Source organism: Leptodactylus fuscus, chromosome 5, assembly GCF_031893055.1.
Source record: "Leptodactylus fuscus isolate aLepFus1 chromosome 5, aLepFus1.hap2, whole genome shotgun sequence".
In the NCBI taxonomy this organism is placed as follows: Eukaryota; Metazoa; Chordata; class Amphibia; order Anura; family Leptodactylidae; genus Leptodactylus; species Leptodactylus fuscus.
Window position 1 is genome coordinate 4,398,493 of NC_134269.1, and position 72,089 is coordinate 4,470,581.

General features: G+C 44.6%; 3 protein-coding genes across 3 annotated transcripts; all 3 read left to right on the forward strand.

The window, feature by feature from the left end:
- Positions 1-17,997: 17,997 nt before the first annotated feature.
- LOC142202282 (olfactory receptor 10A7-like) lies at positions 17,998-30,616 on the forward strand. Its single transcript, XM_075272342.1, has 5 exons — positions 17,998-18,116; positions 18,217-18,355; positions 19,889-19,978; positions 25,463-25,502; positions 29,529-30,616. Exons 1-5 carry the CDS (start codon positions 17,998-18,000, stop codon positions 30,614-30,616), a joined length of 1,476 nt encoding a protein of 491 aa, XP_075128443.1.
- Positions 30,617-49,772: 19,156 nt separating this feature from the next.
- LOC142202283 (olfactory receptor 9G19-like) lies at positions 49,773-50,717 on the forward strand. Its single transcript, XM_075272343.1, has one exon. The coding sequence runs from the start codon at positions 49,773-49,775 to the stop codon at positions 50,715-50,717; it is 945 nt and encodes a 314-aa protein (XP_075128444.1).
- A 17,823-nt stretch (positions 50,718-68,540) lies between these two features.
- On the forward strand, positions 68,541-69,488 carry LOC142204312 (olfactory receptor 10A7-like). The gene has a single exon (XM_075275623.1). It carries the CDS (start codon positions 68,541-68,543, stop codon positions 69,486-69,488), a length of 948 nt encoding a protein of 315 aa, XP_075131724.1.
- Positions 69,489-72,089: the final 2,601 nt, after the last annotated feature.

Sequence of the window (72,089 nt, forward strand, 5' to 3'; positions counted from 1 at the left end):
AATGCAGTAGACGTGGTGTATCTGGACATGGGGAATGCAGTAGACGTAGTGTATCTGTACATGGGTAATGCAGTAGACGTGGTGTATCTGGACATGGGTAATGCGGTGGAGGTGGTGTATCTGGACCTGGGTAATGCAGTAGACGTGGTGTATCTGGACATGGGAAATGCAGTGGACGTGGTTTATCTGGACATGGGTAATGCAGCAGACGTGGTGTATCTGGACATGGGTAATGCAGTGGATGTGGTTTATCTGGACATGGGTAATGCGGTGGAGGTGGTGTATCTGGACATGGGGAATGCAGTAGACGTAGTGTATCTGGACATGGGTAATGCAGTAGAGGTGGTGTATCTGGACATGGGTAATGCAGTAGACGTGGTGTATCTGGACATGGGTGATGCAGTAGACGTGGTGTATCAGGACATGGGTAATGCGGTGGAGATGGTGTATCTGGACATGGGTAATGCAGTGGACGTGGTGTGTCTGGACATGGGTAATGCCATGGAAGTGGTGTATCTGGACATGCGTAATGCAGTGGATGTGGTGTATCTGGACATGGGTAATGCAGTGGAGGTGGTGTATCTGGACATGGGTATTGCAGTAGACGTGGTGTATCTGGACATGGGTAATGCAGTGGACGTGGTGTATCTGGACATGGGGAATGCAGTAGACGTGGTGTATCTGGACATGGGTAATGCAGTAGACGTGTTCTATCTGGACATGGGTAATGCGGTGGAGGTGGTGTATCTGGACCTGGGTAATGCAGTATACGTGGTGTATCTGGACATGGGTAATGCGGTGGAGGTGGTGTATCTGGACATGGGTAATGCAGTGGACGTGGTGTGTCTGGACATGGGTAATGCCATGGAGGTGGTGTATCTGGACATGCGTAATGCAGTGGATGTGGTGTATCTGGACATGGGTAATGCAGTGGACGTGGTGTATCTGGACATGGGTAATGCAGTAGACGTGGTGTATCTGGACATGGGTAATGCAGTGGACGTGGTGTATCTGGACATGGGTGATGCAGTAGACGTGGTGTATCTGGACATGGGTAATGCAGTGGACGTGTTGTATCTGGACATGGGTAATGCAGAGACGTGGTGTATCTGGACATGGGTAATGCGGTGGAGGTGGTGTATCTGGACATGGGTAATGCAGTGGACGTGGTGTATCTGGACATGGGTAATGCAGTGGACGTGGTGTATCTGGACATGTGTGATGCAGTAGACGTGGTGTATCTGGACATGGAGAATGCAGTAGACATGGTGTATCTGGACCTGGGTAATGCAGTAGACGTGGTGTATCTGGACATATGTAATGCGGTGGACGTGGTGTATCTGGACATGGATAATGCAGTGGACGTGGTGTATCTAGACATGGGTAATGCAATGGAGGTGGTGTATCTGGACATGGGTAATGCAGTGGACGTGGTGTATCTGGACATGGGTAATGCAGTAGACGTGGTGTATCTGGACATGGGTAATGCGGTGGAGGTGGTGTATCTGGACATGGGTAATGCAGTAGACGTGGTGTATCTGGACATGGGTAATGCAGTAGATGTGTTGTATCTGGACTTGGGTAATGCAGTAGACGTGGTGTATCTGGACATGGGTAATGCAGTGGGTGTGGTTTATCTGGACATGGGTAATGCAGCGGACGTGGTGTATCTGGACATGGGTAATGCGGTGGAGGTGGTGTATCTGGACATGGGTAATGCAGTGGACGTGGTGTATCTGGACATGGGTAATGCAGTGGAGGTGGTGTATCTGGACATGGGTGATGAAGTAGACGTGGTGTATCTGGACATGGGTAATGCAGTGGACGTGGTGTATCTGGACATGGGTAATGCAATGGACGTGGTGTATCTGGACATGGGTAATGCAGTAGACGTGGTGTATCTGGACATGGGTAATGCAGTGGATGTGGTTTATCTGGACATGGGTAATGCAGCGGATGTGGTGTATCTGGACATGGGTAATGCGGTGGAGGTGGTGTATCTGGACATGGGGAATGCAGTAGACGTGGTGTATCTGGACATGGGTAATGCAGTAGACGTGGTCTATCTGGACATGGGTAATGCGGTGGAGGTGGTGTATCTGGACATGGGGAATGCAGTAGACGTGGTGTATCTGGACATGGGTAATGCAGTAGACGTGGTGTATCTGGACATGGGTAATGCAGTGGATGTGGTTTATCTGGACATGGGTAATGCAGCGGACGTGGTGTATCTGGACATGGGTAATGCGGTGGAGGTGGTGTATCTGGACATGGGGAATGCAGTAGACGTGGTGTATCTGGACATGGGTAATGCAGTAGACGTGGTCTATCTGGACATGGGTAATGCGGTGGAGGTGGTGTATCTGGACCTGGGTAATGCAGTATACGTGGTGTATCTGGACATGGGTAATGCGGTGGAGGTGGTGTATCTGGACATGGGTAATGCAGTGGACGTGGTGTATCTGGACATGGGTAATGCCATGGAGGTGGTGTATCTGGACATGCGTAATGCATTGGATGTGGTGTATCTGGACATGGGTAATGCAGTGGACGTGGTGTATCTGGACATGGGTAATGCAGTAGACGTGGTGTATCTGGACATGGGTAATGCAGTGGACGTGGTGTATCTGGACATGGGTGATGCAGTAGACGTGGTGTATCTGGACATGGGTAATGCAGTGGACTTGGTGTATCTGGACATGGGTAATGCAGAGACGTGGTGTATCTGGACATGGGTAATGCGGTGGAGGTGGTGTATCTGGACATGGGTAATGCAGTGGACGTGGTGTATCTGGACATGGGTGATGCAGTAGACGTGGTGTATCTGGACATGGAGAATGCAGTAGACATGGTGTATCTGGACCTGGGTAATGCAGTAGACGTGGTGTATCTGGACATAGGTAATGCGGTGGAGGTGGTGTATCTGGACATGGATAATGCAGTGGACGTGGTGTATCTAGACATGGGTAATGCATTGGAGGTGGTGTATCTGGACATGGGTAATGCAGTGGACGTGGTGTATCTGGACATGGGTAATGCAGTAGACGTGGTGTATCTGGACATGGGTAATGCGGTGGAGGTGGTGTATCTGGACATGGGTAATGCAGTAGATGTGGTGTATCTGGACATGGGTAATGCAGCGGACGTGGTGTATCTGGACATGGGTAATGTGGTGGAGGTGGTGTATCTGGACATGGGGAATGCAGTAGACATGGTGTATCTGGACATGGGTAATGCGGTGGAGGTGGTGTATCTGGACATGGGTAATGCAGTGGACGTGGTGTATCTGGACATGGGTAATGCAGTGGAAATGGTGTATCTGGACATAGGTGATGCAGTAGACGTGGTGTATCTGGACATGGGTAATGCAGCGGACGTGGTGTATCTGGACATGGGTAATGCAGTGGATGTGGTGTATCTGGACATGGGTAATGCAGCAGACGTGGTGTATCTGGACATGGGTAATGCAGTGGAGGTGGTGTATCTGGACATGGGGAATGCAGTGGATGTGGTGTATCTGGACATGGGTAATGCAGTGGACATGGTGTATCTGGACATGGGTAATGCAGTAGACGTGGTGTATCTGGACATGGGTAATGCAGTAGACGTGGTGTATCTGGACATGGGTAATGCAGTGGACGTGGAGTATCTGGACATGGGTGATGCAGTAGACGTGGTGTATCTGGACATGGGTAATGCAGTGGACGTGGTGTATCTGGACATGGGTAATGCAGCAGACGTGGTGTATCTGGACATGGGTAATGCAGTGGATGTGGTTTATCTGGAAATGGGTAATGCAGTGGACGTGGTGTATCTGGACATGGGTAATGCAGCAGACGTGGTGTATCTGGACATGGGGAATGCAGTGGAGGTGGTGTATCTGGACATGGGTAATGCAGTGGACGGGGTGTATCTGGACATGGGTAATGCAGTAGACGTGGTGTATCTGGACATGGGTAATGCAGTGGAGGTGGTGTATCTGGACATGGGTGATGCAGTAGACGTGGTGTATCTGGACCTGGGTAATGCAGTAGACGTGGTGTATCTGGACATGTGGAATGCAGTAGACATGGTGTATCTGGACATGGGTAATGCAGTGGACGTGGTGTATCTGGACATGGGTAATGCAGCAGACGTGGTGTATCTGGACATGGGTAATGCAGTGGACGGGGTGTATCTGGACATGGGTAATGCAGTAGACGTGGTGTATCTGGACATGGGTAATGCAGTGGACGTGGTGTATCTGGACATGGGTGATGCAGTAGACGTGGTGTATCTGGACATGGGTAATGCAGTAGACATGGTGTATCTGGACATGGGTAATGCAGTGGAGGTGGTGTATCTGGACATGGGTAATGCGGTGGAGGTGGTGTATCTGGACATGGGTAATGCAGTAGACGTGGTGTATCTGGACATGGGTAATGCGGTGGAGGTGGTGTATCTGGACATGGGTAATGCAGTGGAGGTGGTGTATCTGGACCTGGGTAATGCAGTAGACGTGGTGTATCTGGACATGGGTAATGCAGTGGATGTGGTTTATCTGGACATGGGTAATGCGGTGGAGGTGGTGTATCTGGACATGGGTAATGCAGTAGATGTGATGTATCTGGACATGGGTAATGCGGTGGAGGATGTGTATCTGGACATGGGTAATGCAGTGGACGTGGTGTATCTGGACATGGGTAATGCAGTAGACGTGGTGTATATGGACATGGGTAATGCGGTGGAGGTGGTGTATCTGGACCTGGGTAATGCAGTAGACGTGGTGTATCTGGACATGGGTAATGCGGTGGAGGATGTGTATCTGGACATGAGTAATGCAGTGGACGTGGTGTATCTGGACATGGGGAATGCAGTAGACGTGGTGTATCTGGACATGGGTAATGCAGTGGAGGTGGTGTATCTGGACATGGGGAATGCGGTGGAGGTGGTGTATCTGGACATGGGGAATGCAGTAGACATGGTGTATCTGGACCTGGGTAATGCAGTAGACGTGGTGTATCTGGACATGGGTAATGCGGTGGAGGTGGTGTATCTGGACATGGGTAATGCAGTGGACGTGGTGTATCTGGACATGGGTAATGCAGTGGACGTGGTGTATCTGGACATGGGTAATGCAGCAGACGTGGTGTATCTGGACATGGGTAATGCAGTGGACGGGGTGTATCTGGACATGGGTAATGCAGTAGACGTGGTGTATCTGGACATGGGTAATGCAGTGAAGGTGGTGTATCTGGACATGGGTGATGCAGTAGACGTGGTGTATCTGGACCTGGATAATGCAGTAGACGTGGTGTATCTGGACATGTGGAATGCAGTAGACATGGTGTATCTGGACATGGGTAATGCAGTGGACGTGGTGTATCTGGACATGGGTAATGCAGCAGACGTGGTGTATCTGGACATGGGTAATGCAGTGGACGGGGTGTATCTGGACATGGGTAATGCAGTAGACGTGGTGTATCTGGACATGGGTAATGCAGTGGACGGGGTGTATCTGGACATGGGTAATGCAGTAGACGTGGTGTATCTGGACATGGGTAATGCAGTGGAGGTGGTGTATCTGGACATGGGTAATGCAGTGGACGTGGTGTATCTGGACATTGGTAATGCAGTAGACGTGGTGTATATGGACATGGGTAATGCGGTGGAGGTGGTGTATCTGGACCTGGGTAATGCAGTAGACGTGGTGTATCTGGACATGGGTAATGCGGTGGAGGATGTGTATCTGGACATGAGTAATGCAGTGGACGTGGTGTATCTGGACTTGGGGAATGCAGTAGACGTGGTGTATCTGGACATGGGTAATGCAGTAGACGTGGTGTATCTGGACATGGGTAATGCGGTGGAGGTGGTGTATCTGGACCTGGGTAATGCAGTAGACGTGGTGTATCTGGACATGGGTAATGCGGTGGAGGTGGTGTATCTGGACCTGGGTAATGCAGTAGACGTGGTGTATCTGGACATGGATAATGCGGTGGAGGTTGTGTATCTGGACCTGGGTAATGCAGTAGACGTGGTGTATCTGGACATGGGGAATGCAGTAGACGTGGTGTATCTGGACATGGGTAATGCAGTGGACGTGGTGTATCTGAACATGGGTAATGCAGCAGACGTGGTGTATCTGGACATGGGTAATGCAGTGGACGTGGTGTATCTGGACATGGGTAATGCAGCAGACGTGGTGTATCTGGACATGGGTAATGCAGTGGATGTGGTTTATCTGGACATGGGTAATGCAGCGGACGTGGTGTATCTGGACATGGGTAATGCGGTGGAGGTGGTGTATCTGGACCTGGGTAATGCAGTAGACGTGGTGTATCTGGACATGGGTAATGCGGTGGAGGTGGTGTATCTGGAAATGGGTAATGCAGTGGACGTGGTGTATCTGGACATGGGTAATGAAGTGGAGGTGGTGTATCTGGACATGGGTAATGCAGTGGATGTGGTGTATCTGGACATGCATAATGCAGTGGAGGTGGTGTATCTGGACATGGGTAATGCAGTGGATGTGGTGTATCTGGACATGGGTAATGCAGTGGACGTGGTGTATCTGGACATGGGTAATGCAGTGGATGTGGTGTATCTGGACATGGGTAATGCAGTAGACGTGGTGTATCTGGACATGGGTAATGCGGTGGAGGTGGTGTATCTGGACATGGGTAATGCAATGGACGTGGTGTATCTGGACATGGGTAATGCAGTAGACATGGTGTATCTGGGCCTGGGTAATGCAGTAGACGTGGTGTATCTGGACATGGGTAATGCGGTGGAGGTGGTGTATCTAGACATGGGTAATGCAGTGGACGTGGTGTATCTGGACATGGGTAATGCAGTGGAGGTGGTGTATCTGGACATGGGTAATGCAGTGGACTTGGTGTATCTGGACATGGGTAATGCAGTAGACGTGGTGTATCTGGACATGGGTAATGCGGTGGAGGTGGTGTATCTGGACATGGGTAATGCAGTATACGTGGTGTATCTGGACATGGGTAATGCAGTAGACGTGGTCTATCTGGACATGGGTAATGCGGTGGAGGTGGTGTATCTGGACCTGCGTAATGCAGTATACGTGGTGTATCTGGACATGGGTAATGCGGTGGAGGTGGTGTATCTGGACATGGGTAATGCAGTGGACGTGGTGTGTCTGGACATGGGTAATGCCATGGAGGTGGTGTATCTGGACATGCGTAATGCAGTGGATGTGGTGTATCTGGACATGGGTAATGCAGTGGACGTGGTGTATCTGGACATGGGTAATACAGTAGACGTGGTGTATCTGGACATGGGTAATGCAGTGGACGTGGTGTATCTGGACATGGGTGATGCAGTAGACGTGGTGTATCTGGACATGGGTAATGCAGTGGACGTGGTGTATCTGGACATGGGTAATGCAGAGACGTGGTGTATCTGGACATGGGTAATGCGGTGGAGGTGGTGTATCTGGACATGGGTAATGCAGTGGACGTGGTGTATCTGGACATGGGTAATGCAGTAGACGTGGTGTATCTGGACATGGGTAATGCAGTGGACGTGGTGTATCTGGACATGGGTGATGCAGTAGACGTGGTGTATCTGGACATGGGTAATGCAGTGGACGTGGTGTATCTGGACATGGGTAATGCAGAGACGTGGTGTATCTGGACATGGGTAATGCGGTGAAGGTGGTGTATCTGGACATGGGTAATGCAGTGGACGTGGTGTATCTGGACATGGGTAATGCAGTAGACGTGGTGTATCTGGACATGGGTAATGCAGTGGACGTGGTGTATCTGGACATGGGTGATGCAGTAGACGTGGTGTATCTGGACATGGGTAATGCAGTGGACGTGGTGTATCTGGACATGGGTAATGCAGAGACGTGGTGTATCTGGACCTGGGTAATGCAGTATACGTGGTGTATCTGGACATGGGTAATGCGGTGGAGGTGGTGTATCTGGACATGGGTAATGCAGTGGACGTGGTGTATCTGGACATAGGTAATGCAGTGGACGTGGTGTATCTGGACATGGGTGATGCAGTAGACGTGGTGTATCTGGACATGGGTGATGCAGTAGACGTGGTGTATCTGGACATGGGTAATGCAGTGGACGTGGTGTATCTGGACATGGGTAATGCAGCAGACGTGGTGTATCTGGACATGGGTAATGCAGTGGATGTGGTTTATCTGGACATGGGTAATGCAGCGGACGTGGTGTATCTGGACATGGGTAATGCAGTGGACGTGGTGTATCTGGACATGGGTGATGCAGTAGACGTGGTGTATCTGGACATGGGTAATGCAGTGGACGTGGTGTATCTGGACATGGGTAATGCAGAGACGTGGTGTATCTGGACATGGGTAATGCAGAGACGTGGTGTATCTGGACATGGGTAATGCGGTGGAGGTGGTGTATCTGGACATGGGTAATGCAGTGGACGTGGTGTATCTGGACATGGGTAATGCAGTGGACGTGGTGTATCTGGACATGGGTGATGCAGTAGACGTGGTGTATCTGGACATGGAGAATGCAGTAGACATGGTGTATCTGGACCTGGGTAATGCAGTAGACGTGGTGTATCTGGACATATGTAATGCGGTGGACGTGGTGTATCTGGACATGGATAATGCAGTGGACGTGGTGTATCTAGACATGGGTAATGCATTGGAGGTGGTGTATCTGGACATGGGTAATGCAGTGGACGTGGTGTATCTGGACATGGGTAATGCAGTAGACGTGGTGTATCTGGACATGGGTAATGCGGTGGAGGTGGTGTATCTGGACATGGGTAATGCAGTAGACGTGGTGTATCTGGACATGGGTAATGCAGTAGATGTGGTGTATCTGGACTTGGGTAATGCAGTAGACGTGGTGTATCTGGACATGGGTAATGCAGTGGATGTGGTTTATCTGGACATGGGTAATGCAGCGGACGTGGTGTATCTGGACATGGGTAATGCGGTGGAGGTTATGTATCTGGACATGGGTAATGCAGTGGACGTGGTGTATCTGGACATGGGTAATGCAGTGGAGGTGGTGTATCTGGACATGGGTGATGCAGTAGACGTGGTGTATCTGGACATGGGTAATGCAGTGGACGTGGTGTATCTGGACATGGGTAATGCAATGGACGTGGTGTATCTGGACATGGGTAATGCAGCAGACGTGGTGTATCTGGACATGGGTAATGCAGTGGATGTGGTTTATCTGGACATGGGTAATGCAGCGGACGTGGTGTATCTGGACATGGGTAATGCGGTGGAGGTGGTGTATCTGGACATGGGTAATGCAGTAGACGTGGTGTATCTGGACATATGTAATGCAGTAGACGTGGTGTATCTGGACATGGGTAATGCGGTGGAGGTGGTGTATCTGGACCTGGGTAATGCAGTAGACGTGGTGTAAGATAAGATAATCCTTTAATAGTCCCACCTTGTGGAAATTTCAGCGTGTTACAGCAGCATAGTAATACAGATACAGGATAATACAGAGTAATATGTTACAGACGTAGACACAGATAAGCTGAGAAGAGAAGATATACTAGGAGTCCATGGCAGCTAAGGAGAAAACAGAAGAGAAAGAGGAAGACCTCATGGTCATCCTCATAATCATTAGTTCTCTGTGCGGAGAGCTCTTTGTTTGGTCTGATGTAGATTATACAGCCTGGTCGCGGTTGGAAGGAAGGACCTGCGATAGCGCTCCTTCTCACACTTGGGGTGAAGCAGACGGTCGCTTACAGTGCTGCCAAGTCCCATCAGGGTCCCATACATGGGGTGGGATTTGTTCCCCCGCATGGAGGTCACCACAGACAGTATCCTTCTGTCACCCACCACCTGTACTGGGTCCAAGGGGCTCCCCAGGACAGAGCTGGCCCTCCTGATCAGCCTGTCAAGTCTATTTCTGTCCCTGGTTGATATACTGCTTCCCCAGCAGGCCACACCGAAAAAGATGGCTGAGGCAACCACAGAGATGAAGAAGGCCCTAAGAAGTGTCCCCTGGACTCCGAAGGCCCTCAGCCTCCTGAGCAGGTAGAGTCTGCTGTGGCCCTTTCTGTGCAGCGCCTCCAGGTGATCAGCCCAGTCTAGTTTATTATTGAGGAGCACGCCCAGGTACTTATAGGTCCTGACTATCTCAATACATGTTCCTTGGATCTCCACCGGGGTCGGAGCACCTCTCCGTTTACTAAAGTCCACCACCATCTCCTTGGTCTTCCCAGCATTAATCCTGAGCTGGTTCTGCTGGCACCATTCAACAAAATCCCGGTTTAAGTCTCTGTATTCCCTATCATCGCCATCAGTGATAAGGCCGACTATAGCAGAGTCATCGGAGTACTTCTGTAAGTAACAGCTGGATGAGTTGTGCCTGAAGTCAGCAGTCTACAGTGTGAAGAGGAATGGGGCAAGAACTGGACCTTGAGGTGCCCCCGTACTACAGATCACAGTGTCAGACACACAGTCCTGGGCTCTCACATACTGAGGGCGGTTTGTCAGGTAGTCTAGGATCCAGTTGGACAGGTGATGGTCCACACCACCAAGGTTCAGCTTCTCCCTCAGTAGCCCTGGCTGAATGGTGTTGAACGCACTGGAGAAATCAAAGAACATTATTCTCACAGTGTTCCCGGGTTTCTCCAGGTGAGAGAGAGCTCTGTGAAGAAGGTGGATGATGGCATCATCTACCCCAATGCCTGGCCGGTAGACAAACTGGAGGGGGTCCAGAGCGAAGCTCACTAGGGGGCGTAAGTGTGTCAGGACCAGTCTCTCTAGGACCTTCATCAGGTGGGATGTCAGTGCTACAGGTCTGTAGTCATTGTAGTCCATCGGGTTGGGTTTCTTTGGGACTGGTACCACGCAAGATGTTTTCCACAGTTGAGGTACCACCCCCAGCTTCAGGCTCATATTGTACATGTGCGTTATAATACCACACAGCTGGTCACTGCACATTTTAAGAACTCTTGCGCTTATACCATCAGGTCCCCCCGCTTTGTTCGCTCTAATATTCTTCATTTCCTTACACACCTGAGACTCCTGCAGGATCAGATAGTCAGATTGCAGTTGACCGCAGGTCGGTGGGGGTTGGGTCTTGGTGTGTGAGGGGAGGGCGGTTAGCTGACATGCTGGTGGAGGGAGCATTTGCTTGGAGTCGAATCTGTTGAAGAATAGATTAAGCTCGTTAAGCCACTTCCTGTCCCCTACTGTTCGGTGCCTTGTCTTTTCCTTGTGTCCTGAAATTGCCTTAAGGCTGTCCCACACCTCAGAGATTCTATCTGGACATGGGTAATGCAGTAGACGTGGTGTATCTGGACATGGGTAATGCAGTGGACGTGGTGTATCTGGACATGGGTGATGCAGTAGACGTGGTGTATCTGGACATGGGTAATGCAGTGGACGTGGTGTATCTGGACATGGGTGATGCAGTAGACGTGGTGTATCTGGACATGGGTAGTGCAGTGGATGTGGTTTATCTGGACATGGGTAATGCAGCGGACGTGGTGTATCTGGACATGGGTAATGCGGTGGAGGTGGTGTATCTGGACATGGGGAATGCAGTATACGTGGTGTATCTGGACATGGGTAATACAGTGGACGTGGTGTATCTGGACATGGGTAATGCAGCAGACGTGGTGTATCTGGACATGGGTAATGCAGTGGATGTGGTTTATCTGGACATGGGTAATGCAGCGGACGTGGTGTATCTGGACATGGGTAATGCGGTGGAGGTGGTGTATCTGGACATGGGGAATGCAGTAGACATGGTGTATCTGGACCTGGGTAATGCAGTAGACGTGGTGTATCAGGACATGGGTAATGTGGTGGAGGTGGTGTATCTGGACATGGGTAATGCAGTGGACGTGGTGTATCTGGACATGGGTAATGCAGTAGACATGGTGTATCTGGACCTGGGTAATGCAGTAGACGTGGTGTATCTGGACATGGGTAATGCAGTGGAGGTGGTGTATCTGGACATGGGTAATGCAGTGGACGTGGTGTATCTGGACATGGGTAATGCAGTGGAGGTGGTGTATCTGGACATGGGTAATGCAGTGGATGTGGTGTATCTGGACATGGGTAATGCAGTGGACGTGGTGTATCTGGACATGGGTAATGCAGTAGACGTGGTGTATCTGGACATGGGTAATGCAGTGGAGGTGGTGTATCTGGACATGGGTAATGCGGTGGAGGTGGTGTATCTGGACATGGGTAATGCGGTGGAGGTGGTGTATCTGGACATGGGTAATGCAGTGGAGGTGGTGTATCTGGACATGGGTAATGCAGTGGATGTGGTGTATCTGGACATGGGTAATGCAGTGGACGTGGTGTATCTGGACATGGGTAATGCAGTGGATGTGGTTTATCTGGACATGGGTAATGCAGCAGACGTGGAGTATCTGGACATGGGTAATGCAGTGGATGTGGTTTATCTGGACATGGGTAATGCAGCGGACGTGGTGTATCTGGACATGGGTAATGCGGTGGAGGTGGTGTATCTGGACATGGGGAATGCAGTAGACATGGTGTATCTGGACCTGGGTAATGCAGTAGACGTGGTGTATCTGGACATGGGTAATGCGGTGGAGGTGGTGTATCTGGACATGGGTAATGTAGTGGACGTGGTGTATCTGGACATGGGTAATGCAGTGGAGGTGGTGTATCTGGACATGGGTAATGCAGTGGACGTGGTGTATCTGGACATGGGTAATGCAGTAGACGTGGTGTATCTGGACATGGGTAATGCAGTAGACGTGGTTTATCTGGACATGGGTAATGCAGTGGGCGTGGTGTATCTGGACATGGGTGATGCAGTAAACGTAGTGTATCTGGACATGGGTAATGCAGTGGATGTGGTGTATCTGGACATGGGTAATGCAGTGGACGTGGTGTATCTGGACATGGGTAACGCGGTGGAGGTGGTGTATCTGGACATGGGTAATGCAGTGGATGTGGTGTATCTGGACATGGGTAATGCAGTGGACGTGGTGTATCTGGACATGGGTAATGCAGTAGACGTGGTGTATCTGGACATGGGTAATGCAGTAGACGTGGTGTATCTGGACATGGGTAATGCAGTGGGCGTGGTGTATCTGGACATGGGTGATGCAGTAAACGTGGTGTATCTGGACATGGGTAATGCAGTGGACGTGGTGTATCTGGACATGGGTAATACAGCAGACGTGGTGTATCTGGACATGGGTAATGCAGTGGATGTGGTTTATCTGGACATGGGTAATGCAGCGGACGTGGTGTATCTGGACATGGGTAATGCGGTGGAGGTGGTGTATCTGGACATGGGTAATGCAGTGGACGTGGTGTATCTGGACATGGGTAATGCAGTTTAGGTGGTGTATCTGGACATGGGTAATGCAGTGGACGTGATGTATCTGGACATGGGTGATGCAGTAGACGTGGTGTATCTGGACATGGCTAATGCAGTAGATGTGGTGTATCTGGAAATGGGTGATGCAGTAGACATGGTGTATCTGGACATGGGTGATGCAGTAGACGTGGTGTATCTGGACATGGCTAATGCAGTAGATGTGGTGTATCTGGAAATGGGTGATGCAGTAGACATGGTGTATCTGGACATGGGTGATGCAGTAGACGTGGTGTATCTGGACATGGGTAATGCAGTGGACGTGGTGTACCTGGACTTTTCAAAGGCTTTTGATACTGTTCCACATAAACGGTTGGTATGCAAAATGAGAATGTTGGGACTGGGGGAAAACATATGCATTTTGGTTAGCAACTGGCTCACTGATAGGAAACAGAGGGTACTTGTTAATGGTAAATATTCAGACTGGGCCACAGTCACCAGTGGGTGCCGCAGGGGTCAGTATTAGGTCCTCTCTTGTTTAATATCTTTATTAATGACCTGGTAGTTGGTTTACAGAGCAGGGTGTCCATATTTGCAGATGATACTAAACTTTGTAGGGTAATTAATAATGAGGAGGACAGTAGAATATTACAAGGGGATCTAAGGAAACTGGAAGCATGGGCGGAGACTTGGCAAATGAAGTTTAATGTTGACAAATGTAAGGTAATGCACTTTGTTCGACGTAATAAAATGTCTGACTATGGACTTAATAATAAATTACTGGGTAAGACTGCCAATGAAAAAGACTTGGGGATTTTGGTGGACAGCAAGCTTACCTTTAATGACCAGTGTCAGGCAGCTGCTACCAAGGCAAATAAAGTTATGGGATGCATCAAAAGAGGTCTAGATTCTCATGACAAGGACATAGTTATGCCTCTATACAAATCACTGGTACGGCCACACTTAGAATATGGTGCACAATTTTGGGCCCCGATATAGAAGAAAGACATAAGTGAACTTGAAAAAGTGCAAAGACTAGGGGAATGGGTGGAACATTAGGGGAATGGGTGGACTGGAGGACAACGAGAGGTTAACAAACTTGGGGTTATTCAGTTTAGCGAAAAGACGTCTACGGGGAGATCTAATAACAATGTACAAATACATGAAGGGACAATACAAAGAACTTTCTAAGGATATTTTTACTCCTAGGCCAATGACAGTGACAAGAGGACGTCCTCTACACCTAGACCAGTGACAGTGACAAGAGGACACTCTCTACGTCTGGAGGAGAGAAGGTTTCACCAAAACATAGAAGGGGATTCTTCACAGTAAGAACAACGAGGCTCTGGAACTCTCTGCCCCAGGAGTGGTGATGGCGGATTCACTGAACAAGTTCAAAGTGGGCCTGGATGCCTTTCTTGAAGAGAAAAATATGACAGGTTATGGACTCTAGATTTTAAGGACACGTTGATCCAGGGTTTTATACTGACTGCCAGATTTGGAGTCGGGAAGGAATTTTTTCCCCTGAAATGGGGCAATTGGTCGGAGCCTCATGGGGTTTTTTTGCCTTCCCCTGGATCAACACTGTAGGGATTGTAGGGTTATAGGTTGGACTTGTTGGACTAATGTCTTTATCCAACCTCATCTACTATGTATGTAACTATGTATGTATGTTTTCTCTATGTTGAGTTTGTGAAAGCGTGAGGGAAGAAAGGAGGAATGGCTGCTGGACACTCTGGACCTCTGGACAACAGAGAGGTAATCTATCCTGAGCCCCTCCTCCAGATGGTTAGATAGGAGACTAGAGTTAAAGGTATGCCCCTAGAAGACTCTATCTTTCAGTCAACCAGGTTTGACATCCTATTCATTGTCACAAATCCTGTGGAGGCTCTCTCGGCTCTTGTAGACCTTCTTACCTATTATGGTACTCTTTCCTGATACCAAGCCACTTTCACAAAATCGGAAGTGCTCAACGTTACTCTCTCAAAATCCACTGCGTTTTCCCTTAAACGTTCCAATGGACATACTCCTCATTGAAGTATCTGGGCATTCAAATTACCTCAAAGCTAGAGAACCTTTATAAAGACATTGTCATAAAACCTAAACTAGAGCCTATCTTCCAATTCCACACTATCCCCCTCCTAGTTTGGAAGAAAAAATTTGATACAAATTTTATATGGAATGTCTATGCTTCCTATTGGCCCACCAAATTTATTCTTCAAAACCCTTTGCAGTCTGTTCACCAGGTTCATTTGAAGACAAAGAACTTCCAGAATCTCATGGTCACAGTTGACTAAGAAGAGGCCCCAGGGCAGCATAGGGCTACCAGACATGCAAAAACACTACACTGCCATCCAGCTGGCTTGGTGGACCAATTTGATTACCCTTCTTAAATCTTCCTTGCATTGCTACAGAAATCCTTCTCTTCCAAAATTGGTCTTAAAGAAGTCAATGGCATTTTGCCTGATTCTCCTAGGATGTTCATCAAGCTGGACTGACCTTATTACTAAGCTAGCTCCACACCCATCCCCACTACTTCCACTGAACCTGATATCGAATCTTTGGGACATGAGGAATGATGGCTATCACTCTGTTTGAGCTTACTTTCACTTATGAACATTACTACTCCCAATGGTATTCTGCCGCTAGCGGATATGTCTTTCCTGCATAAGTCGCACCTCAAAGCCTATTTGGACCTTCTCCAGCAGAGATTCCCTGTTAAGACTCAATATACGGAATTCAAGAAACTACTTCTTTCTAAAACAGGTATGCTTCGGAAAATCTCTCACTTCCTCCATCATTTTGTAGACTCTGCCTTTTATTATAAACCTGCCTATCTTTCCTCCTGGGAAACTGATCTACAAGTTACCTTCTCTAAACAGGAAGTTGCATCTACTTTAAGGAACTTGCAAGGATTTTCGCCTTGCATAAGACTGCAGGAGAACCACTACAAACTGGTTTCTTGCTGGAACTGGAACCCGGACTGGCTTTTTTGGAAGCAACTTCACAACACAGACAAATGCTGGAGATGCTCATCCATCTCTGGCACCTATCTACATAATTGGTGGAAGTGTCCAATTATTCAACCTTTTTGGGCAGCTGTACAAGATCTCATCAGAACACTGGGTCATCCTAACTTCACCTTTACTCCATCTATGATATTTCTTTCCATGCCATTGGCTAATTACAAACCAGCCAGAGACAAACTCATCACCCATCTACTGTCGGCTGAAAGGGCTATAATCCCGCTCTTCTGGCTCCAAACTGCCCACTCGTCAATTGCCCATTGGACAGAAAAAGTCAATCAGATTGCCAGACTTGAGGAATTTATTAGTTGGGCTCGTCGAACTCATGATCGCTTTGTGAAGAACTGGTCTCCCTGGTTGAATCTCTCTTGCAACTTTTCTCCCAATTTCTGTGTTCTTTTTCTTTCTTCCTTTCCCCTTCCTATTTACTGCTAATTTGTTTTCCTCCTTCTGTACTCTTTCCCTTTCTTTCTTGCCCTTCCCCCCTTCCCACTCCATCTTGGCCAGGTATGAGTTAAGTACCACCTGATGACTGGGCCATAATGGTGTCTCCTGTCCACACATTCCCTTATGGATGACTGACGGCATGGAAGAGGAGAATCAGTTGGTGATGATGATGACAATGACAACCATGTGCTAGGTGTAGATGTGGCCTACATGGAAGATCGCGGGCAGAATAAGTAAACTGGTCTTGCTCACTTTCCCTGCCAAGTCCATTCGCCAAATGAGTAAGTGAGGGCTTGTCATGTTAGTACATACAGATGTTATTCCTACATTTGTTCCTGCATGACTATGGATACATTTCTGCTTTTCTTGCACATTGCCATGGAAATATTGTTTGGCAATGCAGAAAAAAATTCTGGAGATGACCACATGTTGTTGCAGATGCCAACTAGAAATGGGCGAACTAACAAGTACCAAATTGAGATCTGTCTATGGTGAGCTAAAATGGCGGTTGTGTTATACTCTGGGGTCCCTACAGTTAAAGGGGAGTAAAGAAACAGCAGCACTGGAACGACTCAGTTACTTTATTGCAATGGGGACTCACTCTATACACTTATCTATGTCAGCTGGTAGATGTGGGCCTCGGGTGTCAGATCCTCACCAATCTCCAACTACTTATCTGTCCTAAAGACCGGACATTCATTGTTACTCTTGGAGAACCCCTTTAAAGATAAGGCCCCACGTTCAATACAAAAAATGTGTCTTTGCTTCTTTTTGCTACTCAAGGTCTTATCCTAAGATTCCAGGATTGGTAAGGTCTTGTAAGTAATAGAGCTCAGCCGCAGCACTCTGCACACCACCCACTGAACTGCTTGAGCCAACATTTGGGGACTCGCTGTTACTTTTGCCCAGGGCCCCATTTGTCTGACCAGCCCTGGTCACAATCTCCCCCCTCTACGCCTGGTAAAACTACTGCAGACTGATAAATCTCCCTCAATGGTCACCACAATTCTTAACCAAAGTAAAAACTTCACTTTCTACACATCAAGCTCCAAAGTTTCTCAAGTTTGTTATAAAGAAGTAGTTGAAGAAGTTGAACTTATGGAGAAAGTTATGACTTAGAACTTCCAGGCTGAGAATAGACGTCTAATAACTACTCAGGAGACAACATGATAGAAATCTCCCCAGAGCTGGATATGAGGAGTCTTATCAGTCTATGGATATAAATATGGCCAGTGATGGCCAGTGTCAAGTCGCAGTCGTGTCTTGATCAGCAACTCAACGGTTGTAGACTGGTTGACTTGGTCATCCACTTCATCGCAAGTCACATCAGACACCCTCAGCCAAGAGTCGGTGGGTTCGTCAGACACAACCCTTAGTTTTCATGGCCAAAAATCAAGCCCTGTACCCTCTCATGTCCTCATCCTGCCTGTGTTCTTTTATGTTCCATCTGCTAGGGAAATACTCTATGCTGTGGACTCAGATCCACTATACTATGAGAATGAGCTACTACTGAACATTCAGCAGATAGTTTCCAGCCTAGATCTGGAGGAGACATCCACCGCTTCCTCCGGTAGTAGAGATGAGGAGAGTGGTGTGGGAGCTGGTGTTGCGAGCGGTCAGGCTCCTGGTTTAGAGACCGCTGAGGAGGACATCAGTGACCCGCTGAGAGGGAGGACAAATTGTACTACTACAGAGACATGCTATGTAGCAAGTTGGCTGCTGCCTATTTACACCACTATCCATTGCCTCACATGTCTGACCGGGGGAGCCCTGAGCATTCAACTTGTACTGGCATGGCAGCTATGAGAGGGGGTGGCGTGGCAGCAACAGTATGGGCTCCATCAGCAGCAGCCTGAGCCTAGAGTCTCTGATGAGCAGCTTTCTTTACTGACATTGTGAAGAAGCTGCTCATCAGCAGCTAGACACAGAGCAGAACTTGAACCAGGAGGTGGTGGCATACTTAGAGTGTACACTGCCATCCATCATGGCAGATCCGCTGGACTTCTGGGCAGCAAAACTGGATTTGTGGCCTCAACTGGCCAAGTTTTCTCTGGAAATTCTGTTCTGCCCAGCCTGTAGTGTGGCATCAGAGGGGTTTTTTTAGTTCAGAAGCGGCCATAGTTACCCAAGGAGAACTCACATGTCCACCCAAAATTTGAAGAGACTCACATTTGTGAATATGAATCAGGCTTGGATTAGCCAGGATTTCCATGCACCAATGCCTGATGCAGAAGATTAAATGATCCATGCTGCCTCATCACACTCTGTTACTGGTTCACTCTATAGCCTTCTACGGCTGCTGCTACCTCTACATTATATCACCTTGCCACTTTGTGGCCTACTCACACTGCTGCCAACCTCTGTACTCTGCCACCGGGTGACTGTATGGGCTCCTCACATTACTGCAACCTTCCTACTCTGCAACTGGGTCACAATATGGCTTCCTAAGGCTGCTGCCACCTTCACACTCTGCTACTGGTTCACTGTATGGCCTCCTAAGGCTGCTGTAACCTCTACATTATACCACCTTGCCACTTTGTGGCCTCCTCATGCTGCTGCCTCAACACTATTGTGCCATGTCATTATGATGCCCTCTACACTCTGTCAGGGGGAATCTACTTGTATAAGCATTTTTGGTATAGAACATTTTATTTGTGTAATAAGCAGATTAGGGTGTAACAGGAGGCCTCTATCACACTACAGGAGGATCTGGAGCCTCTGCACGGTTGTTCATACCTGGCGCTAACATAGACGTGTAAGGTTGAGTTCACACTTAAGTTATTTCGTCAGTTTTAGCCCTGTAACTGGCCAAATAAGTGAGGTGTGCAGCGGTTCTAAGAGTAAAGCCTGTCATGTGCGTGTCATACCGACTCACTGTATTGTTTCACACCACAAATTAATTTGGGTACAAATAAATCTTTTTTGGAAATCCGGAAAAGCGTCCGAATCAAATTTTTCAAAACTTCACTCATCTCTCATAAAATCCAACTAAGGGAAGGGGCTATAAGCCAATGTTTAGCTGGGCTAAGCCCCACTGCTGCAGCTTCTGGTCTTTCGGTTCCTCTTCGTTGGTACCGATCACTATCTTCATGATATACAACATCCTCCTGTTGTGGACAATCACAGGCCTCAGCCATTAAGACCATGAAGAAGGTGGATAACACTGAGGAATACATTCAGAAGACCATGGTGGTTGCTTCTGTGAGCTTAGGACAGGTGAGTATGGTTTTAATTTTAATTTTTTTTATTTTTCAAACCCCTTCCAGGTCTAGAGAACAGACAACAATGGCTGCCATTCATGTGATCTAATATCAAAATTTCAGATTCAAAGGTATCCAAAAAGTTTGGGAAATTGTATCATATATTTTTTGTTACAAATCAATTCTTTCATCTCTAGTAAAGACAGAAAAAACTTTCAGAGTTCTGAGAACTCTCCGGGGCTCACAACGCTCCGGGGATTACACTTACTAATAGTTAGATGTAAAATTGGACAGACAGACTGAACTTTTTAGAGATTTATCACAATGGCTGGAATTTACTTTTATTTCATTATAAATTGGGGTATAATTTTACTTATTTGGTGCATTTGATACCAGCAGTGCATGAAATCTGGCATTCTATAGAAAAGTAGCCGACAATGTATGAAACAATTCGTCATTTGACACATTGACTCAGTATTCTATACAATGCCAAATGAGAAAGTGACAAAGTATGAAATAGGTGACATCTCCGGTCGCTTCGTTCTGCCAAGGCACTAGCATCTCTGATCATGCTGTGATCATCTCAGATCATTCGTTCCGGAAAGCAAGGCACGCGACTTTGAACCTGCTGCACGCGAGCAATACGACGGTCGCTGCCTCAGCCTTGGAGAAAGACTTTGAACCTGTACGCGAGTCCGGAGGGATCTAAGGGAGAGTCTTGATTCTGATTTCATGACTTTTGGGCTAATGTACTCACATGTGGGCAGAAGATCAATAAAGTCCATTGATGCAAACTGAGATTCTCAATAGATGGATTCTCAGGGCATCAACTAAGTGAAAAGTAGCTCGCAACATTTTACTTTTTTTTTGTTATAGATAGTTGTAGAATTGATCTAATTTTGTAGGGTGTGATCAAGATGGACATTCATCTTTCTTGACCAAACTAAAATGGACACTGCCACACATAGAAGAAAAATGTGTCAGTGAGTCACTGTGGTGTTCAGCCAATAGTCAGTGGTAGTTTACACCTTATAGTGCTGAGGTCATTTACAGTATATAAAGTTCTGGACAACGAGGCATATCAATGATGGATGTGTTATTTATCACCGTAAGATCCAAAACCATTACTCCATTTCCATGGGCAGTACACAGCACTGTCTGCAGCAGAGCTTGTAATACAGCTTGGGAATCATAGGAGTAGGAGAAGTAGAACAAAGTTTAGTCAGATTTAATCAATTACAGGCAGATAGTGATAGAAATCATAGACAGGAGTGAAGGAGAAGATCTGTGCTGTGTGAGCCAAACTGCCAATGTAATACAGACAATCTAAGTCAGTCCTGTTAGACAAACATCTTTTCTTAAGAGTTTTTTTTGGGCAAGAGTTTATTTTTTCATTAAATGTATGCAAACTGCTGATGTAACAGCAAAGTACAGATTCCACCTGCATTCATGTGAAAATATTTCATTTTATGGGTGCATGCACACTACGAGCGCTCCCATTGAAGTGAATGGGAAGTGTTCGGCAGCCCTGCTGTAACGCCGGCGTGTACGGCTCTCATACACGCCCGGCGTTACGTAGTGTGCATGCGCCCTAAAGGGGAATTTTCTGCTCACTCAGTAAAAGTCAGCACCCGCATAACCGAAAGCTGCCAGCAAAGAAGAGCCTGTTGCAGAACCAGCGTTGATTTGCCGAATGCTATACACTGTATAGCATTCGGGGAATCAATGCTGGTTCTGAATCATATCTTTACTGCAAATAGGAGTATTATTCGATCGAGTATGAGTATTTTTAATACCGTAGTATTCGATCGAACACCTACTCGATCAAACACTACTCGCTCATCTCTAGTGTTTATATGTCAGAATGAGCGGCACGTTACTCCATGGGAACGGAGCCTTATAAAGGAAATGCATTGATACAGTCTCAGTAAATATGAAAAATCTATGTTTTTAAAGATACTTATTACAAAGTCTAGTCTAGGAACCACAGTTGAACCACCATAATGACCCTGACCCAGATCTTCTTCCTCTACCCGTTCTTCTTGCTTCAACCCAGAGTAATGACATTAGCTAAGAAGTGACGATCATTCTTCCTTGCACTTCCTTCGTTACATAAGTATAAGGGTTTCCTGTAACATATATAATAAAAGAATGACATCGCTGATGCTGAAGTTATCTCTGTTGACAAATTTGGTGGCCTCTTAAAAGAGCTTGAGAAGCCGGCACACTTCCCTCATGAATCTCTGAATAACAGATCTCAGAATGAGCCTGTGGTCTGCTGCATGCAATAATTGTTCACCGCCTTCTGCTGCTCATGCAAGTGCTCCAGCATGTTAAAGTTGGAGTTCCATCTAGGTGAGGCATCAAAGATAAGGTGGTGCAAAGGAAAACTGTTTTGTCGTTGCAAGTCTAGCAGGCTGTTTTAGTGACATAAGGATGGATGAAATGCACAGACACTTTTCATGCAAAGCCTCCATATTTGTGCCAAACAGGGAAATCAAATCACTTGACCCAATTGCAGTGCAGCAATAATATTTTTGTTATTGTTGTACTTGGTGAGGAGCCATCCAGTGGGAAACTTGTTTCAGGATACAGCAGAGCAACTCCTCCACAGTAGGACTCCTCTGATCATCTCCTTACTTTAGGCCCATGAAACAAGGCAGGAGGAGTGGAAAGAACACCTTGTCCTGGTGAAGATGGGGTCAAGGAACATTCCAGATGCGGGTGGAGTTTGGCTGCATAAGGAGATAGACTACAAGACCTGAGCTCCTGACAAGTAACCAATGTTTCCCAAGAGCTTCTTCACTTGTAAGGGTAAGTTCAGACGTGGTCTTTTGGACCAGAACCTGAAGCGGAGGCCGCTTAAGGTTCCGGTCCAAAAGGTGGGTATCTGCGACTGAATGCCAGTGCACTGCACCGGGATCCAGTCGCGCACTCCGCTCCGGATTAGGCCCAATGAATGAGCCTAGTCCCGAGGAGGGAGTGTCTTCAGGCCGAATCGCAAGGCAAAATGGCCTGAAGAATGACCACCTTGCTTCTTTTTCCAGGAGCCAGAACAAGCCGGCTCCCAGAAAAAAACTCCTGAAATTAATGGGAGCCGTCTTTTTGGTCAGGATTTTGAGGCGAATATGGGGCCATGTGAACTTATCCTTACCCTTCAGAAATGGTTAAAGTCAGTGGTGTAAGTAAAGTCTTGTAGGGCCTGAGGGCCCGATGAAAGCTTTTGTCCGGAGCCCCCTAAGACTTCCCTGCAGTGAATTCTTCATTGTGATGGTTACTGGCGCTGCAGCAATATCTCAGATACTTGAAATGGATATAACTATAGTACCCACAATTGCAGTCATCAAGAATATGGTCAGAATCCGGCATGTAAACAATTCTGGAAACTGTGTGCTGTGGTAAACACTTATCTGCAGTATAAGAGATGTAAGAGATCAGTGGAGGTCCAACACCCGGGGCTCCTGCTGATCATCTGTTTCAAGATACTCCTTAATCTCATTCAGTGAGGCTACCTGCGGCAAAATTCATACTTACCAGAAGTACATATATGATGCATTCACCCTCCTTGAGGACTAAGAAAATTGAAGCCATAGGGAAAATTTATGATTGAAAGACCTACCTGATTCATATGCTTTTGAAACAACTCTACAAATCGCTACAACCACCTTTGCTCACATTATGGGTCCAGACCATCGCTCTCATTCCCCAATTTCCTACCCTTACCACTCCCTTGGACAATCTTTCCCTTCCCACTAATCCCATGTACCTCACTTCACCCCTATGGGACAGTTAGACTGTATACCCGTGTTTGGGAATTTTAGCCCTAAAAAGGGCTTTTGTGAAATTTTGGCAGGTTGAATCTATATACTGGAGGTGTATATACTCTTCCTGCAGTGTATATCTGAAAAGATCTATTGGTTTTCAGTTTTCCTGCCTAGCAGAAGCTACAATTTCTCTCTGACCCTCAGCAGACGTCTCTCCCTATCTCACCAAACCGCATCTGACACAAATATGGCTGACACTATTCTTATAAATCCGAGGTCACCTGATTTCACCAGCCAATCACTTTTTCCTATATTTTTTCAATGCCTCCGTTTTCCTGCTTCCTGTCCCACCTCCCCTGCACAGTTATTGGTGCAAAAAAAGCACCAGGGAAGGTGGGAGGGGATGCAAATTTTTACTGCGTTTACCGCGTGGAATTCGATCAAAATCGAATATGTCAAATACCCTGATATTCAATTGAATACCTACTCCATCGAACGGTATTCACTCATCTCTACTCTCTAACAATCACATTAAAATTCCAAAAATCCTCTCAAAATTGTTGCATTTTTTTTAATTACAGATTCAGAATTTATGACAAAAATAAAGACCCCTGACTAATAACTCCTGCGCCTTTTGTATATTTTTACCCTTCGCTGATCTAACACATTTAGACTTAAACCAGTAACATTTTATCCCGCTCTATGTTCCGGCTTTCATAACTTTGTTACATTTTATTTCAATGTAGTTTTACCAGACCTTGTATATAATAATAATAATAATAATAATAATAATAATAATAATAATAATAATAATAATAATAATAATAATAATAATAAATGCTATCTATATAGCGCCAACATATTCCACAGCAGTTAACAAATTGTAGGGTTCAAATACAGACAGAAAGATACATTACAAATAGAGATGGGCGAGTAGTATTCGATTGAGTAGGAATTCAATAGACTACTACGGTATTCGTAATACTCGTACTCGTTCAAATAATACTCCTATTCGCAGTAAAGATTCGATTCAGAACCAGCATTGATTGGCCGAATGCTGTACAATGTATAGCATTCGGCAAATCAACGCTGGTTCTGCAGCAGGCTCTTCTTTGCTGGCAGCTTTCGGTTATGCAGGTGCTGACTTTTTCTCATAGGAATGCATTGACCAGCGTTGATTGGCCAAATGCTATACAGTGTACAGCACTCGGCTGTTAGGATGGGGTCCCGCAGGTTTCCCGTCCAGCGCACAGTGTCAACTGTGGGCCAATCCAACCCTCGCCCTCGGCGTCGTACAGTAAGCTGTATGGACTCTAAGTCCAGCTCTCTGCCTACTGAGCATGCTCAGACCTTTTGGAGGCGCTCAGAGGCTAAGTCCCATTCTTCTGCTACTGAGCATGCTCAGACCTTTTGGAGGCACTCAGAGGCTAAGTCCCATTCTTCTCCTACTGAGCATGCTCAGACCTTTTGGAGGCACTCAGAGGCTAAGTCCCATTCTGCCCATACTGAGCAGGTCCGGTGAAGTTATGCCATTGCCCCTGTGGGCAGGGACTTGCCTTTATAAAGTGTGAGCTGACGCCTGCCCGGTGCTCACACTTTGACTATAATACTTTGAGACAGGAGGTCAGGGCTAGGTTCCAGTGAAAGGCAGGAGCAGTCTAGGGATCTAGTTAGGATTCCTTGGCTCTGCCAGTGGGGATCTATAAAGCCTATTGAACTGTCTTGTTACTCTATAGCTCCTTGCTGTTGTGGAGTCCTTTATGTTACTGACCAGGGGTAATGTTTAACCCCTTGCCGCCTTTCCTGTGTAGCAGGCTGAAGCTTTTACTAGCGCCTATCCCTCTGCTGTGATTTAGCAGAGGTCTGTTGCAAGGCTTCATTCAGCTTCAGCCAGTAGCTTTACACAGGTGCCTTCTCCCAGTGAGGTTAACTGGTGAGAGTTTGTTTGCAGTCTGTTCACATTGCAACCGCACTAACACCACTGTCAGTGTAGTTAACTGGTGGTTAGCCTTACAGGCAGACGGCTGCCCCTCAGGGGGCCTGTGGACCTCTCTGCAGTGTCTTGCAGCCTAGCGGTTCTGTCACGTTAAAAATTATTATTTTCAAATATACTGTATACACAGGACCTTAACATCGGCCAATCAACACTGGTTCTGCCGGAGGCTCGTCTGTGACGAGGCGGAGTCTAAGATCTGACAACAATGGAGACTGCTCTAATGTTAAATATGAAGTCTACTTTGTGGTCCGATCTTAGACTCCGCCTCCTCACAGACGAGCCTCCGGCAGAACCAGCGTTGATTGGCCGAATGCTGTACTCTGTATAGTATTCGGCCAATCAACGCTGGTCAATACATTCCTATGAGAGTAAGTCAGTTCCTCCATAACCGAAAGCTACCAGCTCTCTCGACTAACAAATAAGACCCTGCTGCAGAACCAGCGTTGATTGTATAGCATTCGGCCAATCAATGCTGGTTCTGCAGGACGATTAAGTTCAAATTAGTGCTTGCCTCCCATCCGGAAGGAGTCTGCAGGAGGAACCCCCCTGAACGGAATATCAGCGCAACTGAAAGTGCTGTGCATTTAAAGTGCACGGACCCTTTATAGTCTATGGGGTCCGTGCGCTTTAACTCCATAGCGCTCCTCCTAAGCACTCTCCTCCTGCTACTCGTAGACTTGGTGACTCTCCTTTAGTCGAATAGTGGTTTCTCCTGAAACAAACATTTTGTCCCATAGACTGTAATGGGATTCGAGTAAACAAATATTGAGGCTCTACTCGAAACAAATCTCGAATCTTGAATATTTCAGTACTCACTCATCTCTAATTACAAATAGTCATTTCACACAATGGGACTGAGGGTCCTGCTCACAAGAGCTTACAATCTATGAGGTAGAGGGGGTGACACAAGAGGTAGCAGGGGCAGCAGCGGAGGCATCATTTCTTTTTTTGGTGATACAGGTTACTGGCATTACACATATATAAATCTGTATGATCCATCACCAGTTGTGTTCTTTACTGTGCATTTGGTGCCTGGACGTATAAAATTACAGTTAAAATGACATCATATCATGTGGGGTAATGTGGGAGTGGGAGCAGTATTGTATTCTGTATTGAATAAGCAGCCAATGTAGTCCCCAGCATAGACCGGAGGCCTCGCTGTAGTGACTGACACAGACCGGGGGGATCACTGTAGCATCTAGACTGATAGATGAGTCGTTGTTAGGACTATGTGGCAGGTGTGGCCAAGGTATAAGGGTCGCAGCCTGTTCAGCTGTTACTGCTTAGTACAGCATGGCTGGGGTTAATTCCCTTGCAGCATGTAGGCGTGGCCGGATTCCTGACTGACAGTAGTGCTAGCCTATGAACACCTGGCGTGGGCATCTGGGGCTTGCTGTTTTGACCCGCCTTCCCTCTATTTAAAGAGGCAGTTCTGTTCACCCGGTGCCTTAATCTAAATCCAGAATTGTGCACGTCTGTGCAAACTCTAGTTTGCTAGGTAGGTCCTTAATCAGAATTGTTCCCTTACATAGAATTGTTCCCTTAGATAGAATTGTGGGTATCTCTAGTCCAAGTTTGTTTTCTTTTGTCTTGCAGTGGAGTAACTGCAAGACTTAGTATTCATTAGCAAATGCTCTGTACTACAAGAGCTTTCTCTGAGAAGCTATCAGAGAAATATCCAGTTGGTTGTGTAGCCCGGCAGTGATGTTAACTGTCAGGCCTTGTTCACACCAGGGTAGCTCTGCAGTTCAGGGCACAGTTGGGCTCTGCAGGCTTTGTTTTATTTTAGTTTGTTTTTTTTGTGTTTTTTTTTTTAAGTAAGCCTGCTGACCATATCAGCCGTTGCATTCAGAATAGATTGTAGAGGGGAGAGTTTAGTGAGGGGAAGACGGATTAGTAAGGAGTTACAGTAGTCAAGGCGAGAATGAATCAGAGAGACAATAAGTGTCTTTAATGTATCTCTGGTAAGGAAAGGGTGTATTCTGGAGACGTTTTAAGAGGTGGATCAGGCCGCGGGCCCCGTACCTCTACAGGCCTGATCTCAGTTGCAGCCCCTGCAACCGCGATCATTACACATCTGAGTAGAAGGATTAGAACAGCCTGGTTCACTTGTCTCAGTTACTTTATAGTAATGGGAGCTGACTCTGTACACTTTGATATGTCAGCTGGTAGGATATCAGATCTTCACCAATCTCCAATTATTGATCTGATCTATTCTAAAGATAGGAAATTCATTGTTACTCTTGGAGAACCCCTTTAAGGTTAAGGCTCCACATTCAAAAGACCTACTCAGGGCCTTATCCTAAGACTCCAGGATTGCTGAGGTCTTGTAAGTAATAGAGCTCAGGCGCAGCACTCTGCCCACCACCCACTGAACTGCTTGATACAACATTTGGGGACCCGCTGTTACTTTTGCCCAGGGCCCCATTTGTCTGACCAGCCCTGGCCACGATCTCCCCCCTCTACGCCTGGTAACACTACTGCAGACTGATAAATCTCCCTCAGTGGTCACCACAATGTATAACCAGAGTAAAAGCTTCACTTTCTACACATCAAGCTCCAAAGTTTCTCAAGTTAGTTATAAAGAAGTAGTTGAAGAGGTTGAACTTATGGAGAAAGTTATGACTTAGAACTTCCAGGCTGAGAATAGACGTCTAATAACCACTCAGGAGACAACGTGATAGAAATCTCCGCAGAGCTGGATATGAGGAGTCTGATCAGTCTATGGATATAAATATGGGCAGTGGTGGATCTGTATAGCAGTATTGGGCATGTCCATGTGTCTGATACCACGTAGGGTCTCACATCTACAAGACTGACCCTGGAAGCTTCTTCTATTGGTGACCACCAGGATCCTCTGAACAGGACGGAGATTCTGAGAAGGAAGTGATGAACTACTAAGAGCCACATCCTCAGCAGTAGGACCGAGCAGATGTGAGTGTTATATGTCATTATTGTATGGACTGGATCTAATCCGTATATGTTCTATAGGTGTTTATACAGGAGGAGCGGGGGAGGGTATATCCTGGTGTAGCAGCTTATAGGACAAATTCTGCTCCTGTTACTGACACAATCTGCAACTCAGGTTATAGAGAAATAACATTAACCCTAATAATGTGTAATATGTGTAAGGAGATGTTATATGTAAGTATTATGCCGCGTATAGGGAAGGGTCTAGGTATTATATGGAGGTTTCTTAGTGTTCTATGTTTACATGTAAGTATGCTATGTGTTGTATGTGCTCAGTGTATTATATGGAAGTGTTCTATGTATTATATACAGGTGTTCTATGTATTATATACAGGTGTTCTATGTATTATATACAGGTGTTCTATGTATTATATACAGGTGTTCTATGTATTATATACAGGTGTTCTATGTTCTCTACTATATTATGAGACTTCTCTCCTGGATGTTAGTAGAGGTCACTGGTCCTACATTTGGCTTTAATGCTGTTTTCCGGCTCGGTGTTTGTTCTGGTAAATAAAAGTCCCAGTCCATATGTCCTGGATCTAATACATATGTGTGATTCCGCTCTATGTCACTTCTGGAAAGTATTTAGTATTATTAATTCCTTTATTGTGCTGTGACATATCAGTTTCCTTTATCTCTATGTTATGTATAATTTCTTCTTCCTCATTAGATGTTATTACTGTTATTGTATATTGTCTTCTGTCACTACTAAATCTCCATGTCCAGGTGACAGAAGACAATGTTACACTACATCACATGACATAATACTCTTATTATTTTCTACCTTCATATTATAATGACTTGAGTTTATTTCTCACTTTCCTGATCTGTAGACATTCTAGCACTTGTGAAGATCTCATCCCTGGGCAGGTTCTCCATATCAATGAGAATGAAGACAAGACCAACCTCTTATGGACCTTCTCTATCCCGGGACCCCATAACAACCACATGGGCGACCTCTATTATATTTACTCAGTTACAGAAGAACAATACGACTCTGATCACAAAGGTCTTCCTCTTAGGATTTCAAGTTGGTCGTAATATTAGATATGTGATGTTCTTTCTGCTTCTTGTAGTTTACATGTTCACCATTTTCATGAACCTCCTGATCATCACCTTGGTGTCCACCAGCAAGATCCTCCAGACTCCAATGTACTTCTTCCTTATACAACTTTCTATCAATGATATCTTATTGACCACTGCCACTGTCCCCAAGATGCTCCATGTCATACTATATTATAGAGGATCCATTACTTTTATTGGCTGTATGACTCAACTTTACTTCTTTGGTGGCTCAGAAGCTTCTGAATGTGTTCTCCTGACAGTGATGTCTTATGACAGATATGTGGCCATCTGTAACCCCCTCCGCTACACCACTATCATGACCGGTACATATTGTGTGATATTAGTTGTCTCCTCTTGGTTACTTGCTATTATTATAGTATCATTAATCATCATAACACTCGGGATGCTAAACTTTTGTGGACCAAACACCATTGACCATTTGTTCTGTGATTTCCTCCCTGTCCTAGAACTTTCCTGTTCTGAAACCAACAATTTTCATATGACAGTTTATATACTAGGAATTCCCATAATTTTAATCCCTGTAACAATAATCATATTTTCTTATACCAAGATTATTATCAGCATTTTAAAGATTTCATCCAGTACTGGTAGACAGAAAGCCTTCTCCACCTGTAGCTCCCACCTCACTGTGGTCTCCATATTCTATTGGACCTTATTTGGAGTTTATATTTTCCCAACAAGAGGACAAACATCGACTATGGGTAAAATTCTGTCTCTTCTTTATACCGTATTTACCCCTCTGATCAACCCCATTATATACAGCTTAAAGAATAATGACATTAAGAAGGCTTTACATGGACTTCTCCATAGGCGTCTCACGGTCCGTGATATGTAACATGATACATTTGTATTGTCTGCAGACATTGTAATATTATATTATTACCACAGGGAGCCATGTGATATATGTAAGATATGTACCTGGAATTATTTTGGCATAACCTATTACCTTACGGTAAATGAATCCATTTTATTGTGGCAGCAAAGGAGTTTTCCCTTGGACATGACCATATAGACATTTGTAGACAATTCAAAGTTACACATTTTTATAAAATGTAAATATTTACAAATTTTGCCGTTTTAAAGATTTTCTCCAACTACCTTAGTGTTCACAATTTTTAATCTTGGTAGGAGGCCGATAGATATGATCATGGATGGAAAAACATTCTAAGGTCTTAAACCTGGCCAGGATTTCCTTGGTGTGGTCGGGTTATCCCCTCATACATGCGCTAGTTTGCTACTTCTTTTACTATTGTGTTACTATTGTATTACTGAACTCTGACCTTTGCCTTCCCTTGTGACTACTCTCTTGGATCACGATTTTGTACTGTGTTGTCTCTCTGGCTTTAGACCCTTGGCTTGCTGACTTTACTTCTGTGTAGTTTTGTTCTGTCTTGTTCTGTGTGACACTTATTTATAGAAAGAGACCTCCACCCAGTTGTCGTCCATCACCAAAGACAGTTCAGGCAAGTAGACAGGGACAGAGGCTGGGTCAAGTTTAGGGCTCACTATCTCTGTCTTCCCCTTATCCCATTGTTCCTTCCGCAACACTAGGGAATTGCACAACTAGCAAGTATTGTTCAGAGTTTTGCAAGTGCAGTGTAATTTTAGGTTGGTGTGAGTCAGAACTAAAGACCCATGTGTTATCTTGTTAAGGAAGTTGGGGTTAGTCACCCAGATCCCCTTACCCTTGAACAGGCACCCTACTCCTGAAAAACCCACTTTTTTCCATCACTACTGGTGAGTAACCCATGCGTCTGGGAGCTGTGGACACCAAGCATAGAAGAGAACATCATTTCCAGAACAACCTCTGCCTGTACTGTGGGAACTTGGGTCATATAATCCGAGACTGATCTATTAAACCTCATACACCAGCGGAAAAACTTCAGTGTCTGAATGTTAGTTGGAAGAACCACTCCGACAACCAGATGTTTTCCGGGAATAACATTAAGATGTTGTTATCTGTATCTCTGTCCTAGTGGAAACAGATCTGTTTCAGGTCAGGACCTAGTTGACTCTAGGTCTTTGGAAAACTTTGTCAAATTTTCATTTGTGTTAGCTTTAAGCATTGAGCTTTTGCCACTCAACACTCCTCTGTCAGTTACTAAGGGGAATTTTGCCTCACTGGCCAGTGGTAAGGTCCAATGCAAGACCTCCTTAATCACTTTGCAAGTGGGCTCTGAACATTCAGAGGTAATAAGCTTTTTTTTGTTATGGAGCATCTGTCTTCTGATATTATTTTGGGGCTCCCCTGGTTAAACCTCCATGAGCCTTTTTTTGATTGGGATAAAATGGAGAGGTCAATGCTCATCCCACCGTATTGCTTTACACACCTTAGATTGTGTTAGTGAGGAGACGGTCTCAGCTACTAAAGGTTGGGAACGCTCCTATGGTCTTAAAATCCAAAAATATCGGAAACGCAAGGAGAATTAAATACATTTGCCTGGTCTTCAAGCGCCTGTTGTTGTTTAGGGAGAGGTAGAATATAAGTCAGAGATATTTTTGTATCCCTCTAAAACTGGTTTGTCCAGTGAGAGTCCGGTGGCTCCTCATGAAAGGATGGGGGGTTATGTAAAATTATGTGTTTGGGTCTCTGCGCCTTCCACCGCTCACAGACAGAGGTTCACATGGCATGTTCTGCTTCATTCTTTACTTAGAGTTGTTGCTTTATGTGAACACTGTCCTATTTCCTTTCTTCTGTAATTGAATTTCCACCACACCCATCTCCTGCACCTTGTTCCCCTTTGTCCATCAAATAGTTAATATTAGTCTGTCTACAAGTCGTCTGGGGCGGGTTCTAGACCTCCTATATACAGGTTGTCAGCCCACACAGGTTTGCTGGCTATCTTGACTCTGTCCTGTGACTTTTTTCTTGCTTGCTTCCTACTTGCTCTATCTATTGTATTACTGACCTCTGACCCTCTCACATATCGCAAGCTGACAGGGATCCTGATGTAATACAGTGACTTGGGCTTGTTAGATGCCCCCAGACATGCTTCCCCTGCTGTCCCAGTTGCATTGCAGAGGTGTTGGCATCATTTCCTGGGGTGTCATAGTGGACTTGGTGACTCTCTTTAGTCGAATGGTGGGATCCCCTGAAACAAAGCATTTTCTCCCATAGACTATAATGGGGTTCGATATTCGTTCAAATAGTTGAATATTGAGCGAATATTCAAAACGAATAACGAACATCGAATATTTTACTGTTCGCTCATCTCTAATTATTATGATTATGATGATGATGATGATTATTATTTTTATTATTATAATTATTATTATTATTATTATCACTATTATTATTATTATTATTATTATTATTATTATTATTATATTCTCCGCTCCCTGCACTGTCACCTCTTTGTGTCCTCCTGAAGTGTGATATGTAACACAGTACCTGCAGCTTTGCTTTAACCAGTGATATCTGTACAGATATGATACTATTGGTCTTATCCCCGCGACTCAAGCGTTAGAGCCTTTTATAGTCACAGTGTCTCTGCACAAGCTGTATGTAGGGGGAACAGTAATGCATTTCACATAAACCCCGAGCCCTGCTCCTCCCAAACCTTAGGGGGCTTAATCTGTCCCTATGTTAAAAGAACCAAATAATCCCAACCCAAATTATACAAAACAATGTGTATTCTATTGAAATAAAGCAAAGCCTCTGAAACAGAAGGTAAAAGGAGCAGGATTGGGGGTTATCTGGGTGTAATAAGTGGGAAGATGTCGCCCAATAAATAAAGTGTAAACTCTCATCTATGGTCTCCATTGTCTAATTCATTGTGCTTAATACTGGATCTGATGGGACGCTCCAGGACAGATTGGAAGAACAGCCAAGACAATCTCTGTCTCTCCCTCAGCGGACGCACTGGGTATGGTAGAGTAAATCTATTATAACTAGACATTGATGAGATTCCATGCTGTGGCCATAACGTTCTATGTATGCGGGGACAGCGGAGCCTGCAGGTGTAGGGAGGAGCTCAGTGGTGTCACATAACCCATCATATCCACAATACAATAAGTCCTCAGGATCAGATTCCTATAAATCCCATAGAATATTCCCTGCCTATTATATCCAGGTAACTGAGCCCCGAGGACATCTGTACAGAGCCGTGTGCCCAGCCCTGAGCTCTGATATAATGTAATGGACCATTGCTGCTACAGACAATGGGACAGGTCTCACAACCTACATGTGCTCTAACAAGGCTGATATTTATGGGATTTGTTTCTGCACAAATCTAGTAACATGGCGGTCTTCCAGCTGACATTGTGCTGTCCCTTTTCTGAGCAAGGGGTTCTATATAATACTTTCCTAGGAGTCTTCACCCTCTGCCATTTCTATGTTGTTGAAGTGAAGACCAGAAAGTAATAGTTTCCCAAAATGAGTGAATCTCATCCAGACCCTCCAGACGATACCACATGGTGTCCACTTTATTTATCTGGTCTCATCAGTATTATACATGATACAGATACATAGCATCATACAGTCCTGCGTGTCACATATAACATAACTGGTGATCAGCTGGTAGTCCGCTGGTGATTGGTGAGTAGTCAGCTGGGGATTAGCTAGTAGTCAAATGGTGATTGGCTAGTAGTCAGAGGGTGATCTAGTACTCATCTAGTGAACCAGTAGTCAGCTGGTGATTGCTTAGTAGTAAGCTGGGGATCACCTAGTAGTCAAATGGTGATTGGCTAGTAGTCAGAGGGTGATCTAGTACTCATCTAGTGAACCAGTAGTCAGCTAGTGATTGCTTAGTAGTAAGCTGGGAATCACCTAGTAGTCAAATGGTGATTGGCTAGTAGTCAGATGGTGATATATTAATCAGCTGGTGATCAGCTAGTAGTCATAAGGTGATTGGCTAGTAGTCAGCAGGTGATTGGCTAGTAGTCAGGTGGTGATTGACCAGTAGTTATCTGGTGATCATCTAAGAGTCAGCTGGTAATTGGCTAGTAGTCATTGTTACAAGCTACACACAGTTTAGTCGTGCCCTTTTTAACCAGCATCTCTTGTTTTGTTTTGTTTTTCCCAGATCCCAGCTATAACTTGCTATTTTATCTGTTATTCCTCTCAATTAGGAAGTTGTCAGAAGCTATAACATGGGTGGATCTCTATAATAGTAAACTGGTGGTGACCCAGAGCACTGGTAATATAGCATCTGCTCCCTGCACAGGCCGGTAGTAACCTGGAAAGCTGATATCTCATGAGGTTCGCCGATCACTAGTTATCACCCAGCCTGTAGATATGTAATAAATTGTCAACTTGTTCTGACCTTTATTAAATAGACATGAAAAGTCCAATAAATAATACACATATAGAGTAAGATAGGGGAAACAATATAACCAAACCAGCATTAGGGGATGATAGTACAGCATGCAAGGAAATAGATATACCATAAACCGTCTCTCCTGAGGATAATATTATAAATGATGGGAACTTGTATTTAGGAAATATCTATGTATATATATACCGCCTGACCCATATGTAATGAAAAACATCTCATAAAGAGACAAAAACAATGTATAAAGGACAGGTGCACATATCAAGGAATATGAAATACAATAAACAGTTTACCATCATACGTTAACAAGCAAAAGGAGAGAACAATGGAATATAAAGATAATAAAAGTACAGTATATACCGTATATACTCGAGTATAAGCCGAATTTTTCAGCCCAGTTTTTGTGCTGAGAGCCCCCCTCGGCTTATACTCGAGTCAGCAATTTTTATTTATTTTTTTTAGGGGAGGGGGTCTATGGCCAGCCACAATATCAATGTATAGAATCTCCCATCAAATAGTGCAAAAAAAATAAATAAGGAAGATTAAAATAAAAAATAAAAATAAAATTTGTAATCCCTCCTTTCCCTAGAATACATATAAAAGTAGAAAATTACTGCAAAAGACAAACACATTAGGTCTCCCTGTGTCTGACAGTGCCCGGTCTACTGAATATAGGGAATCTGCAGTGCTCCTGTTCCATCGGGAAGGGGTTAATCCCTATAAGATCCCCTATAGTCAGCCAGACTGAATTCCAATTGGGGAAAAAAAAAAAAAAAACAGTACTCAAGCTCAGGGAAGGGGCAGACAGACAACCAAAACACCCCCTCCCCTTCCCCAGCACCTACTGCACCCAAAAACTCTGACCATTTTAATTTTCGAAATTTTCCAGTAGCTGCTGCTTCCCCCCCCCCCCCCTCCCCCAGGCTTATACTCGAGTCAATAAGTTTTCCCAGTTTTTTTGTGGTAAAATTAGGGGCCTCGGCTTATATTCGGGTCGGCATATACTCAAGTATATACGGTACCTTTTTAACCCATCTAAGCTGGTCATGCGCCCCAACGCGCGTTTCGCCACTCTTGGCTTCGTCAAATTTCCCCCTGACGAGTCTAAATGAATGTATTAGTGAAAAAAAGTTAAATGTCTAAATTTCACCTCCATATTATTTTTATTCTTATGAAATGCTTAAAGGGTTAACAAACATCCCAAATGCTGTTTTGAATTATTTGAGGGGTGCAGTTTTGATAATGGGGTGATTTATGGGGGGTTCTATTATACAGGCCTTTATAATTCCTTACAGAACTGAAGTTGTCCCTAAAAATTATTTTGGGGAATTTTCTTAGAAATCTGGAAAATCGCTGTTAGACTTGTAAGCCTTGTAACGTCCAAAATAAATTAAAAGACAATCAAAAGATGATGCCGATATAAAGCAGAGATATGGGAGATAATAGTTATTTATGTATTTGGGTGATATGGTTATCTGCCTGAAAAGCAGAAAATTTCACATTTTGAAAATTGCAATTTTTTTCCAAATTTCCATCAAATTTCCTTTTTTTTTTTTATAAATAAATACAAAAATAATGATTAGTGTTTACCACTAACATGAAGTATAATGTGTTATGAGAAAACAATCTTAAAATCACTTGTGTAAGTTAAAGCGTCTCAAAGTTATTGCCATTTAAAGTGACACGTCAGATTTGAAAAAAGAGGCCCGGTCCTTAACCACATGAGGACCGCCGTACGTAAATTTACGGCCTCATGTGCTGGTACCTAAAGACCGGACTATTGCCGAAATACGTCCGGCCTTTAGGTACCTTTCTGGCGGGGGGAGGGGTGCGGGGGGGACAGGGGTTAGGTGTTACTAACACCTAACCCCTTCCTCCATAACGTCCAGTCGGAACTGAGTCCGACTGGACGTGTTAACCCTTTCGATCGCGCCGTCAAACATCACGGCGCGATCGAAAGGGATCCGCCGACAAGTTAACCCGATCGGCACCCCCCGCGGCGAGATCGGGGGGTGCCGATGTCAGTAGAAGGTAGTCTGGGGTCTGGCCAGTGACCCCAGACTACCGGAGCCCCCACATACCTGGTGATCCTGCCAGGTGGTGGAGGAAGTGAGCGATGTGTCTCACTTCCTCTGCAGCTTACAGGACACGAGCAGGCTCATGTCCTGCTCGTGTCCTGTCAGCTACTGTGTAGAATCAGTTGGTGCTTTCATCAAAGCATCAACTGATTCAAGTGTCCTAAAGGGACACATGAAAAAGTAAAAAGAAAGTTAAAAAAAAATAAAAAAAAAATGTATGTATGTATGAAAAAAGTAATAAAGTTCTAAAGTCCAAAAATCCCTTTTTTCTATACAAAATGAATTATATAAAAAAAAGCACTAAAAATTAAAAAAAGCAATGCATATTTGGTATCGCCGCGTCCGTAACAACCTGTACAATAAAACTGAAATAATATTTAATGTACACGGTGAACGTCGGAAAAAAAAAAAAAACGGAAAAAACTCGCCGGAAATAATGATTTTTTGCCATCTCATCCTACAAAATATGCTATAAAAAGTGATCAAAAAGTCATATTCACCCCACAACAGTGCCAATAAAAAGCGCACATTTTCCCGCAAAAAATAAGCCCTCAACCAACACTGTCAACCGAAAAATAAAAATGTTACGTCTCTCAGAAGATGGCGATGCAAAAAACATTGATTTATGTCCCCATATGTGTTTTTGTTCTGCAGACTTAGTATCGCATAAAAAAATAACATAAATGAGGTATCGCCGTAACCGTACCGACCCACAGAATAAAGGACACATGTTACTTATACTGTACGCTGCATGGCGAAAAATTTAAAATGTAAAACTCAATGCAGGATTGATTTTTTTTTTTTTAATCCAGCAAGAAAGAGTTAATAAAATGTAATCAGTAAGTTGTAGGCACCCAAAGATGGTGTCATTACAAAATGCATCTCATCCCGCAAACAACAAGCCCTTATATGGCTGCATCACCAGAAAAATAAAGAAAATATAGCATCTAGCAATGTCAAGGCAAAACCCCCCAAAAATCGCCAAATTATTAGAACACAACTGGCTGCGGCAGATAGGGAATATATAAGCTGTGCGAGCGAATATCAGGGGACACCCCAGATTTACAGCTTATGAGCGAAAAAACACCAGAAGTGACCCCCAAAGTGACCCCCAGAGTGACTCCCCCAATCATAGGAGCTACTGGGACATAGTAGGGAATTTGGTGTCTGCAATGTTCTCCGCACCTCTTATATATTCCCTCTTCGCCATCCGCTGTGCAGTCACGTCTGGGATACTAATACTCACTACACCCCCTGATAAATTCTTTGAGGGGTGCAGTTTTCAAAATGGGGTCACTCCTTTGGGGAATCCACTTTTCTGGTACCTTACAGGCTCTACAAACATGACATGGCGTCCAGATACCAAACATCTGAATCTGTACTCCAAAAGCCTCGCGCTCCTTCGCTTCTGCGCCCTGCTGTGCGCCCAAACTGCAGTTTATGACACATGTATGACACATGTATGACACTGGTGTACCCTGGATAACGGACGTAATGTCATATGTGGGTATAAACTGATATTAGGGCACAGCCGGACACAGAAGGGAAGAAGGGTTATTGGGTTTTTGGAGCACAGACGGTTTGGTTTTTGGATGCCATGACACTTTTGTAGATCTGAAATGCCAGTAAAGTTGAATCCCCTGATATGTGACCTTATTTTGGAAACTACACCCCTGAAGGATTTATCCAGGGGTACAGAGAGCATTTTTAACCCCCAAGTGTTGCTATAACTTATTATCCATAAATGAATACGAAGCTGATTGTGAGAGGTGAAAATGACAATTTTTCCAGGAATACGTCATTTCAGTGCGTAATATGTTGTGCCCGCCTTGTATCAGAGATGAACGCTCTAAAAGCTGTTGTGCCCGGGATACCCGCTTACCAGTTTTTGGAGTGTCTCTGCTGACATAAGTTGGGCACAACATATCGGGCACTAAAATGGCGAATCTCTGGAAATTTTTCATTTTTAACTTCTCATTATCAGCTGTGATTTCATTTCTGGAAACTAAATAAATGCAAGACTCAAGGGTGAAAAATGCTTGCCACTTGATAAATCCCATGAGTGGGCTAGTGTCCAAAATGGGGTGACATGTCTGCGGATTCCACTTTATTGGCAATTCAGGGGCTTTGCAAAAGTGGCATGGTGTCCTAAAACCAAACTGTGCTCCAAAAACCAAAATAGCGCTCCTTCCCTTCTGTGCCCGGCTGTGCCCAAACAGCCATTTATACCCACATATGGCATTAAGTCCGTTATCCGGGGTACACCAGTGTCATACATGTGGGCATACACTGCTATTTGGGTACACAGCAGGGCGCAGATGTGAAGGAGCGATATGTGCTTTTGGAGTGCAGATTTATATTCTTTGTTTTTGGACACCACATCACATTTGCAGAGGCCCTAAAATTGTCCCTACAAAATGGGGTCACTTCTTGGTGAATTCCAGTTTACTGTCACCTGTGTAGTTTCTAAAATGGGGTCACAATGGGGGGTTTCCATTGTATTGATACTTTAGGGGCTCAGCTAATGCGACGGTCCTTAATGCATTTCTGGGCCCGGTCCTTAACACACTTCTGGGCTCGGTCTTAACGCACTTCTGGGCCCAGTCCTTAAAGCACTTCTGGGCCCGGTTCTTAACGCACTTCTGGGCCCGGTCTTAACGCACTTCTGGGCCCGGTCTTAACGCACTTCTGGGCCCAGTCCTTAACGCACTTCTGGGCCCGGTCCTTAACACACTTCTGGGCCCGGTCCTTAATGCACTTCTGAGCCCGGTCCTTAACGCACTTCTGAGCCCGGTCCTTAACGCACTTCTGGGCCCGGTCCTTAATGCACTTCTGGGCCCGGTCCTTAACGCACTTCTGGTCCCGGTCTTAACGCACTTCTGGGCCCAGTCCTTAACGCACTTCTGGGCCCGGTCCTTAACGCACTTCTGGGCCCGGTCCTTAACGCACTTCTGGGCCCGGTCCTTAACGCACTTCTGGGCCCGGTCCTTAACGCACTTCTGGGCCTGGTCCTTAACGCACTTCTGGGCCTGGTCCTTAACGCACTTCTGGGCCCGGTCCTTAACGCACTTCTGGGCCTGATCCTTAACGCACTTCTGGGCCTGGTCCTTAACGCACTTCTGGGCCCGGTCTTAACGCACTTCTGGGCTTGGTCCTTAATGCACTTCTTGGCCCGGTCCTTAACGCACTTCTGGGCCTGGTCCTTAATGCATTTCTGGGCCCGGTCCTTAACGCACTTCTGGGCCCGGTCCTTAACGCACTTCTGGGCCTGGTCCTTAATGCACTTCGGGGCCCGGTCCTTAACGCACTTCTGGGCCCGGTCCTTAACGCACTTCTGGGCCTGGTCCTTAACGCACTTCTGGGCTTGGTCCTTAATGCACTTCTGGGCCTGGTCCTTAACGCACTTTTGAACTGTGTCTCTAAGGGGTTAACACTGCCAATAACAGTAGTATACATGTATAAAACATGTTACATGTGCGTTGAACAATCCAGTGAGCTCAATTGAAAGTAGGAGAATGAGGAATAACAGGGAAATGTGATAAAATAAGAGAAATATACGGCAAAGAATACGAGAAATATCCTGTACAGAAATCATATCGCCACATAGTAACACTAAGAATAGAGATGAGCGAACAGTGTTCTATGGAACTCATGTTCGATCGGATATTAGGCTGTTCGGCATGTTCGAATCGAATCGAACACCGCGTGGTAAAGTGCGCCATTACTCGATTCCCCTCGCACCTTCCCTGGCGCCTTTTTTGCTCCAATAACAGCGCAGGGTAGGTGGGACAGGAACTACGACACCGGTGACGTTGAAAAAAGTAGGCAAAACCCATTGGCTGCCGAAAACATGTGACCTCTGATTTAAAAGAACAGCGCCGCCCAGGTTCGCGTCATTCTGAGCTTGCAATTCACCGAGGACGGAGGTTTCCGTCCAGCTAGCTAGGGCTTAGATTCTGGGTAGGCAGGGACAGGCTAGGATAGGAAGGAGAAGACAACCAACAGCTCTTATAAGAGCTAAATTCCAGGGAGAAGCTTGTCAGTGTAACGTGGCACTGACGGGCTCAATCGCCGCAACCCAGCTTTCCCAGGATCCTGAATGGAATACACTGACAGTGTATTCCCGTATACCCGATATATACCCCCGATACCCGTTCCAACGGTGTGCCCCCCCACCTTCACCCCAGAAATACCCTGCAAGTCCCCTAGCAATAGAATTGGGGCTATATACACCCACTATTTTTGCTACTGCCATATAGTGCCATTGTCTGACTGGGAATTCAAAGAATATATTGGGGTTACGTGCACCCACAATTTTTACTACTGGTATACAGTGCCATTGTCTGACTAGGAATTCAAAGAATATATTGGGGTTATAAATACCCTCATTTCTTGCTACTGCCATATAGTGCCAGTTTCTGACTGGGAATTCAAAGAATATATTGGGGTTACGTGCACCCACAATTTTTACTACTGGTATACAGTGCCAGTTTCTGACTGGGAATTCAAAGAATATATTGGGGTTATAAATACCCTCATTTCTTGCTACTGGTATATAGTGCCATTGTCTGACTGGGAATTCAAAGAATATATTGGGGTTACGTGCACCCACAATTTTTGCTACTGGTATATAGTGCCAATTTCTAACTGGGAATTCAAAATGCGCAAGACTCCCGGAAAGGGACGTGGACGAGGCCGTGGGCGAGGTCGGGGGAATGGTTCTGGGGAGCAAGGTAGCAGTGAAGCCACAGGGCGTCCATTGCCTACTCCTGTGGGGCAGCAAGCATTGCGCCACTCCACAGTGCCAGGGTTGCTTGCCACATTAACTAAACTGCAGGGTACAAACCTTAGTAGGCCCGAGAACCAGGAACAGGTCTTGCAATGGCTGTCAGAGAACGCTTACAGCACATTGTCCAGCAGCCAGTCAGACTCTGCCTCCTCTCCTCCTATTACCCAACAGTCTTGTCCTCCTTCCTCCCAAAATTCCCAAGCTTCACAGAACAATAACCCCAACTGTCCCTGCTCCCCAGAGCTGTTCTCCGCTCCTTTCATTGTCCCTCAACCTGCCTCTCCACGTCACGATTCCACGAACCTAACAGAGGAGCATCTGTGTCCAGATGCTCAAACACTAGAGTCTCCTCCATCTCCGTTCGATTTGGTGGTGGATGATCAGCAACCCACCCTCATCGACGATGATGTGACGCAGTTGCCGTCAGGGCATCCAGTTGACCGGCGCATTGTGCGGGAGGAGGAGATGAGACAGGAGTTGGAAGAGGAAGTGGTGGATGATGAGGACACTGACCCGACCTGGACAGGGGGGATGTCAAGCGGGGAAAGTAGTGTGGATGTTGAGGCAAGTGCAGCACCAAAAAGGGTAGCTAGAGGCAGAGGCAGAGGTCAGCAGCTTAGGCGAAGCCAGGCCACACCCGGAATCTCCCAAGATGTTCCAGTTCGTACCCAGCCCCGAAAAACTCCCACCTCGAGGGCACGTTTCTCGAAGGTGTGGAGTTTTTTCAAGGAATGCGCCGAGGACAGATATAGTGTTGTCTGCACAATTTGCCTCTCGAAATTGATTAGGGGCTCTGAGAAGAGCAACCTGTCCACCACTTCAATGCGCCGTCATTTGGAATCCAAGCACTGGAATCAGTGGCAGGCAGCAACGGCAGGACAAAGGCCGCCTGCCGTTCACGCCACTGCCACTGCCTCTGCCACTGCCTCTGCCTCTGCCACTGCCACTGCTGACTGTGCTGGCGATGCACTCCAGAGGACGAGCCAGGACACCACTTCATCTGCCTCCGCCACTTTGTTGACTTCTCCCTCATCCTCCCCTGTTCCTGTCTTATCTCCTTCTCCTGCACCATCAAAGGCACCATCAGGCGCTTCTTTACAACAACCCACCATCTCTCAGACATTGGAGCGGCGGCAGAAATACACTGCTAACCACCCACACGCGCAAGCCTTGAACGCCAACATCGCTAAACTGCTGGCCCAGGAGATGATGGCGTTCCGGCTTGTTGAAACTCCCGCCTTCCTGGACCTGATGGCAACTGCGGCACCTCGCTATGCCGTCCCTAGCCGTCACTACTTCTCCCGGTGTGCCGTCCCCGCCTTGCACCAGCACGTGTCACTCAACATCAGGCGGGCCCTTAGTTCCGCGCTTTGCACAAAGGTCCACTTGACCACCGACGCGTGGACAAGTGCATGCGAACAGGGACGCTACATTTCACTGACGGCACACTGGGTGAATGTAGTTGAGGCTGGGACTGCTTCCCAAACTGGCCCGGTGTACCTCGTCTCCCCGCCTAACATTCCTGGCAGGGACACGAGAAGAACACCCCCCTCCTTCTCCTCCTCCACCGCCTCCTCCTCCGCCTCCTCCTCCGCTGTTAGATTGACCCCAGCTACGAGTTGGAAACGTTGCAGCACTGGCGTTGGTAGACGTCAGCAGGCTGTGCTGAAGCTGATCATCTTGGGGGACAGACAGCACACTGCCTCCGAAGTGAGGGATGCCCTCCTCGATGAGACGGCAATATGGTTTGAGCCGCTGCACCTGGGCCCAGGCATGGTCGTTTGTGATAACGGCCGGAACCTGGTAGCAGCTCTGGAGCTTGCCGGACTCCAACATGTTCCATGCCTGGCCCACGTCTTCAACCTAGTGGTGCAACGTTTCCTAAAGAGCTACCCCAATGTTCCAGAGCTACTGGTGAAAGTGCGGCGCATGTGCGCCCACTTTCGCAAGTCGACAGTAGCCGCTGCTAGCTTAAAATCTCTCCAGCAACGCCTGCATGTGCCACAACACCGGCTTTTGTGCGACGTCCCCACACGCTGGAACTCAACGTTTCAGATGTTGAATAGAGTGGTTGAGCAGCAGAGACCTTTGATGGAATACCAGCTACAAAACCCTAGGGTGCCACAAAGTCAGCTGCCTCAGTTTCTCATCCATGAGTGGCCATGGATGAGAGACCTTTGTGACATCCTACGGGTGTTTGAGGAGTCCACAAGGAGGGTGAGCTCTGAGGATGTGATGGTGAGCCTTACAATCCCGCTCTTGTGTGTTCTGAGAGAATCCATGATTGACATCAGGGATAACTCAGATCACACAGAGGAGTCAGGGAGAGCATCCGATCCGTCACAGCTGGAGAGTAGGTCCACACATCTGTCCGCTTCATTGCGTTTAATGGAGGAGGAGGAGGAGGAGGAGGAGGAGGAGGAAGAAGAGTTGTCCGATGATGTGATGGTGATACAGGAGGCTTCCGGGCAACTTCGAATCGTCCCATTGTTGCAGCGCGGATGGGTAGACATGGAGGATGAGGAGGAAATGGAGATTGAACTTTCCGGTGGGGCCAGAGGAGTCATGCCAACTAACACTGTGGCAGACATGGCTGAGTTCATGTTGGGGTGCTTTACAACCGACAAGCGTATTGTCAAAATCATGGAGGACAACCAGTACTGGATCTTTGCTATCCTTGACCCCCGGTATAAAAACAACATCTCGTCTTTTATTCTGGTAGAGGGGAGGGCCAATCGCATCAATGCTTGCCACAGGCAATTGGTGCAGAATATGATGGAGATGTTTCCAGCATGTGACGTTGGCGGCAGGGAGGACAGTTCCTTCAGTAGGCGACCAAGTTCTCACCGGTCCACACAAACGAGGGGCACACTGTCTAAGGTCTGGGACACCTTGATGGCACCCCCTCGCCAAAGTGCCGCCACAGAGGGTCCTAGTGTCACCAGGCGTGAGAAGTATAGGCGCATGTTGCGGGAATACCTTTCCAACCACAGCCCTGTCCTCTCCGACCCCTCTGCGCCCTACACGTATTGGGTGTCGAAGTTGGACCTGTGGCTTGAACTTGCCCTATATGCCTTGGAGGTGCTGTCCTGTCCTGCCGCCAGCGTCCTGTCTGAGAGGGTGTTCAGTGCAGCCGGTGGCATCATCACTGACAAGCGCACCCGTCTGTCAGCTGAGAGTGCCGACCGGCTCACTTTGATAAAAATGAACCACCACTGGATAGAGCCTTCATTTTTGTGCCCACCTGTGTAAAGCACCCCAACATGAAACTCCATGTCTGTACTCAACCTCTCCAATTCCTCCGCATCCTCATACTCATCCACCATAAGCGTTGCACACTTCTGCTAATACTAGGCTCCCTCCACCCTGATTTCCCCCAACTCTGCTGGTTAGAGGCTCCCTCCACCCTGATTTCCACCAACTCTGCTGGTTAGAGGCTCCCTCCACCCTGCTTTCCCACAACTCTGCTGGTTAGAGGCTCCCTCCACCATGAATTTGCCCAAACTGGGCTGGTTAGAGGCTCCCTCCACCATGAATTGGTCCAAACTGGGGTTTTTAGAGGCTCCCTCCACCATGAATTTGCCAAAACTGGGCTGTTTAGAGGCTCCCTCCACCATGAATTGGTCCAAATTGGGGTTTTTAGAGGCTCCCTCCACCATGAATTTGCCCAAACTGGGCTGGTTAGAGGCTCCCTCCACCATGAATTGGTCCAAACTGGGCTGGTTAGAGGCTCCCTCCACCATGAATTGGTCCAAATTGGGGTTTTTAGAGGCTCCCTCCACCATGAATTGGTCCAAACTGGGGTTTTTAGAGGCTCCCTCCACCATGAATTTGCCCAAACTGGGCTGTTTAGAGGCTCCCTCCACCATGAATTGGTCCAAATTGGGGTTTTTAGAGGCTCCCTCCACCATGAATTGGTCCAAACTGGGGTTTTTAGAGGCTCCCTCCACCATGAATTTGCCCAAACTGGGCTGTTTAGAGGCTCCCTCCAGCATGAATTGGTCCAAACTGGGGTTTTTAGAGGCTCCCTCCACCATGAATTGGTCCAAACTGGGGTTTTTAGAGGCTCCCTCCACCATGAATTGGTCCAAACTGGGGTTTTTAGAGGCTCCCTCCACCATGAATTGGTCCAAACTGGGCTGGTTAGAGGCTCCCTCCACCATGAATTTGCCCAAACTGGGCTGTTTAGAGGCTCCCTCCACCATGAATTGGTCCAAACTGGGCTGGTTAGAGGCTCCCTCCACCATGAATTGGTCCAAACTGGGTTTTTTAGAGGCTCCCTCCACCATGAATTGGTCCAAACTGGGGTTTTTAGAGGCTCCCTCCACCTTGAATTGGTCCAAACTGGGGTTTTTAGAGGCTCCCTCCACCATGAATTGGTCCAAACTGGGGTTTTTAGAGGCTCCCTCCACCATGAATTGGTCCATACTGGGGTTTTTAGAGGCTCCCTCCACCATGAATTGGTCCAAACTGGGGTTTTTAGAGGCTCCCTCCACCATGAATTTGCCCAAACTGGGCTGTTTAGAGGCTCCCTCCACCATGAATTGGTCCAAATTGGGGTTTTTAGAGGCTCCCTCCACCATGAATTTGCCCAAACTGGGCTGGTTAGAGGCTCCCTCCACCATGAATTTGCCCAAACTGGGCTGGTTAGAGGCTCCCTCCACCATGAATTTGCCCAAACTGGGCTGTTTAGAGGCTCCCTCCACCATGAATTGGTCCAAACTGGGCTGGTTAGAGGCTCCCTCCACCATGAATTGGTCCAAACTGGGTTTTTTAGAGGCTCCCTCCACCATGAATTGGTCCAAACTGGGGTTTTTAGAGGCTCCCTCCACCTTGAATTGGTCCAAACTGGGGTTTTTAGAGGCTCCCTCCACCATGAATTGGTCCAAACTGGGGTTTTTAGAGGCTCCCTCCACCATGAATTGGTCCAAACTGGGGTTTTTTAGAGGCTCCCTCCACCATGAATTGGTCCAAACTGGGGTTTTTAGAGGCTCCCTCCACCATGAATTGGTCCAAACTGGGGTTTTTAGAGGCTCCCTCCACCATGAATTTGCCCAAACTGGGCTGTTTAGAGGCTCCCTCCACCATGAATTGGTCCAAACTGGGGTTTTTAGAGGCTCCCTCCACCATGAATTGGTCCAAACTGGGGTTTTTAGAGGCTCCCTCCACCATGAATTGGTCCAAACTGGGCTGGTTAGAGGCTCCCTCCACCATGAATTTGCCCAAACTGGGCTGTTTAGAGGCTCCCTCCACCATGAATTGGTCCAAATTGGGGTTTTTAGAGGCTCCCTCCACCATGAATTGGTCCAAACTGGGGTTTTTAGAGGCTCCCTCCACCATGAATTTGCCCAAACTGGGCTGTTTAGAGGCTCCCTCCAGCATGAATTGGTCCAAACTGGGGTTTTTAGAGGCTCCCTCCACCATGAATTGGTCCAAACTGGGGTTTTTAGAGGCTCCCTCCACCATGAATTGGTCCAAACTGGGGTTTTTAGAGGCTCCCTCCACCATGAATTGGTCCAAACTGGGCTGGTTAGAGGCTCCCTCCACCATGAATTTGCCCAAACTGGGCTGTTTAGAGGCTCCCTCCACCATGAATTGGTCCAAACGGGGGTTTTTAGAGGCTCCCTCCACCATGAATTTGCCCAAACTGGGCTGGTTAGAGGCTCCCTCCACCATGAATTGGTCCAAACTGGGCTGTTTAGAGGCTCCCTCCACCATGAATTGGTCCAAACTGGGTTTTTTAGAGGCTCCCTCCACCATGAATTGGTCCAAACTGGGGTTTTTAGAGGCTCCCTCCACCATGAATTGGTCCAAACTGGGGTTTTTAGAGGCTCCCTCCACCATGAATTTGCCCAAACTCTGCTGGTTAGAGGCTCAATCCACCCTGATTTTCAAAACAAATGTTGGTGCCAACCTCAACTTACTACAAGGGCCAAATTCACTGCTGGTGACAAGCTCTCCTCACTGCAAGTGCCAAATACACATGTTTCAAGGTGTTTTCCTACTGTCAGAGAGGTGGTATTGAGTGTGTAAAGTGTGTAGTTGTTAGGCTGTGATGTTGGGGTAATAGAGGGTCTTTGGTGTGTTAGATGCCCCAGACATGCTTCCCCTGCTGTCCCAGTGTCATTCCAGGGTGTTGGTATCATTTCCTGTGGTGTCATAGTGGACTTGGTGACCCTCCAGACACGGATTTGGGTTTCCCCCTTAACGAGTATATGTTCCCCATAGACTATAATGGGGTTCGAAACCCGTTCGAACACACGAACAGTGAGCGGCTGTTCGAATCGAATTTCGAACCTCGAACATTTTAGTGTTCGCTCATCTCTAACTAAGAATAGTCCCGTCCTCCACGTTCAGCTCTCACTATTTCTTACTAAGGTCAATGTCCATCACTAGAGGTTGATCTTTTAGTTTTGTATTTTTTTCTTACACTGAGCTCCAAAGTTTTTTTAGCTTTGTTATAAAGAAGTAGTTGAAGAAGTTGAACTTATGGAGAAAGTTATGACTTAGAACTTCCAGGCTGAGAATAGACGTCTAATAACCTCCCAGGAGACAACGTGATAGAAATCTCCCCAGAGCTGGATATGAGGAGTCTGATCAGTCTATGGATATAAATATGGGCAGTGATGGATCTGTCTAGCAGTATTGGGCACGTCCATGTGTCTGATACCACGTAGGGTCTCACATCTACAAGACTGACCCTGGAAGCTTCTTCTATTGGTGACCACCAGGATCCTCTGAGCAGGACGGAGAAGGAAGTGATGAACTACTAAGAGCCACATCCTCAGCAGTAGGAGCGAGCAGATGTGAGTGTGCATGGATGTAGGTATCTTCAACTTTGATCTTAAAACTCGCAAAACAAAAGAGATTCTTTACTATTATTATTATTATTATTATTATTATTATTATTATTATTGAACATTTGTAATGAATAGAGATGAGTGAGTAGTACTTGATTGAGTAGGTATTTGATCGAATACTATGGTATTCGAAATACTCGTACTCGATCGAGTATCACTCAATATTCGAATGTAAAAATTTGATGCAGAACCAGCGTTGATTGGCTGAATGCTATACAGTCGGCCAATCAACGCTGGTTCTTCTCCTACCTTTAGAAGTCTTCTCCGCGCTGCATCCCCGCGGTGTCTTCCGGCTCTGAATTCACTCTGCCAGGCATCGGGCCTGGGCAGAGCCGACTGCGCATTCCCGCGCTACAAGAAAATGGCCGCTTTGACTGTAAGTGCGGACATGCGCAGTCGGCTCTACCCAGACCCGATGCCTGGCAGAGTGAATTCAGAGCCAGAAGACGCCGCGGGGACGCTGCACGGAGAAGACTTCTCGGAGAATCCAGCCCGACCCTCACTCGTGGACTTGGTAAGTTCAGTTTGATTGAATGTTGCCTACCCCTGAAACGAGCATTTTCCCCCCATAGACTATAATAGGGTTCGATATTCGATTCAAGTAGTCGAATATTGAGGGGCTACTCGAAACGAATATCGAATATCGAGTATTTAACTACTCACTTATCTCTAGTAATGAGCTTTTTTCACGCAATGGACTCAAAGCCCAGAGATCGCTCTGGAATAGTCTAGTTAGTGTATGCCATACAGGCGCTCATCCCCAACACCCACACATGTCCATTGTATTACAGGAATCTAATCTACCTATAAGCAAATATTTGGCATGTGGAAAGAAACTCAGGAATGAATAAGACGTGAGAAGGAAGAATTGTTGTTATGGCCGTGCAGGTTCTTCATATCAATTAAAATGAGAAGATCAACCTGGACTGTGTCCGCTCTCTCCAGGGCCCCCATAACCACAACATAGGTCACCTCCAATGTGAGTAGACTTATGGAGAAGAATATGACGACTGTCACAGAGTTCTATCTCTTAGGATTTCAAGCCAGTCAGAATAGAAGAAACCTGATGTTCTTTCTACTCATTGTGGTTTACTGGCTTACAATTTCTATAAACCTCCAGATAATATTATTGGTGTCCACCAGTAAGATCCTCCACACCCCAATGTACTTCTTCATCTCACAACTTTTTATTAATGACATCTTATTGACCACAGATATTGTCCCCAATACACTGGACATTCTTCTGCAGGATGGAGGAACCATTCCTTTTCTTGATTGTATCGCTCAACTTTTTTTCTTCAGTGCTTCGGAAGCTTCTGAATGTCTCATCCTCACAGTGATGTCCTATGACAGATATGTGGCCATCTGTAATCCTCTCCGTTACTCCTCCACCATGACAAATACATACTGTGTGATATTGGCCGTCACTTCTTGGTTACTTGGCTTTTGTTTTATGATGTTTCTCATAATAACAATACTGACACTACATTTTTGTGGACCAAACATCATTGACCATTTCTTCTGTGACTTTGTTCCCATACTAGAACTCGCTTGTTCTAATGCCTACATTGTTCAGGTGGAAATTCGTATACTAAGTATCCCAATAATTTTTATCCCCGTTATAGTCATTATATCTTCCTATGCCAAAATTATTGCCACCACCTTGAGGATCCCATCCAGTACTGGTAGACAGAAAGCCTTCTCCACCTGTAGCTCCCACCTCATTGTGGTCTCCATATTCTATGGGACTATATTTGGTGTTTATGTTCTCCCGACAAATGAAAAAATGTTGAGCAGTAGTAAAATCACAGCCCTGCTATATACTGTGTTCACTCCATTGATCAACCCCATTATATACAGTCTAAAGAATAATGACATTAGGAAGGCTTTACATGGACTTGTGTATAAGCAGCTCAGACCTCGGCATTATATGTAAATACATGGATGTAGACTGGGTGGTATTTTTTGCTTTCAATGTTGTGTTACAACGATACTATAGCGGCACTTTGTAATACCTTTATTATTAGAGGGATCCTATTAGAGATGAGCGAACACCAAAATGTTTGAAGTTCGAAATCCGATTCGAACAGTGGCTCAATGTTCGACTTTCGAACGGGTTTCGAACCCCATTATAGTCTATGGGGAACATATACTCGTTAAGGGGGAAACCCAAATCCGTGTCTGGAGGGTCACCAAGTCCACTATGACACCCCAGGAAATGATGCCAACACCTCTGGAATGACACTGGGACAGCAGGGGAAGCATGTCTGGGGGCATATAAGTCACTATATTACACGGAAATCCCTGTCAGCTTGCGATTTTCGCAAGCTAACTTTTTCCAATAGGAATGCATTGGCCAGCGCTGATTGGCCAGTTTACAGAATTCGGCCAATCAACGCTGGCTCTGCCGGAGGAGGCGGAGTCTAAGATCACTCTACACCAGCCTCCATTCAGTTCCGATATTAGACTCCGCCATCACAATTACACACCTAGATAGATAGAGCCCCAAAAATTTATTTTTAATAACATTCCCCCTAAATAAAGGTTATCCCTAGCTATCCCTGCCTGTACAGCTATCCCTGTCTCTTAGTCACAAAGTTCACATTCTCATATGACCCGGATTTGAAATCCACTATTCGTCTAAAATGGAGGTCACCTGATTTCGGCAGCCAATGACTTTTTCCGATTTTTTTCGATACCCCCAGTGTCGTAGTTCCTGTCCCACCTCCCCTGCACTGTTATTGGTGCAAAAAAAGCGCCAGGGAAGGTGGGAGAGGAATCAAATTATTTTGGAGTTTGCCACGTGATGTTCGATTCGAATCGAACACATCGAACAGCCTGATATCTGATCGAACATGTGTTCCATAGAACACTGTTCGCTCATCTCTAGATCCTATCATTAAAATGCATTTTTTTCTCCCTAACATGTAGGAATAGTCTTAAGAAAGGATATTCTCCTCCTACCTTTAGATGTCTTCTCTGCGCTGCCGTTCGATAGAAATCCTGGTTTTCTTTGGTATGCAAATGAGTTCCCCTTCCCCTCACACCTTCTCCAATCTCTGTGCCCTGCTGTCACTACTTACCTTACTAAAATATTTAACCTCTCTCTCTCTTCTGGAATCTTCCCATCCTCCTTCAAGCATGCTGTTATAACTCCGCTATTGAAAAAACCCTCCCTGGACCCGTCCTGTGCTGCTAACTATCGACCCGTCTCTAACCTCCCCTTCATCTCTAAACTTTTGGAACGCCTGGTTTATTCTCGGTTAATTCGTTATCTCTCTGCTAACTCTCTGCTTGACCCCTTACAATCTGGTTTCCGCGCTCTGCACTCTACTGAAACGGCTCTCACAAAAGTCTCTAATGATCTACTAAAGGCTAAATCTAATGGTGACTTCTCTCTTCTTATTCTTCTGGACCTCTCTGCAGCTTTTGACACTGTTGACCATCAACTTCTCCTCACTCTGCTCCGCTCAGTCGGCCTCAATGACACTGTGCTCTCCTGGTTCTCCTCTTATCTCTCAGACCGCACTTTCAGTGTATCATTCGCGGGCTCTGTTTACTCCCCTCTTTCCCTTGCTGTTGGGGTTCCTCAGGGCTCGGTCCTCGGCCCCCTGCTCTTTTCTCTCTACACATCCCCCATTGGACAAACCATCGCCAGATTTGGCTTCAGGTACCATCTTTATGGTGATGACACCCAATTATACACATCTTCCCGTGACATCACCCCTGCACTCATACAGAACACCAGTGACTGTCTCTCTGCTGTCTCAAATATCATGTCCTCGCTCTATCTGAAACTAAATCTCTCTAAGACTGAACTACTACTATTTCCACCATCTAATAGATCTGTCCCTGATATATCCATTGCAGTCTCAGGCCTTACTATAACTCCTAGGCAGCATGCCCGCTGCCTTGGGGTCATATTTGACGCAGACCTTTCCTTCACCCCTCATATTGAATCACTCACACGTTCATGTCACCTCCACCTCAAAAACATATCCAGAATACACCCTTTCCTTACCAGAGATACACTAAAGACACTTATTGTCTCTCTGATTCATTCTCGCCTTGACTACTGTAACTCCTTACTAATCCGTCTTCCCCTCACTAAACTCTCTCCTCTACAATCTATTCTGAATGCAGCGGCCAGGCTCATCTATCAGGCTAGACGCTACAGCGAGGCCTCCGGTCTGTGCCAGTCACTACACTGGCTGCCTATTCATTATAGAATAAAATATAAAGTTATTACTCTCATCCACAAGGCTCTCCATAATGCCGCACCTCCATACATTTCTTCCCTCATCTCTGTCTACCGCCCAACCCGTGTTCTCCGCTCACTCAATGATCTAACACTTACATCCTCTATTATCAGAACCTGCCCCGCTTGTATACAAGACTTCTCCCGAGCTGCACCACTTCTCTGGAATGCTCTACCCTGGACAATAAGATTAACTCCCAACTTCTACAGTTTCAAACGCAAACTAAAGACGCATCTTATCAGACAGGCCTATCACAATTCCTAATGCACAAAATTGTCTGAACACTGTATAAGCAATGCCGCCCCTGCTACCTCTTGTGTCACCCCCTCTACCTCATAGATTGTAAGCTCTTTTGAGCAGGGCCCTCAGTCCCATTGTGTGAAATGACGTTCTTTTGTTATGTATGTCTGTGTCTGAACCCTATAAATTGTACAGTGCTGCGGAATATGTTGGCGCTATATAAATAAAATGTATATATATATACATATATATATATATATATATATATATAGTTCTCTTGCAGCACTGGAGGCGGTCCTCTGCTCTTAAACAGCACTGGGGGCATCCCCAATGCTGCGAGAGAACTCTCCAGTGCCGCCTCTATCTTCGCCTGGAACGCCGTCTCCCTGCATCTTTTTCCAGCGCTGGATTCAAACTTCTAGGCATGCGCAGTCAGCTCTGCCGTCGGGGACTTGGCCCTTTTCTTGTGGCCACTTAGCTCAGCTTACTTTGAAAATGACCACTTACGCCAGTTTACTGTGTAAGCGGCCACAGAAAAATTGCCGTGAGTCCCAACGGTAGAGCCAACTGCACATGCTTAGAAGTTTGAAGCCGGTGCAGGAAGAAGACGCAGGGAGAGGCCTTTTCAGGCAAAGATGGAGGCGGCAATGGGGATTTCTCTCGCAGCATTGGGGACACCCCTAGTGCTGCAAGCGAGCTCATTTACATACACAAGAAAACCAGGATTTCTACCGAACGGCAGCCCGGAGAAGACATCTAAAGGTAGAAGAAGAATATCCTTTCTTAAGGCTATTCCTACATGTTAGGGAGAAAAAAATGCATTTTAATTATGGAATCCCGTTAAAGCCTAGATCAAGAGAGATACTTTGTCTCATTCAATAGCACGTCAGTGGAGACTTAGAGGTCACGTACAGATAAGTCCACTCTTTGCTTGACATGTCCAGATCTGCATCACAAGTCAAGCAGCTTTTCTATGCACAACATGGTTTCACGATAAACTATCACAAAGTGATATGATAACTATCCATTGTGTCAATGTGTGAATACTCATTGTGGAGGGTGAATTGTAGCCTTTCACAGCTTTTGTTAGCAATGTATGATTTTGTAAGATTACAAAGAGTAGAAAAGGTTGGATAAAGACAAAGATAAAGTCCATGGAATCCAACTTATAAACCTACCAAGTAGGCAAAAAAACAAACAAACAAAAATAAGCATAAGGTGGATAACAATTGTCCCATCAGGGTAAAAAAAAAAATCCTTGGCAACTACAAATATAGCAATTGAACTAGGACTAGGCTCCTAGGAACCTACCTTGATCGACATGCAATGCCAAAAATTGTATTACCCGTAACTTGGGATATTTCTACTTTTAAGTGAACCAGACCCCACGTGATCTTGTACAAGTTACGCTAGGTTCACACCTGCGTTCTACTTTCCGTTCTGTGCTTTGCGTCTTCTGCATGCCAGAAGACGCAAAGCACAGACCGGGTCCGGCCGTGAGCGGCGTGGAGCGTTTTATGCTCTCCGCCGCGAAACCGGATTTTTTAATCCGGACACAGAGTACTGCATGTCCGACTCTGTGTCCAGATTAAAAAACCCAGTTTCGCGGCGGAGAGTGCAAAACGCTTGCAAATGAATCAAATGAATGGGTGAGAAAGTCTCCTGCAGGTTTCCGTCTCCTGCTCTGTTTTATGCAGGAAACGGAAACCTGCAGAACGGAGACCGGGCGCAGATGTGAACGAGCCCTTATCAGTCATCACATCACGTGGCAGTGAGTTCCATAGTCTCACTGCTTCTACTGTAAAGAGGCTATGACCAAGGTAAACACAGTTCTCTTCTAGACATAGATAAGATAATCATTTAATATTCCCACAATGAAAAAATTCAGTGTGTTAGGACTAGAGATGAGCGAACAGCACGCTCCATAGAAATGAATGGATGCACCTGGTACTTCCGCTTTGACGGCGGCCGGCCGCTTAACCCCCCGTGTGCCGGCTACTTCCATTCATTTCTATGCAAGCGTGCGTTTCGGTTCAGCTGATCCCAACAGTACTCGCTCATCTCTAGTTAGGACTATTAAAGGATCATGTTATCTTATCTAAGCCTAGAGATTGCCCCTCTTCCTCATCATGGTTATAGGCCTAGATGTAATGAGACGGTCGGAAAAATCTGTACTGTCCAATCCAATTGACTTTTTTTCTGATGTGAAAGACCTCAAGTTTTGATTAGTGGACATATCTCTGTTCCTATAAGAATTTTGGGGAAAGCAAAGCAAAACAGTTCCTCTTATGCTTTCTGTTGGAAGAGTTCCCTATAAGTCAATGGCTGTATGGATGTATAGATACTGTACAATGCCAGAGTAAAGTGAAACGCATATTATATGTATCCTCATGCAATTCTTTTTGGTAAAACCTATATGACCCATCAATTTAATTGAGGCCGGGTTTATTATATTTATAATACATGTCAGTACTTACTCAGGAATGGTGGGAACTCGAGAAAATTCCATTGTGTAAGAGTCAAATGAGATGGTAAAGAGTGGTTGTTGGTGGAGTTGGTGAAAGGCCGAGATGTTTTCAGATATGGAAAGGCTTCATGGCTTTATGGCTAGCCTGCTATAACGAGAGGTCTTTCTACTGATTATTGGGTGTCACAGCTGTTGAACCCCCAGAAATCTGTTACTTATCCCCCATCCTGTGGAGAGGAGATAAGTATCTGCAAATAATCATTTTTACACCACCATGTTCTGAAATTATAGCAATAAGTTACTGAACTCATCATTATCTTCTCCTCTGCACTTCCCAGAAGCAAAGCCGCTTCAAGATGTTCTGCAAATACCAAACCACCCATAGACATCTTCTCTTCTCAATAGAGGCCTTCAGAGGATCACTGATATTTATGATGAACTAGGATAAACTTTCCTCTATAATTTTAGACAGTAAAGTATAAATATGCTGAAACAAAGACCCATCCAAGATTCAAGGTTCTCCTTAAAGTCACCCCGACACTGCTTTACGGTACACCTGTCATGGAATCTCACCACTTTGGTTTTGTAAACCTTTATACTGCTACCACTGACTTCCCCTTGTTTTTTTACTTTTTTGCTACTACTTCTTGTTCCAGATTTATTTATTGTGAAACACTCAGCTACTAATACACATAATACTACAAATGTACAGTAAAGTGAGAATAATCCGCTGGTCAGAAATGACAATAGGGGGCAAAGACCATCCTCTCGATCGTATCAGAGTAATGGGTAGAGATGGACAAACCTCTTAGGATTTGTTTTGTGTCAATTTTGAGTGGGTTGTATCCAATATTTGTTTTGAGTCAAACAACATTAGTATGAAACATACCTTAATTTGGTTTAAAACATAGTGTAGAATACTATTAGGGCTCCTAGGAACCTATCTATAATACATAGTGTAGAATACTCTTAGGGCTCCTAGGAACCTATCTATAATACATAGTGTAGAATACTCTTAGGGCTCCAAGGAACCTATCTATAATACATAGTGTAGAATACTCTTAGGACTCCTAGGAACCTATCTATAATACATAGTGTAGAATACTCTTAGGGCTCCTAAGAACCTATCTATAATACATAGTGTAGAATACTCTTAGGCCTCCTAGGAACCTATCTATAAAACATAGTGTAGAATACTCTTAGGGCTCCAAGGAACCTATCTATAAAACATAGTGTAGAACACTCTTAGGGCTCCAAGGAACCTATCTATAATACATAATGTAGAATACTCTTAGGCCTCCTAGGAACCTATCTATAAAACATAGTGTAGAACACTCTTAGGGCTCCAAGGAACCTATCTATAATACATAATGTAGAATACTCTTAGGCCTCCTAGGAACCTATCTATAATATATAGTGTAGAACACTCTTAGGGCTCTTAGAAATCCTTTTACACTGTTTTCTACATACTACAGTTCTCATCAAATCTGGTTTGGGGTTTGAGCATTGCCTGATATAGGGGTGTAATGTACAATGCCAAGTGTCATATGGAGGGGTGTAATGTACAATATATAGTGTCAGATGGAGGGGTGTAATGTACAATGTATAGTGTCAGATGGAGGGGTGTAATGTACAATGTGTAGTGTCAGATGGAGGGGTGTAATGTACAATATATAGTGTCAGATGGAGGGGTGTAATGTACAATATATAGTGTCAGATGGAGGGTGTCATGTACAATATATAGTGTCAGATGGAGGGGTGTAATGTACAATATATAGTGTCAGATGGAGGGTGTCATGTACAATATATAGTGTCAGATGGAGGGTGTAATGTACAATATATAGTGTCAGATGGAGGGTGTAATGTACAATGTATAGTGTCAGATGAAGGGGTGTAATGTACAATATATAGTGTCAGATGGAGGGTGTCATGTACAATATATAGTGTCAGATGGAGGGTGTAATGTACAATGTATAGTGTCAGATGGAGGGTGTAATGTACGATGTATAGTGTCAGATGGAGGGGTGTAATGTACAATATATAGTGTCAGATGGAGGGTGTCATGTACAATATATAGTGTCAGATGGAGGGTGTAATGTACAATATATAGTGTCAGATGGAGGGTGTAATGTACAATGTATAGTGTCAGATGAAGGGGTGTAATGTACAATATATAGTGTCAGATGGAGGGTGTAATGTACAATATATAGTGTCAGATGGAGGGTGTAATGTACAATGTATAGTGTCAGATGGAGGGGTGTAATGTACAATGTGTAGTGTCAGATGGAGGGGTGTAATGTACAATATATAGTGTCAGATGAAGGGGTGTAATGTACAATATATAGTGTCAGATGGAGGGTGTAATGTACAATATATAGTGTCAGATGGAGGGTGTAATGTACAATATATAGTGTCAGATGGAGGGGTGTAATGTACAATGCCAAGTGTCATATGGAGGGTGTAATGTACAATGTATAGTGTCAGATGGAGGGGTGTAATGTACAATGTATAGTGTCAGATGGAGGGGTGTAATGTACAATGTGTAGTGTCAGATGGAGGGGTGTAATGTACAATATATAGTGTCAGATGGAGGGGTGTAATGTACAATATATAGTGTCAGATGAAGGGTGTAATGTACAATATATAGTGTCAGATGGAGGGTGTAATGTACAATACATAGTGTCAGATGGAGGGGTGTAATGTACAATATATAGTGTCAGATGGAGGGGTGTAATGTACAATGTATAGTGTCAGATGGAGGGGTGTAATGTACAATGTATAGTGTCAGATGGAGGGGTGTAATGTACAATGTATAGTGTCAGATGGAGGGGTGTAATGTACAATATATAGTGTCAGATGGAGGGGTGTAATGTACAATATATAGTGTCAGATGGAGGGGTGTAATGTACAATATATAGTGTCAGATGGAGGGGTGTAATGTACAATGTATAGTGTCAGATGGAGGGGTGTAATGTACAATGTATAGTGTCAGATGGAGGGGTGTAATGTACAATGTATAGTGTCAGATGGAGGGGTGTAATGTACAATGTATAGTGTCAGATGGAGGGGTGTAATGTACAATGTATAGTGTCAGATGGAGGGGTGTAATGTACAATGCCAAGTGTCATATGGAGGGTGTAATGTACAATGTATAGTGTCAGATGGAGGGGTGTAATGTACAATATATAGTGTCAGATGGAGGGTGTAATGTACAATATATAGTGTCAGATGGAGGGTGTAATGTACAATATATAGTGTCAGATGGAGGGGTGTAATGTACAATGTATAGTGTCAGATGGAGGGGTGTAATGTACAATATATAGTGTCAGATGGAGGGGTGTAATGTACAATATATAGTGTCAGATGGAGGGTGTAATGTACAATATATAGTGTCAGATGGAGGGTGTAATGTACAATATATAGTGTCAGATGGAGGGGTGTAATGTACGATGTATAGTGTCAGATGGAGGGGTGTAATGTACAATATATAGTGTCAGATGGAGGGGTGTAATGTACAATATATAGTGTCAGATGGAGGGGTGTAATGTACAATATATAGTGTCAGATGGAGGGGTGTAATGTACAATATATAGTGTCAGATGGAGGGGGTGTAATGTACAATGTATAGTGTCAGATGAAGGGGTGTAATGTACAATGTATAGTGTCAGATGGAGGGGTGTAATGTACAATATATAGTGTCAGATGGAGGGGTGTAATGTACAATGTATAGTGTCAGATGGAGGGTGTAATGTACAATATATAGTGTCAGATGGAGGGGTGTAATGTACAATGTATAGTGTCAGATGGAGGGTGTAATGTACAATATATAGTGTCAGATGGAGGGGTGTAATGTACAATGTATAGTGTCAGATGGAGGGGTGTAATGTACAATATATAGTGTCAGATGGAGGGGTGTAATGTACAATGTATAGTGTCAGATGGAGGGTGTAATGTACAATGCCGAGTGTCAGATGGAGGGGTGTAATGTACAATATATAGTGTCAGATGGAGGGGTGTAATGTACAATGCCGAGTGTCAGATGGAGGGGTGTAATGTACAATATATAGTGTCAGATGGAGGGGTGTAATGTACAATATATAGTGTCAGATGTAGGGGTGTAATGTACAATACATAGTGTCAGATGGAGGGGTGTAATGTACAATGTATAGTGTCAGATGGAGGGGTGTAATGTACAATATATAGTGTCAGATGTAGGGGTGTAATGTACAATACATAGTGTCAGATGGAGGGTGTAATGTACAATGTATAGTGTCAGATGGAGGGGTGTAATGTACAATATATAGTGTCAGATGGAGGGGTGTAATGTACAATGTATAGTGTCAGATGGAGGGGTGTAATGTACAATACATAGTGTCAGATGGAGGGTGTAATGTACAATGTATAGTGTCAGATGGAGGGTGTAATGTACAATATATAGTGTCAGATGGAGGGGTGTAATGTACAATATATAGTGTCAGATGGAGGGTGTCATGTACAATATATAGTGTCAGATGACGGGGTGTAATGTACAATATATAGTGTCAGATGGAGGGTGTAATGTACAATGTATAGTGTCAGATGGAGGGGTGTAATGTACAATGTGTAGTGTCAGATGGAGGGGTGTAATGTACAATATATAGTGTCAGATGAAGGGGTGTAATGTACAATATATAGTGTCAGATGGAGGGTGTAATGTACAATATATAGTGTCAGATGGAGGGTGTAATGTACAATATATAGTGTCAGATGGAGGGGTGTAATGTACAATGTGTAGTGTCAGATGGAGGGGTGTAATGTACAATATATAGTGTCAGATGGAGGGGTGTAATGTACAATATATAGTGTCAGATGAAGGGTGTAATGTACAATATATAGTGTCAGATGGAGGGTGTAATGTACAATACATAGTGTCAGATGGAGGGGTGTAATGTACAATATATAGTGTCAGATGGAGGGGTGTAATGTACAATATATAGTGTCAGATGGAGGGGTGTAATGTACAATGTATAGTGTCAGATGGAGGGGTGTAATGTACAATGTATAGTGTCAGATGGAGGGGTGTAATGTACAATGTATAGTGTCAGATGGAGGGTGTAATGTACAATATATAGTGTCAGATGGAGGGGTGTAATGTACAATGTGTAGTGTCAGATGGAGGGGTGTAATGTACAATATATAGTGTCAGATGGAGGGGTGTAATGTACAATATATAGTGTCAGATGAAGGGTGTAATGTACAATACATAGTGTCAGATGGAGGGTGTAATGTACAATACATAGTGTCAGATGGAGGGGTGTAATGTACAATATATAGTGTCAGATGGAGGGGTGTAATGTACAATATATAGTGTCAGATGGAGGGGTGTAATGTACAATGTATAGTGTCAGATGGAGGGGTGTAATGTACAATGTATAGTGTCAGATGGAGGGGTGTAATGTACAATGTATAGTGTCAGATGGAGGGGTGTAATGTACAATGTATAGTGTCAGATGGAGGGTGTAATGTACAATGCCAAGTGTCATATGGAGGGTGTAATGTACAATGTATAGTGTCAGATGGAGGGGTGTAATGTACAATATATAGTGTCAGATGGAGGGTGTAATGTACAATATATAGTGTCAGATGGAGGGTGTAATGTACAATATATAGTGTCAGATGGAGGGGTGTAATGTACAATGTATAGTGTCAGATGGAGGGGTGTAATGTACAATGTATAGTGTCAGATGAAGGGGTGTAATGTACAATGTATAGTGTCAGATGGAGGGGTGTAATGTACAATATATAGTGTCAGATGGAGGGGTGTAATGTACAATGTATAGTGTCAGATGGAGGGGTGTAAAGTACAATATATAGTGTCAGATGGAGGGGTGTAATGCATAATGTATAGTGTCAGATGGAGGGTGTAATGTACAATATATAGTGTCAGATGGAGGGGTGTAATGTACAATGTATAGTGTCAGATGGAGGGGTGTGATGTACAATATATAGTGTCAGATGGAGGGGTGTAATGTACAATGTATAGTGTCAGATGGAGGGTGTAATGTACAATGCCGAGTGTCAGATGGAGGGGTGTAATGTACAATGCCGAGTGTCAGATGGAGGGGTGTAATGTACAATATATAGTGTCAGATGTAGGGGTGTAATGTACAATACATAGTGTCAGATGGAGGGTGTAATGTACAATGTATAGTGTCAGATGGAGGGGTGTAATGTACAATGTATAGTGTCAGATGGAGGGTGTAATGTACAATATATAGTGTCAGATGGAGGGGTGTAATGTACAATGTATAGTGTCAGATGGAGGGTGTAATGTACAATGTATAGTGTCAGATGGAGGGGTGTAATGTACAATGTATAGTGTCAGATGGAGGGGTGTAATGTACAATATATAGTGTCAGATGGAGGGGTGTAATATACAATATATAGTGTCAGATGGAGGGGTGTAATGTACAATATATAGTGTCAGATGGAGGGGTGTAATGTACAATGTATAGTGTCAGATGGAGGGTGTAATGTACAATGTATAGTGTCAGATGGAGAGGCGTAATGTACAATGTATAGTGTCAGATGGAGGGGTGTAATGTACAATGTATAGTGTCAGATGGAGGGTGTAATGTACAATGTATAGTGTCAGATGGAGGGTGTAATGTACAATATATAGTGTCAGATGGAGGGGTGTAATGTACAATGTATAGTGTCAGATGGAGGGGTGTAATGTACAATATATAGTGTCAGATGGAGGGGTGTAATGTACAATGTATAGTGTCAGATGGAGGGTGTAATGTACAATGTATAGTGTCAGATGGAGGGGTGTAATGTACAATATATAGTGTCAGATGGAGGGGTGTAATGTACAATGTATAGTGTCAGATGGAGGGGTGTAATGTACAATGTATAGTGTCAGATGGAGGGGTGTAATGTACAATGTATAGTGTCAGATGGAGGGGTGTAATGTACAATGTATAGTGTCAGATGGAGGGTGTAATGTACAATGTATAGTGTCAGATGGAGGGGTGTAATGTACAATGTATAGTGTCAGATGGAGGGTGTAATGTACAATGCCGAGTGTCAGATGGAGGGGTGTAATGTACAATATATAGTGTCAGATGGAGGGGTGTAATGTACAATGTATAGTGTCAGATGGAGGGGTGTAATGTACAATGTATAGTGTCAGATGGAGGGTGTAATGTACAATATATAGTGTCAGATGGAGGGGTGTAATGTACAATGTATAGTGTCAGATGGAGGGGTGTAATGTACAATGTATAGTGTCAGATGGAGGGTGTAATGTACAATGCCGAGTGTCAGATGGAGGGGTGTAATGTACAATATATAGTGTCAGATGGAGGGGTGTAATGTACAATGTATAGTGTCAGATGGAGGGGTGTAATGTACAATGCCGAGTGTCAGATGGAGGGGTGTAATGTACAATATATAGTGTCAGATGGAGGGGTGTAATGTACAATGTATAGTGTCAGATGGAGGGTGTAATGTACAATATATAGTGTCAGATGGAGGGGTGTAATGTACAATATATAGTGTCAGATGGAGGGTGTAATGTACAATGTATAGTGTCAGATGGAGGGGTGTAATGTACAATGTATAGTGTCAGATGGAGGGTGTAATGTACAATATATAGTGTCAGATGGAGGGGTGTAATGTACAATGTATAGTGTCAGATGGAGGGGTGTAATGTACAATATATAGTGTCAGATGGAGGGGTGTAATGTACAATGTATAGTGTCAGATGGAGGGTGTAATGTACAATGTATAGTGTCAGATGGAGGGGCGTAATGTACAATATATAGTGTCAGATGGAGGGGTGTAATGTACAATATATAGTGTCAGATGGAGGGTGTAATGTACAATACATAGTGTCAGATGGAGGGGTGTAATGTACAATGTATAGTGTCAGATGGAGGGGCGTAATGTACAATATATAGTGTCAGATGGAGGGGTGTAATTTCCAATATATAGTGTCAGATGGAGGGGTGTAATGTACAATGTATAGTGTCAGATGGAGGGTGTAATGTACAATATATAGTGTCAGATGGAGGGGTGTAATTTCCAATATATAGTGTCAGATGGAGGGGTGTAATGTATAATATATAGTGTCAGATGGAGGGGTGTAATGTACAATGTATAGTGTCAGATGGAGGGGTGTAATGTACAATGTATAGTGTCAGATGGAGGGGTGTAATGTACAATATATAGTGTCAGATGGAGGGGTGTAATGTACAATATATAGTGTCAGATGGAGGGGTGTAATTTCCAATATATAGTGTCAGATGGAGGGGTGTAATGTACAATATATAGTGTCAGATGGAGGGGTGTAATTTCCAATATATAGTGTCAGATGGAGGGGTGTAATGTACAATGTATAGTGTCAGATGGAGGGGTGTAAAGTACAATGTATAGTGTCAGATGGAGGGGTGTAATGTACAATGTATAGTGTCAGATGGAGGGTGTAATGTACAATATATAGTGTCAGATGGAGGGGTGTAATGTACAATGTATAGTGTCAGATGGAGGGTGTAATGTACAATGTATAGTGTCAGATGGAGGCGTGTAAAGTACAATGTATAGTGTCAGATGGAGGGGTGTAATGTACAATGTATAGTGTCAGATGGAGGGTGTAATGTACAATATATAGTGTCAGATGGAGGGGTGTAATGTACAATATATAGTGTCAGATGGAGGGTGTAATGTACAATGTATAGTGTCAGATGGAGGGGTGTAATGTACAATATATAGTGTCAGATGGAGGGGTGTAATGTACAATGTATAGTGTCAGATGGAGGGTGTAATGTACAATGTATAGTGTCAGATGGAGGGTGTAATGTACAATACATAGTGTCAGATGGAGGGGTGTAATGTACAATATATAGTGTCAGATGGAGGGGTGTAATGTACAATACATAGTGTCAGATGGAGGGTGTAATGTACAATACATAGTGTCAGATGGAGGCGTGTAAAGTACAATGTATAGTGTCAGATGGAGGGGTGTAATGTACAATGTATAGTGTCAGATGGAGGGTGTAATGTACAATATATAGTGTCAGATGGAGGGGTGTAATGTACAATATATAGTGTCAGATGGAGGGTGTAATGTACAATGTATAGTGTCAGATGGAGGGGTGTAATGTACAATATATAGTGTCAGATGGAGGGGTGTAATGTACAATGTATAGTGTCAGATGGAGGGTGTAATGTACAATGTATAGTGTCAGATGGAGGGTGTAATGTACAATACATAGTGTCAGATGGAGGGGTGTAATGTACAATATATAGTGTCAGATGGAGGGGTTTAATGTACAATACATAGTGTCAGATGGAGGGTGTAATGTACAATATATAGTGTCAGATGGAGGGTGTAATGTACAATGTATAGTGTCAGATGGAGGGTGTAATGTACAATGTATAGTGTCAGATGGAGGGTGTAATGTACAATACATAGTGTCAGATGGAGGGGTGTAATGTACAATATATAGTGTCAGATGGAGGGGTTTAATGTACAATACATAGTGTCAGATGGAGGCATGTAAAGTACAATGTAGAGATCAGTGTCTTAGTTTAAGTTACAGGATTAGTTATAAAAGTTTTGAATTTCAAAGAGAATCTTTGTTGACGTGAGATTATTGGCTGGAAGTTCTGCAGATCTATGGAGAATATTTTGTCTTAGAAATTACAGGCTGAAAATAGATGTTTAATTTCCAAAGTGGCCAAATCTCCGCAGAGCTGGATATGAGGAGTCTGATCAGTCTATGGATATAAATATGGGCAGTGATGGATCTGTATAGCAGTATTGGGCACGTCCATGTGTCTGATACCACGTAGGGTCTCACATCTACAAGACGGACCCTGGAAGCTTCTTCTATTGGTGACCACCAGGATCCTCTGAACAGGACGGAGATTCTGAGAACGAAGTGATGAACTACTAAGAGCCACATCCTCAGCAGTAGGAGATATCAGACATTATATGTGAGTATTATATGTGAATCTTATGCAGTATTATACATTGTTCTTATATGCCAATATTAAATGAAAGTTTCATGTGTGTTATAAGTATTATATGTGTTAAATGTTATATCTAAGTGTTACATGTACAGATGCACCCAAGGTTATGATTTTTAACTTAAGTAAAAAGTTACTGATTAGAGATGAGCGAGTAGTGAAATATTTGAATTTCGATATTCGTTTCGAGTACAGCCTCAATATTCGACTACTCGATCAAATATCGAATCTCATTATAATCCATGGGAAAAAATGCTCATTACAGGGGAAACCACTATTCGACTAAAGGAGAGTCACCAAGTCCAGGAGTAGCAGGAGGAGAGTGTTTAGGAGGAGCGCTGTGCAGTTAAAGCACATGGACCCCATTACAGTCTATGGGGTCAGTGCGCTTTAACTGCACAACGCTTGCAGTTGAGCTGATATTGCGTTCGGTGGGGGGGTCCTCCTGCGGACTCCTTCCGGACGGGAGGCAATCACTAATATGAACTTAATCGTCCTGCAGAACCAGCATTGATTGGCCGAATGCTATACACTCTGCTATATATTCTAATGAGTATGAGCATTTCGAATATCGTAATATTGTATTGAATACTTCTCGCTCATCTCTATTACTGATCACTTTAGTTCAATATTTTTTTTCCTATTTTTTCCTTGTTACTTCATGTGACTTATGACGATGCAGCAAGTTATCAGATTCAAGTTGAAGATGGAAGTGTTACATGTGTTATATCGTATGCAAATATTACAAGTAATTACTGATATTTTTTTATGTATTAGTATGATTACTGATATGTTTATGGTTTATGGTTATAAGTACATAACATTCTATACAAATTACGTGTCCAGCTTTGCTTTGACTGTTGTCTTCATTGTCATAGTGAGCTGTCACTTCCATGGATCAGGAAATTTGTGCAAAGTCCAAGTCATTTCATTTTGTAAGGTAATAGCAATCCTTCATCCAGGGTGCGGAGGGTCGGCTGCGTCCCAGGATGCCAATTGGGAGCAGACAGACTCTAATCTGCAGGTCTCAGAGTGTGGAGTGTTGCAGACATCCAGGTCCGTGTCAGATCAGCGCTGACCAAAGCTCTATATTTTGAACAAAGAAAATTGATGACATCCGAGTCACAGGTGGAGGTCCCAGGAAGTAGGTTGGGGTTCATAGAACGAGATGACATACATGAATTAGGGTCAGATTTTTGGGGACACTGCTTTTGGTATTTTGGTGGCTCGTAGGGTTGAGCCGATCTTGAGATTTCAGGATCGATTTTAAAATCCGATTTCCAATCATTTTCCAGCCAATCCCGATTGGAATCCGATCTTTGCCAATCCCGATCTCTCAACCCTAGTCAATGCTTCTCTATGGGAAAAGTCACTTGTAGGGTTTTGAAATTTCAAAATCCGAATTTGGATCATTTTCCAGACGATCCTGATCATGTTTGGGAAATTTGCTCAATCGCTGAATGGAATCCGATCCTTTCTGATCCCAATCGCTCAACCCTAGTGGCTCGCCTACAGGTAAGTGGTGGGTGGTGGCAGCTATTTGTGTGAATATGTGATTATCGAAGGTCGCTTCAGTCCTGTCTAGCCCGGTGTGATGGGGAAGTGCAATTCCTTTTTGTGCTGACATCTAGGGCCACATGTACTGGTGCAGTACAGATATCCGACAGCATTGGTATACAGAGAGTCGGATACATCTTGTAGGAGAGACAATTTGTGACAATTATTGATACAAGATACAGATACAATGGTGCTTTATTAGCATGACCGAAGAAAAATATTTGGTGTTGCCAAAGCAAAGAATGTTTGATATGTTATAGATTATTTATAAGCTATCATGATGGATATTCATTTTATTTAACAATATGATATATATATATATATATATATATATATATATATATATATATATATATATATTTTAATAGTAGGAGAATGTTCACATGTAGTATTTTCGCTGGTAGAAAACTTCAATCTAAGCTGATTTTAAAGGTGGATTTTATTACTTCTACCTGACTTCTAGCAGATTTTGATGCTAATGACTTTTTTCTGCCTCACTTTGATTTTTATAGGATTTTCTGATCTGATTCTGCCTGAAGATTGGACATGACACATTTATTTTTAGCCAACAGAAAAAAAAAATAATAATCTGCCACTGCTTCTTATTAAAAGAAGTGGGAAGTGGATTAGAAATTATTATTATTATTATTATTATTATTATTATTATTATTATTATTATTATTATTATTATTATTATTATGAAACTGAAAGTTCCCCATGCTGCCTCCTCTTGAATGAAACTCCAGTGTGCTTGCATGATCAACACTCCATTTTCTACTATGGTTCTGCTGATGTTGATGAAGATTGCAGTCCATCGTAGACTCAATGGTTGTTACACAAGCACCCTGACCTTCCTTCATAATGAAGAGACATGGGAAACTTTTAGTCCCCCATTCTCATAATCACTATGGTACCCAGTGGTTGGAGTCCCAGTGATCTGACACTTACCCCTATCCCCTGGATAGAGATAACTGTCCTTGATGGGACAACCCCTTCAAATAATCTTTTCATTTGCATTGCTACCATTCCCAAACACCAAGGCATGAGGTCTGGTGCCACCATATTAGTTTCATAACTAAAATAAATTTTTACTGTCTTGTTTGTAGACATTATAGCACTTGTGAAGACTTCATTCCCATGCAAGTGCTCCCCATTAATAAAAATGAAGACAAGTTCAAGCTGGACTAGACTGTCTTTCTCCAGGGAACCCATAAGTCTACCAATGGAGAAGAACAATATAACCCTTGTCACAAAGTTCATCCTCTTAGGATTTCAGTCCAGTCAGAATATAAGATTTGTACTATTTTTTCTGCTCTTTGCGGTTTACGGGTTCATTATTTTTATGAACCTCCTGATCATCACCCTGGTGTCCACCAACAAGACCCTTCAGACTCCAATGTACTACTTCATCTCACAACTGTCCATCAATGACATCATGTTGCCAACAGATATTATACCTAAGATGCTCCATATCATACTATATTATAGGGGATCCATTACTTTTATTGGCTGTATGACACAACTCTATTTCTTTGGTGGCTCAGAAGCTTCTGAATGTTTTCTCCTTGCCGTGATGTCCTATGACCGATATGTGGCCATCTGTTATCCTCTCCGTTACTCCACCATCATGACTGATAAATATTGTGTTATATTGGGTGTCTCCTCTTGGTTGGTTGCTTTTGGTATTATGTCTTTGCTCTTCATAACAATTTTGATGCTAAACTTTTGTGGACACAACATCATTGACCATTTCTTCTGTGACTTTGTTCCCATACTGGAACTTTCCTGTTCTGATACCTACAATCTTCAGATGGAAGTTTCCTTTCTAGGCATTCCGCTAATTCTGTTTCCCATTATAGTCATTATATCTTCTTATGCCAAAATTATTGCCACCACCTTGAGGATCCCATCCAGTACTGGTAGACAGAAAGCCTTCTCCACCTGTAGCTCCCACCTCATTGTGGTCTCCATCTTCTACTGGACTATGTTTGGGGTTTATGTTTTGCCAATAAGAGGAAAAACGTCGAGCACCAGTAAAATCCTGTCCCTATCATATACTGTGTTCACTCCTCTGATCAACCCCATCATATACAGTCTGAAGAATAAAGATATTAAGAAGGCTGTACATGGACTTCTTTATAAGCAGCGCAGACACCAGAGTTTTATGTAAAATTATAAAGTTTGGTTGCATTTTCTGATGATATTGTAACATAGTAATTATTAATCCATGGGTTCCTCCATCCTAGACTATATATTGGCCCTCAAAGTGTGTTATGAAACATTCCAACATATTGGATTTATTTTTAAAATTCCATTAATTTTTCAAACTTTCTCAAGTTTTGTCTGCAAGTTTTGGTTTGTACCGAAGTGTTATTATTATACTCTGAGGTCAATTCAGACCCCAAAAATAATCCCCAGAGGCCAAGGGTAAATGTGAAATAAAAATAAAGTAGTTATACTCACTTCTTCTCATCTCATCTCTATGTAATACTAAAAAAAACAAAAACAAAGTTGAATAAAGGAGAACCTACAATAAATTGCAACTGACTAAAAGGGACAATGGCAACTTTGCACTGTCTAAAAATATCAGAATTAAATAAAAACTTCTTAAAATGTGGACAATAAAATAATATGTTGGCTAGAGTTAGATCTTCCAATAGAGATATATAGCTCAGCTAGGTCAGCTGCTGGGGATTAGCAGTTGAAGAAAAGACCATCTGCGCGATATGGACAAATGTATTTGGACACATCTATTAATAATTTAATGCAGGCTGTGGGGAATCGGTCAGGTAGATGCTCGGTAGCAGTGCAGGAAACACGGACACAGGGACTGGGTTACACTTAAGTTCACTATTTATTCACTTCTTGTCCATAAACTGCCTTTGCAAAGGCACAAACAAGCAAAAAAAAAAAAAAAAGCCTTCTCGGCTGAGAACTAACTATAACAAAAGAAACTGTATCCTGACTATATAGGAGCCTGGCTGCTAGACTCTTGCTCTGGTAACAACAACGGGTGGCACAGTACCTGCTTTGTAAATTTGGTCTGGACAGGTCAGCTCTGTCAGTGTGGTGCCACACTCCTAGTCCTCACACACAGACTATATCAGTCCTGATTACACAGCTGACCTCCCTGGTGTGGGTCTTTACCATACACCCTTTAACTGCCTGGCTGGAACATACCTGTTTTCCCAGACCACACCCTTCACTATCTCACAAAGCATTTTCTTCATTCCCATTGCTCCTGGTACAAAAATCCTGACTCTGCAGACATTACAGATAGAGATGAGCAAATACGAGCTGGCGAAGTGGAATTTCATACAAATTTCAGGGAAAAAATTGATTTGCGTGTAATACGGGTTTCCTCACATTTTGTGGTAATGAATCACATTTTTTGCAAAATGGCCGCACTTGTTAGGACAAGGCAGGGAACTCTGTGAACGCTAGGATCACCCACAATGCCATGTGTGCAGCCAATCAGCAGACAGCCTCCCTGGTGATGTCACAGCCCTATAAGTACCCCCTGCCATCTTAGTTTCAGGCATTTTCCAATGTACTTAGTGCAAGGAGCTAGGGAAGGTGGTAGAAAAGACTCCAATTCTGATATTTTACTCAATTAAAGTTCAGGGAAAAAGGATTAGAAGTGTATGGAAAGGACCGGGTGGAATTTACAGAAGAGTATTGAATCAGAACAGAGGTCATTTTGGGTGTTCACAGCCTGGATAATAGCAACAATCCTACACCTTGCTGCACTGACTGCCATTATACTAATGTGCGGCATAATTACTGTCATCCTGCCATGCATTAGTGGTAAAAAAAGAATTGTCCATTAATCTCCACAGTTATCTGTTATATCGACTTTTCTTGGTGTTAATTAGTGGGGGGTGGGGGGCTTATTCACCATTGTGTGTTGAAGATGAGATTACTGGCCTTTTTGCCCTGTGTTAATGGGGAGGGCCACAGGCCTAAATGTTTCTGGTGCAGGCACAGGTCGCAGCAGGGTAAGGTGCGTGGCAGTAGTGGTCACTTCCAGAGGCCTGAGCTCCAAGTGTCAGCTAGAGGTTGTGTCTTGACCAGCAATCCAACAGTTATATGGCATACACCCCTTTTCAGACAGTCAAGGCTCCACCACCTCAGCTGAAGGAAGCTGTGTGTCCTTCCCATCATCTTCTGGTCATGATGCTCCTCCTCTTCCTTCTAGTCAGTCAGCAATTGATCACCAAAGCACTTTCAAAGAGACATTATTCATGTACTCATCCAATGGTGAAGAAGTTGAACCTGTTCAAGATGCTGGTGCTGCAGTCCCACCCTTTCCAAGTGGTGGACTTTGCACCTTTAAGAGAATTGATGGCTTGTGCCGAGCCGAGGTGGAGAGTCCCAATTCATCCTTTCTTTGCTAAAAAGGCAGTACCAGCCCTGCACAAATATGTAGAACAAAAGGTAGGCCAGTCCTTGAGCCTATCAGTGTCTGTAAAAGTGCATGATAGCATCAACATGTAGAGCTGTAACTACGGTCAAGGAAAATAAATGTCCTTTACGGCAAACTGGATGACTGTGGTTCCTGCCCAGACACACCAGCGACTTGGACAGGTGATGCCGCCTCTGCCTCCAAATTCTCACGTCCATGGACATGCAACAATGTCCGCCTCATCCTCAAATGTGTCCTCAGACTTCACTGCAGGGACAATTCAGCATACCACATGTGCAGGGCAATGCGGTGTCACGCTGTTCTACACCTCAATTGCCTGGACAAACTTATTCAAGCAGGGGAGGA

Coding starts and splice junctions, on each gene's coding strand:
- LOC142202283 (XM_075272343.1), top strand. CDS start 49,773: ATGGAGAAGAATATGACGACTGTCACAGAGTTCTATCTCTTAGGATTT.
- LOC142204312 (XM_075275623.1), top strand. CDS start 68,541: ATGGAGAAGAACAATATAACCCTTGTCACAAAGTTCATCCTCTTAGGA.
- LOC142202282 (XM_075272342.1), top strand. CDS start 17,998: ATGGCCAGTGTCAAGTCGCAGTCGTGTCTTGATCAGCAACTCAACGGT. Junction 18,356..19,888: donor GTAGAGATGAGGAGAGTGGT/GTGGGAGCTGGT, acceptor GGACAATCACAG/GCCTCAGCCATTAAGACCAT. Junction 19,979..25,462: donor CTTCTGTGAGCTTAGGACAG/GTGAGTATGGTT, acceptor GTTACTCTATAG/CTCCTTGCTGTTGTGGAGTC.